The 72,089-nt window shown below is 48.5% G+C and overlaps 1 long non-coding RNA gene across 1 annotated transcript; it reads left to right on the forward strand.

Moving 5' to 3' along the window:
* Positions 1-11,877: 11,877 nt before the first annotated feature.
* On the forward strand, positions 11,878-43,695 carry LOC144173543 (uncharacterized). Its single transcript, XR_013323311.1, has 4 exons — positions 11,878-11,950; positions 27,934-28,209; positions 39,693-39,827; positions 42,974-43,695. It is a non-coding gene; the product is annotated as an uncharacterized LOC144173543 (long non-coding RNA).
* Positions 43,696-72,089: the final 28,394 nt, after the last annotated feature.

A 72,089-nucleotide genomic window follows, 5' to 3' on the forward strand; every position in this document is an offset into this window, starting at 1 on the left:
GGGGTGGCACGTCGGAGAAGTAGGAATTCGGGACCTCTGCGATGATGTTACTGTTACGCATGACAGGCGATAGAGACTGCGAGAATATATAACAAGACGGTCAATATCGTGCTCTTGAAGACCTTGGCGGCGTCGTATCAGCTGGTCGATAACGTGGGTGAGTTATGCAACTTGGGCCTAACGACGATTGAGTTACTGTGAGACCTTGCCGCCATCCTGGAGATCCAAGCCGAGGACAGCAGCCAGAGAGGAAGAGATGTCGTGCCAGTTGCAAGTTCTACTTGAGCATGTTTATTATTAGCTCTCGCGTGGACACAGGTACTTAAGTTTTTGTGGGTACAGCGTGAGACCAACGCTTGGTCCAAAAATGTGGGCAGCGGTGATGCAAGTCAACATTGTGGAAAAAAGTTCTGGTGGGTTTCCATGAGAACACCAAAGTACAATATCGCTGTCGTGCAGCCGAAATAAAAATTAGGGATGTCATAGAGTATGAGACGTGGAGGCGCAGAAGACAAGAGTAGGCGATATGGAACGAATCGGTGGGGAGCGCCCTTGGTAGGAGCGCCCTGTGTAGTCTTCTAACACCGGAGGAGCGCAATCATGTGGTAAGAAAATTTTGAATGTAGTGAGGGGAACCCGGATTTGTTCAAGTACGGCAGAGCTAGAAACCGCACCAGACCTTTGAAAGCTTCCTGACTCGTGATTGGTCTAAGTTTGGCTGAAGCAGGATATATGCACAGTCATAGACAAATGAAATGCGAGCACGGAAAGATCAACCAGAATACGCAAAATAATAATAAAAAAAACATTCTGTTCGTGAGGTCCAATAATGGCGCCCTTTTGCCTTATCTGGAAAGGTACATTTCCCAACATTGTTACTTATTTAAAGGGGTCCTGAAAGGCATTTTGAGCACACTAAATGAACTAGCGCAATCGTTAGATTGGGTCGTCAACGTCAGCTGTGCCAAGTATTACTCTTTTACGAACAGCGGAAAGCTCACACTTTTGTTGCAAAGTTTGTCGCTTTTTTCTCACCCTTTCCTTCGTGTTTTTGGACGCCGCCATCTTCACATGTCTACATCATCGATTTCCCAGATGTTCGTCATGAGCTAGACATCCTGCTATTGGGCGGCTTTTTCACGCACTTCCGGCAAAGAGATGAGTCGTCTGCTCAGCGTCGGCTCGCCGGCTGATCTGCCAGCGGAGTGGAGTGCTTGGACATTTTACGACCAACGAAACAAGTGTAAACAAACGCTTAATCGTTCGTATTGAATGCAACACGGCCATAACACGACATGGATATTCTCTTACCTGAGTACGTTCCCTAAAGAAAGCGTTGAAGCCCCGTGGCACTTCTTTCGTGCAATCGCAGAGAACGCCCTGAGACGAATGCCCGGGTTTGACGGATACATTTTATTCAACTTCAAAAGAAACCAGAGATGCGTTTCGAACGAACACAACGTCACAACATGCGTTGCAAGTCTGAACCGCAGACGATCGGTTGCTTCCTCCTGCCCGTCGTAAATTCGGCACTCACCTCGCGCCTTGTTTGCGGGGACGAACAGCAAGTCACTGAACTCTGGCACGCAAGCGAGAAGGCTTTTAGCCAGGCACACTACACATACCCCATGCGAGGTTGAGTCGTTCGTCGTTCGAGAAAGATAATCCAGACCATGGGAAGCACTATCCACTCGTAGAAGTACAACGTCGCATTTCATCGCGAAACGAACGCTACACACAGGAGGCGATGCACACACACACAGCTTCGGTCGCTGCATTGGCTTAGCTGCAAGCTTCGTTCGGACAGTCAGCGATGCTACGACGATACAGAGCTGCGTGAGGGCGACGTGCTAACCACTTCACGTATTTAAAAACACAGGGGCAAAGAACTTGGTTCATCGGAAGCAAAAGATCTTTCCTCCATTATTGTGCCTGAAATATACTGGCTAGTGTTGCTAGTGTGCCGAGGGCGGGCCCCAGGCGGGCGCCGGGAGCGATGTACGCGGCCGGCTGCCGCTTGGGGCGCTGCCATGCGGGAGTGTGCGCGTTCGTCCGGCCCGAGCCGATCGCGCGGTTGCCTCCGCGCTGCGTAGCAGACGGCAGGGGAAGAACTTTCCAATCCCGCTTGCGACGAAAGCGAGCGAAAGCGACGGGAATTATGTCGCGCGACGAAAATTTGTCCCGACAATTCGACAAACACGATCGTCGCGCGAAAGCGACGAAATTCCCATCGCTTTCGCTCGCTTTCGTCGCAAGTGCGAACGGGCCTTTATGCGCAATCTCCGTCCCACATAAAATAAGCTCTTGTTTGTCGCCTGAGCATACCGTTGATATGTGACTACGTTACACTGTGCTTGCGAGTGTATTTAAACGATGTCACTAGGTTTGAAACGTAAGCGCTCGGCGTGCAGCTTTGTAAACGCAAGCAGCCTCACGTACACACGCTATTTTGGTGCTAATAGAGAGTTTTAGTACAGCGTTTGTGCCTTTGCATACGCTAAACGCTAAATTTTTGCGTCCCGCTACGTAAACATCGCGAGGAGAGTAGAACGTCTCATCAGTTTTGCGTTGCGACATGCTAATGCATACGGCGCCATCTGTTAAATGTTTTCCGAAATGACTCGGCGGCTGATCTGCTAGCGGAGTGCCGGAGTGCCCGAACATTTTACGACTATCACAACAAGTTCAAACAACGCTTTCCCATCAGTATTGAATGCAACACACGGGTGCAGCTTGGCAGAACACGGATGCTCGCTGCTCGAGTGCGGCGTTGGTTTGCTCTGCGCCTTCCCGTTCATCGCCACTGATAAAGCAATCCGATCCGGCGCGTTTTGTGCACGGGTTCTGTGTCGGTTTAAAATGTCTTTTTTTCACATGCGCCGGTAGTAGGAATTACAACCGCTGCAAAATAAGACCCCGCACCAGCGGGCCAACATCTGAGACCGCGCTTTTTGGATAAACAGTGCGCGGTGCACCAAAGGGAACGAGCGCACGATTCTCCCTGCGCGGCTGCGAATTCGCCGCCGATACCAACTGCAGCTACGTACACCGCGAAAGGGCAAGGCCAGGCCGCACACATGCGGCCAGGTCTTTCGTTCGCTTTTCCAGCCTTTAGAGGAGTGTCCATGGTGTCAACAAAGATGAAAAAGCCGAAAGAGCTGGCCCGTAGCAGACGGCAGTCTGTGGGAGCGCAATAGCGGAAGTACGTCACCGCTGAGGAGCGAAGCATCATGGGAGGGGAGGCCAACAGAGAAGAAACAGTTGAAAGGAGGAGGAAATACGGCGCGACGATAATGCGCGGTTTTCGATTTACGATTTCTCAGCTAATACTCATCGCTTTAACAAAATTCTTGCAGGAGGAGATTGCTAATACATTGCTTTATTTGGTTACATGTACATCCATGCATCGGCGGAAGGCATTTCAGGACCCCTTTAAGCCACGCTTCAATTTGACTTGCATGGAAAGAAATCGCGCTATTTGTGTGTTCCGGTTCATTTTTTCGTGATGGCGTTTCATTTGTCCATGGTTGTATACCTTTTCCCGAATGGGCAGCATTGATACCTTTCCCTCTGAATATTCTATGTTTTATTTTGTTGACGTGTACCCCAGTCCTGCTTAACCTAAGAGGAAGCTGGGGTGTGTTGAAATAATGGTATCATGGTTTGACGTGTAAGCGCGGAATCTGGTAATAGTGAAGTCAACAAAAATACAATGATCAAGAAGCCAAGTCGGACAATTCAAGACCATACGTTATACCCGTTTTCCAACACTGGAATGGGCGTGAAGTGTTCAAAACGTTTGCGGTCTACCCACAGCTAACCGACGCACCGATGCTCTCAGTAGAACTGCGTAGGTGTGGTTGACCGCGATGCAAATGTTTTGTCGTATGTGTGTGCACATCATTTACGCACGTTTCTGATAATTTACTCTATAAAGGGATAATGAAACGACTAACATGAGTCTTCGTGGAGTAATGCGACTGTTAAAATTATTTTTTAACAGCTGGCTTGGCCTGTCAGAACCGCAGACGGTAATGTTCAGGTAAATTTTCACCTACAAGAAAAACCAGAAAAGGATTAAAGAAAATGTCGATTATTTTACTTCTACAGCGTGTTTTTATTTTATATCTATGTAAACAAGCGTTTTACCGTTGATTTCACTAGAGTTCACGAGTTTTCGCATTCACTAAAACGGCACAAGCCAAGCCAACCACAAAATAAAGCGGAAAGCTACACTCTTCCCGTTATTCCACGGAGACACGCAGTTGCAGCGTCAGTTTCCCTTACAGTATATCTTGTCAGAAACTCTATGGGTTAGGGTGACCCCGAATGGGTGGGGGGAGGGGGGGGGGCGTGAATTCCGGAGTTGGTTTCAATTTCAGGTAGCCTAGAAAGCGGTGTCACAGGCGACCTGGTTTGCCCTTCATTACCCTGTGGCCCGCCATAACCAGGTGCCTAGTAAATACTTGCGCCTGATTTGATGTGTGAGAGGAGGCATTGCGCTATAAGTGGGGTGTGATATTTCAGCCCGCCCGTGCATGCTGCTTGTGAATCAGTATCGATGTCGATGTGTGGGTCTGCGTGTTCCGAAATGACTTTTTCCGATAGTGTGTGTTCCTGATTCTGTACTTTTACGGGCAGTACATGTGTCGGTGGAGGAGCGACCCTAGTTACTGCCCGGGTCCAGGTGTTCTTGAAGTTGTATGCAGCGTCCTGGAAGATGCGTTTTTAATCGAGGGTTTGGCGTGATTTTTTGAGAGAGATAGCTGACTGAAATTTGACGTCGTTCGGCGTTTAGGCACATGGCCCCCGTGCCACGTGCCTTGGTATACGGGGGCAGCGAGCGCGCTTAGCCTTTGCAATGAAATGGCCATGGCTCTACCGGGAAATTAAAAGTCACCTGAGAAAGCCGGATGACTGGTTGTGGCGATTGGTCGCGGTGCTGCGCCCTCACGTTACAACGGAAATGGTTGTCTGCGATGTGCGGAGCATCGAGAATCAAGACACACGCCGTCACACGAAAGAGGAGGCCAGGTTTTGCAGGTGCTGTCCGCCTTTGTTGTGAATGCGGCGCTGGGCTACTGCGCAGCGCCGCTTCTTATCGAGGAGATCCCCTTCTGGGGGTGGTGGTCACTCACTAAACCTCGTCTCATCTGACACAGCGAGCGCCCATAGATCGGGTTTTATGAACGGTTTGTGATGCAACCATTGCCGTCATCGTGATTGCAGCTCGCCACTTGGAAATCTATCTTGAGCGATTGCTTCGTAGCCTGGGTGCGAACGTTTAGCCGAACGCACTGCCTCTGCGTGCAGGCATAGTGCTATCTCCTTCTGTTACGAGGCGAGATCCCAGAAGGCGTGTCGCCACGGGGGTAGCCAGAGAATGCCCCGCCCTAAAAACAAATTTGGCAAGGGCACGAAGCAATATATTCTGAGATGGTGAACGTAAATTATAGCCACAAACTCCTACACTACATCAGTGTTGGCTAAAAAAAACAACAATAAAGCGCAGTCGGTGTCGGTGGTGTCGGCTAAGCGTTGTGCTGTGTGCGCTGCAGTGCGTAAAATGAGCTTATCTAGATTCTTGGTAGCAATGACTGTGGGAAGGTTATAGGATATTTTCCCATTGTGGATAAGGTGAATAGTATTCTATAAAGGAGCGAAAGTTTTACGTTGAATATATAACAATTTTAGCCACATTCAATACCGGGATGATGATGATGATGATTATTATTTATGCGAACTAAACTGTGTGCGTACAGTGGCGGCACCGGAGCGCCAATAAGTTAAAGCTATGGGGGCACCCGGCCAAGCAATTACGGTGCGTAAATGCGGGAGCCCTACTTGTCGCCGAGTATGTCACTGAGTCTTAACGCCGAGTTTACTGTTGCGATGTGGTGGATGAACACTGTTTTGCTGCCGCTAGTCGCTTCGCCCGTTTCGGTGCGTTGCGACGGCCTCGTACTTCGTCGGTAGTGAACAGATGCAGCGGAACTGCTGCCGCCGTATCTCTCTCCGCCTTCCAACATGATTCTGCAAATGCCCAAGCGTTGCCTAGCAGCGCTCGCCCCTTTTGCTTGTGGATTTTACAGCAAATATACCTCTACCCCCAACGGTTTCATCTCCGTGGGCAAAAACGTCAAGGCGCCAAGGCTAGGACGCTGAGCGCATGCGTCAGGTTAATTAGGCATACAGCATAGAGCTCAGAATTCGTTTAAGGAAACCGCAAAACAAGCATCGAAAACGCATTATGGATGACAAGGCGCCTGTGAATAATGCGACCCACCCACCATGTGTTCCTGGTAAAGATTATGTTTGCAGATTATTTTTGAAGGCTAGGCAGGACTAGCGTCACTAAAATAGAGCAGTTCCTGCCCAAGACGCCGAGCGCATGCGTCAGGTTAGGCACAACCCATCATTTGCCGCCAGAGAAGCCCAGCGTGGTGTCAGTAGATGAGGTATTAGAGTATACCGCCAATGAACCACGCAATTCGGCAATGACGGCCATTATGTCGTTCACCAGTGTTGCGAGATTGCCGCATCAACGGCCTCACCGTTAACTTCGACCGGGTCGTTTGTTAACAGCACTACGAAGACACAGCAAAACGGCATCTTTGGACACACTTCTGCTGCTGAAATGCTGTTACACGCGTTATCTTTGATTCGCATTCGGAACGACGTGAGTCGCGCGCAGCCGCAGAGCAGGGAGGACAAGCTAAGCCTAACAGAATTGAGCGTTGAAAACGCATAAACAACAAAATGGCGGCGCCCATGAACCTTCGCAGTGTAAACAAATGTCACGTAATGGGAACTGACCAATGGTCGTGGTGGCGGCACGGAACAATAGGGGAAAAGCGTGCCGATACTCTGTACCCTTATCTAGTGATACTAGCCGAGCGCGCGCGACAAGCCCGCCGGGACGACACGAAACATTTCATGCCCTCCTCCATCACCATTTGCAGTGGTTTACGACAGCCTTGCTGGACATCCACTTTCGCAGGACGGGATGGCGACCAATTTTTTTTCTCTGACACGCGCTACCGAACGAGTGCGCAGCCCATGCGACACATTTGTGTGCCATTTTTCTGCCACGGCTTTTTAACCACGGGCACGGTTTTCAATGACGGGGGTGTTTTCGCACAATGAGTTAAGTAGCGCTTTTAAACAACTAGCGCATACCCATTTCACAAGCATGTGCACTTACATAAGCGATAAACCTATGAACATAAGCACAAATATTACACGCAACCTCGCGTCACATAGATCCCAACATGTGCGTTGGACCTGCGATTTTTTTTTTTTTTGCCCATCAGAAAAATATGGCGCAGCGTGCACTAGTTGTTCGGGGCTGGAGAAACAGCAGAGAGTTTGGGTTCTACTGGCTTCTCCCCACACTGACGGCGAATCCCAGGAGAGGGAGAGCAACCGGATCCCAGCAGTGCAAAGCCGTTTTTGACGGCACTCTAAAGGAAATGCCATTAACGTATGTACAGTGTTTTATTCAGTAGCGATCGTCGTCATCCCTTTCGTCGTCGTCTTCCGACGGCGGAGCCGCTTATACGGCAAATCCCCTTGTAGCGCGTCCTCACCTGGGTATACAACCTTCACTTCTTCGTTAGCTGGTCCGGTGGCCGTCAACACGAGTTGATTGTGAAGGGATTTGTTTTTGTTGTTGTTGTTCCTCAATATTAATGGCGGATACCCAATCAGGGGATCGGCCAAACATCAGTCTTTATAAAAAGAAAAGGATTCCTAGCTAGTTACAGTACTCGAGGAAAAGTAATTAGAAAATTTGAAACTTTTAGAAAATACTCGGCGCGGCGCGGCGGAACCGTGGCAGAAAGGTCGCTACAAGACGACGAAGGTGGGAGCTCCTCATGTGGCGTGAGCCCACGCGCAAGCCTGGACGACGCCGGGCGGTTGCCGCGAGGCACGCTCTCATGTGCGCTCGGTCTTTTTTTTTTTTTTTTTTTTGCTAAAGCCGCTGTGCGCGAAGGTCGTGACGCCGGGCGGTCGCCGCGAGGCATGCGCTCACGTGCGCTTGGGGTTTTCTGTCTCCGCCGGGCGCATTTGTGTCGGCCTAAACAGGTCTGCTGTTAAATCGGCCATCGCGACCGGAAGCAAATCCGCAACCTCGTTCTCAGCAGCTGCAACCTCGTTCTCAGAGACACCACTGTGGGTGGCTCTGAAAGCGGCCGATCGTCGTATACCTACGTCGTCATGTATAGCTACGACGACGTAGATGCTGTATATGATCCTGCAGCATAATATATGCAGCATCTACGCGGCATCCTCGGGACAGCGGCAATCTTTTTCGGTCGCCGTTCTTTCCCCATCATTAATGAAATCCGAACGTTATAGCCTTACCCGACAACTCATAGGACTTTATATAATGTGGTGCAGGTTGCGATTGCGAACGGTGACATGAATAACGGTTGGTTGGTTGATTTGGGGCTGTTTTGTGCTATACGTTGCCAAGCCAACGGAGAGCAGCGGCTCCGAAAAAGCCATTGTTTTGTGGAACCGATGCTCGCCTTAGGTTTACCGCATACGCTTGCCAAGGGCAGACGGTACACGATGCCCGCCATACTCGTGTTCTCGTCAGTCACATAAGCGCGCCCATGGCTGCTATTAGGACGGTTTCGCTGTAGAAAATTGTGGTAACAAAACCTGAGCTTTGGACAAAATGTTTTTAGGACGTAGCTCCTGTGTCCAACTCTGGCCAGTGGCTTAGCGGATAACCTTAGGAGAAGGCGGAGACGTTTTCAGGGTCGATGCGTCAACGCGCTCTAGATTTTAGAAATTTCGGTGTCACTTTGAGTGATCTCCATTGTATGTGAGGCACTTGGTATTCCACGTGTTTCATTTCACTTCATTTGATTTCATTTCATTCAAGAATTTCGTGAAATGTGCGAACACGTTTCGCACCAATAAACGGAGGCAGACGATAGGATTTCTGAAACAGGAAACAGTGAACTTGTCGCTCTAAATTACAGCCATGAAAAGCTACCTGAGTTCTAGTTGTAACGCATCAACATGCTGTCAGCGCCATTAATCAGGGACCCGCCGCGGTGGCTCAGTGGCTAAGGCGTTGCGCTGCTGAGCACGAGGACGCGGGTTGGATTCCCGGCCACGGCGGCCGCTTTTCTGATGGAGGCGAAAAGCAAAAACGCCCGTGTGTGCGAGATTTCGGCGCACGATAAAGATCCCCAGGTGGTCAAAATTAATCCGGAGCCCTCCACAACGGCGCGCCTCATCGCCTGCGTTGCGTCGGCGCGTTAAACCCTACAAACAATCAATAATTAATCAGGGGAAATTCAGCACCATATCTATTTCCCCTGTACCACGTAGTAGAAATGTGCGGAGACACACGCCGGTGCAGAAGTATTATGTATACAATGCAGAGAGCCCGAACAACCAGAGCAGCATATTTGAAGTTATGAGATTATTTGAGAGCCTATGAATTGTGCTATGAAAAGAGTGGGAGGGTTCTACTTTGTGCCATCAGTTTTTGAATACGTCAATTGCAATCAAATGAAATAGTTCCAGTATACCTCCCTGGAGAAACACTCCACCATGCACCGCGGAAGGTTTAATTTACAAAAAGCAATGTCTCCTCGTGAGCGAAGTGTGAAACACTGAAAATGCAAAAGGCCGTCATACTTTGCAGGCTTTGATTGCAGCGGCAACATTTCAAGTTTGGCAAACGACGACTTCTATAATTTTGCGGCTTTTATGCGTCAAAGCTACACCTGCGCTATGAGGCACGCCGTATGTGGTACAGGTCTACGGATTAATTTCAACAACCAGGGGCTCGTTAATGGGCGCCGAAATTTCGCACACCGGCGTTTTGTTTTTCGCCTTCTTTAGACACAAATGGCCCACTGCGGCCGGGAATCGAACCAGCCACCTGGGGCTTAGTAGCGCAACGCTTTATTAACTGCGCCACCACGGCGGGTAAACGGTGGCTCCCGCAGATTATAATAGGATCAACATGTTTTTTATTTGTCCAGTGCCACAGCTCAACGCAAACATGATAAATAGCTGCAAGGTACATATAAAATACAAAATCAGTACACATAGCTTGAAGTGACGTCACCACAGCCCTTTGTGGAGTATACTGCTCTTAGCTTCCACAGTGTTTCTCGAAATAACCGCGGCAGATAAGCTTACAGCTTTCCGCCGTTCAAGCTAGTGCTGCAAGATGGCCGCTACAGTGACGTCACTGCATGCTATGCATTAAATAATTAACCCAAAGTGGTCCCGTGCCTGCAGCAGCACATGTGTCTGCGCCCCGTCCTCCGGACAGCGGCAACCTTTTTCTTGTCAATCAAAGGCGATCAAAGACGACGCCAAAGTATTCAATTTAACTCGTTTGGGCAACCAAGCAGATATTAATGACTGTGCTTTGTGGGTAGCTCTCACACAGTATATTGACGGGCGTGATACACTTGTATATTCTATTTTATTTCATCTGAGCACTCCCTGTTAATTTGTTAGCTATACTCGGTTACAACTCAAGAACGGCACCACCTCATGTAGTGTATCACTCCGCCAAAGCGCCGGACCCGTGACGTCAGTGCGCGCGCGTTTTGAAACGGGTTTGCTATGAATGCGTGATATCGTCTGCCTTCTCTCACGCAGTTTGTTTGTCGTCACTGGAGTCGTTTATAAGCATATTAAGTCCAAAAAATCACGGGAACGGCTCACGCCATGTTCAAAATATTCCCAGTAACGCCCTACTTGCGCCGCGCGGAGAAACATCCGGCTACGGTGATAAGGCACAGCGGCAACTTCCGGTAAGGGAAAGCGAAACGCAGCTATAATGAAGCATAGAGCTATATGGGGGTATAACAAATATGAAGTAGTAAGAGGAATGTGGAAAGGAGTAATGGTTCCGGGTCTCACGTTTGCGAATGCTGTACTCTGCTTAAAATCAGACGTTCTATCAGGCCTTGAAGTAAACCAGAGAACGGTAGGACGTTTGGCCTTAGGTGCGCATGGAAACACAACTAACGAAGCAGTTCAGGGAGATATGGGCTGGGCGTCGTTTGAAGTTAGAGAAGCTCAGAGTAAAATATGCTTTGAGATGAGGTTGAGGGCAATGGATCAACGAAGGTGGGCAGCTAAGGTTTTTAGGTACCTATACTTGAAAAGCGTGGACACGCAGTGGTTAAGAAAGATTAGAAGGCTAACGATGAAATACGGAAAGAACAGTGGGGAATCCAAAACAGCCAAGGTAACCAAAAAAGAGGCAAGGCAGATTGAAACGAATAAATGGAGGGAAAAAATGGAAGCTAAAACGTCGTTAGAGATGTACAGGGCTGAGAAGATGAACATCAGAAATGAAAATTTCTACGATAATTCCCAGGGCAGTGCTTTGCTTTTTGAGGCTAGAGCAGGTTGCCTGCGAACTAAGAGTTTTGTGGGGAAGTATTCACAAAATGATGGGGTATGCGTGGTCTGCGGAAAAGAAACAGAAACTATGCGGCACATCGTGTTAGAATGTGAGGGTATCCATCCAAATCTACATGAAGGGAATATTGGGCTTTCAGAAGCCCTAGGATTTAAGGGTATCACAGAGGAAGTTACCTTCAAGGCTGTCGAGGGGACGAAAAGAAGATTAGAATGCTGGTGGACGAAAAGCAGAGGGGGGAATATTGCCTAGGACAGTTACCACCTGTAACAGGAAAAAAAAAGTATTTTGTGCCTAATAAGCTTTTTGTGCCTGCCCTAAGCAGCGCTACTATTAAACCAAGAGTGTAAAACATATGTATATTAGTCCTTTTTGGTAAGATGACATGTCATCACCCCGATACAAAGGGGAAACCAATAGAAATCATCATCAAATCATCATCGGTGCCGTTCTTAAGTTGTCACCGAGTATAAAATTATGTAGCTGCCTGTGAACGCTTACGCTACGTCAAGATCACCAGCCACGAAATCTCAGGTATTGTCCGCGCAGTTCGTTACGTATATTCAGTATACGCAAGAATTTAGGCAGATCAAGTATTTATAACTAGTAATTGACATAATACGCAAAAAGAGGCAATGTGAAAGATATCCTGGCGGAATCCTTCGATGTGAATATTGTACTTGAGGACAGAACAGTAATTGCAACCATGTACTGACGGCTATAAGATAATTGGAAGCATACATAGACCCTTGGCGCTTAATATGAATTCGCCCCGAGGGTCGTTGGACGTCCCCTAAAGTAAACATTCCACCGCTGCAGTTGGAATTACAACCCGTGAGTTCGGAATCTAAAATTGCGTCATTTTGAGTTTTGAAGCCACTACTGGAGGGGACTCGCTGCGAGACATGGCGCTTACAAAAGGCCGCGCGAGCGCACGTGTACCTTATGAAACACAAAAAGCGCAAGGAGCAAACAGTGCAGGAAGAATAGGCGGGCCGAGTCCTCCCCTCCGCCTTCAAAGTAACCAAATATTTGCGCCCAGAATGGATATCGATCACAGTCGTCTTTCCTGCACTTTCTTTTTTGCTTCGTCCCCTCTCAACCGTGGCGGCCCATCGACTGCACATACCAATTAGACTGCGAATGGAGGACGCAGGAAAAACACAAAAGGCCGTTTGTAACGAACACTGGTAGTTTCCTCCCAGCCAGCCAGCTCTACGGCAGTCGTACACCCGCAGGAAAATGCGACGACAGATAAGCGCCTCGCCACTTCCCGCACATCGCCTGTTCTGAGGCGTTTTACTGCTGCGATTGTAACTGTGCGCTTGCGCAAATCGTGACTTGGCGTCTCATTCATCCGCCTTAATCATACAGCCCTCCTCGAAGAAGAACTATACGCGACGCCGGGCGTCGGCATTGCCTGAAGGAAAAGAAACGACTGCCTCGAGCGCCTGCTCCGTCGTACCGCTCGGGGCATTCCTTGGGGGCTGCGGGGCTAATGTTTCCAAAGACGCAGCACTGAATACAATTAAACGGGTTTCCCTCGGGGCTGGCTGCTGTAATTCCTTTCTTATTAGTCGTGTCTTACGCGTGCTCCGGTTGGAGCATTGGTTTTAGGAGTTTGGGTCAGAAATTGAAAATTGAAGTTGACAGGGAAGAAAAGAAAGCAAAGAGAAAAATGGACAAGGTACAGAAGTTCAGAAACTGACCATCAAAGTCGAGAAGCTTAAACGAAGCAGAGAAAAATACAGGAGAAAAGGAAGAAAAACAGAACGTTTGTCATTCGACGAAGAGCATCACCATCAACAGCATCACCTATCGAGCAGGAAAACATGAAACAAAAGGGCGCTACCTACCGCGCGCAACAGCGAGAATGCGTTCTGACTTCCATGTCGCGGCCCAAAAACAGTTGTTGACCTATTATTTTAGCACGAGGTGTCGATCGCACCCAGCCGAAGTGTCTCAAAGGGCTGCCGGCCGTGACGATTGGCTGTGTGAGTCATGAAATGACGAGTCGTGCTCGGTCTTAAAACGAACAAATTCTTTCTCACTGATACATCCTCGCTTCATTCGGCAATCAAGGGACTGCCGTATACAGAAATATCCATTGGACAGTACTAGTATTAAATAGTAGCGCTAGTTCATGGCACACTTAGGTGCTTTCGGTGCGTACAGTGCATATCGATCCAATACTGCGGTGCAGAGGAAATCACGCTTAAATTGCGCAAAAAGTTCATATCGGACGAAAGTAAGGACGAGGGAATAAACGTATTGAAGTTAATATTTAAGGTCGCATAAGTCAATAAATACAGTGTCGGTGACTTTATTTTGCATCAATCTTTCTTATCCCTGAACGGATATGCAAAGTGAAATGCCCAGGTAAGGGATACGCGGAACTTCAGTATCCGCTAGCAAAAAAAAACCGCCGGCGCTTTCCAGTACTAGCAGTGTCCCGCTAACGCGCACAGGCGGCGGCGGCGGTCGCGGAAGAGCTTCCAGGAATGTTGCGCGCGCTGGAACGGGCTGGTCTGACGCTTGCATGACTTATTCACGGCTCACTAGAGCGGGTTCGCTCCTTTGTGTCACGGCTGGCTGTCTTCACGTCGGCGCGATCTCCGGATAGCCTCGACCCCGCGGTCACCGACTGCTGGCATCGACGACCTGATGCGGCTCAAGAAAACCACCCGCCGCAACCCGACGGCGTGACGTCCTTTCACTGCGAGGTTGCCGGTTTGATCGCTCGCCGCTATGCTAATAGGGTGACCCCTAAGCAGAAGAGGTGGACTGTTTCGTGTACGCGTAGGTACGCTGGTAAGCGCCCTTGTGCGCGACGTCAGATGCATGCTAAAGTGTGGATTGAATTAATTTGCATTCCTCCTCTATGGCACACCTCCCGACGCAGGTAAGGCGTCGGCGTGTTAAACCGTGAATCTGGGATAAGGTTGGGCTAATATCATGATGTTAGGTCACGTGATCCCAGAATTGTGAATTTCCGTGTTCCTCCCCGTAAAATGTTGTCACGTAGCCAAAGACGACTCAGGTGTCTTGAAGGAAAAACAAGTTTATTGGAGCGAACTTGTGCTCCACTGACACCTGAAAGAATGCACAGGCGGCGAAGCATGAATCAACAAAGTGACGTGCGCAAGAGAGTGTCGGCGAATCGAATACCGCAGCGGCTGCCTTGGGAGTATTTATCTTTCGGCGCCATTGTTTCTCGAAACATCGAATTACAACGAGAACACTGGAGATCAAAGAAGATTATTCTAGGCTAGTGACGTCAGGATCAAACGCTCTTCCTATCAAAATAAAATGGCCGTACGGGATTCAAAAGAAAGGAAAGGATACTTTGCTTGAAACACTGATAGCACAGCCGGGCGCCGCCGGATGGTAACAACAAAACAGAAGTATACAAACAGAATGCATGGCTCGCGGCAGTATAACGGGTTTGGGCTTCTCCACATTTGCGCTCACCAACCCTTTCCTCGCTATCTTTTTTACTGCAAAACAGTATATGTCTAACCCCCCCCCCCAGTTTTCATTCCGGTGTCATTGATTTACTCGGCGCCACTCCGGGGCTCCTCTTCACCACCGCTGACCGCTGACACCTCTTCCACAACTATTTTCCTCCTCGCCTCCCCTGATGCCCCTTTCGCAAAGCGCAGTCGGCAGCTAACGGCGGTAGTGCGGTTATGAGGTGTTCGCGAGAACTAAACAGAAGCACGGATGGGCGCAAAAAATTGCGCTGCCGATTACTACACTACCTAATATGAAATTTCTGCGCAGCGCGAGCTGCAGTCTTCTCGGTCACGGCGCATTTCTGCTGCGTCTCAGGAAGTGTTCGCGTTATCAGCGAACGTACGGAGGCGTACGCTACTCTGCTGCTACATCGCAGTGCGCCGCCGCCGCCGGCAAACATGTTGCGAATCGTGTTTAAACCTCCCGCGCAAATGTCACGTGGTTCGGATTAGCCCCGCCCAAGGGAGCAGCGAGCATGTTGTTGCATATCGTGTTTGAACCTTCCGCTCAAACGTCTCGTGATTTGGATTAGTGGAGAATGGAACAACGTTTGGGGAGTGTCAGGTGGAGGGCGCTGTGAGGGAAACGCAGTGAGAGTGACGACGCCGTAGCCGCGCGTGTCGTACAGCACTTCGCATATCTCTAAAAGCTCCTCTCCGTGTTCTTCCTTTCGTCGCTGCTCCGTTCGCTCACTCGGTTACGCGGGCATAAGCAGATGCCGCTCCCGCGAAGCCCAGGTAACGGCTGCCAAAGGGCTGCCCCCTAAAACGACTGAAAGCCGCAATCGCCGTTTCCGCTCAAATTCACTTCGCCAAATAGCTGCGAATCCCTCCAGGTAGAAGAGAAACGTCCCCAGTTGGAGCGCCGGGTTGAGCCCATATTTTTTTTTCAGCTTGGAAGGCCTTCCGAGGAACATGTTTGCCGATGTATTTCACGCCAAGTATGCGCCATCACCGGTTGCTGGTTTATGCGTGCCCGGTTTGCGGGTAGAAAAAGGAGGGCGCGCACGCACATCTAGGCGTCATGCCGCTACCGATGAAATGCCGGTTGAGCTGGTGCGAGATCTAGATGTCGAATTACATGGCTCATGTCGAGTAGCGGCGAATTCCTCCCGGATGAACAGCAACTTGCCCGCTTGTAACGCCGGCGGGAGCCAATATCACTTCTTGAGAGGGCTTTCAGGGGATATTTTCGCCGGCGTCGGTCGCTTCTATGCGCGCGCACATGACCGGTTACCGGTTTATGCGTGCGCAGGTTTGTAGTGGCGAATAGTAGGAGGGAGGAGTGTGGCGTGCACGCTCAGCTATAGGTTTCATGCCCGTAGTGATGGATGGCATGTCCGTTGTGCTGCTGCTGCTGCGAGGTTTAAACGCGGACGTTAAACGGCGCAACAGGACCCATCCGAAGTCATTAGTGGTAGAGCGGATTGGGTTTGTGTGCTAGGCTATGTTCAGACTACGGACTCAAAAGCCGTATCGTGCATAAAAAAATGGCATGTAACGCAGTTCAGTTGGCTGAGACAGGAAATGAAGTCATTATTTAAAGTTATTACGACAGTTGCGGCAACAGTCTGAACCCGGCCTTACACAAACAGTAAGATGATTACGACGCGGGAGGGACACAGGCAGTTCCATGTTTTTCTGCAAGATCAAAGCTTGGATTCTTTAAAAGTTCATTCAGATAATTGGCTAGAAAGTATGCTCCATTGCAAATTACAATAAACGTGTTTTGTTTCGTGCACTCCGTGGAATGCGTCCAGCTTTGCAGGTAATCCTTCTTCACAGAGTTGAAGGGCACTAATTTTTTTTAATGTGGGCAACCCATTTCTATGGCTAGTGCCTCAACATTGTTTCTGCTAACATTTGTCATTTGTATTCGTTCCCTGTGACCGTTTCCTTAATTGGGTGCGCTGTTAGAAGATATGGGGAGTCGACTTAAGCGAGCTAGCGAACCCCATCGCGAACCCCAAGCGAACCCCATCGAATCTACAGGGCACAGGTGACGAAGGGGGTGGCTGTCTGATGTGCGGCTTTCGCCGACCAGAGCGGTAAGAATGAGTCAGCGCCTTGAACGAATCAACACAAAGACTTATATTTGGACAGGCAAAACACTGTACAAGCACGAGGACATGTAACGTAAACGAGAGGAAACTTAGAATGGATACAAATGCGAGCAACAGTTCAAAATTAGACAAAATGATACAATCAGGAGCGTTAACAAATAGATATTACGAAGTAGAGTAGTTGGTTAAAAGAAAACGAACAGTTCGATGCATATGAGAGACAGGGTCCCACAATATTTACCGACCGGGCCGGACGATGCACCGCTGTCGGAGGCGATTCGGCTACCTGTGCTTCGTCGTAAGCCAGGCCGTCCGAGACGATCACGGTGATTCGAGGCCCGGGAGTACGTTGGAGTCCTCCAGGGCGCGGGTCGCCGATGATGTGGTGCACAAACTGGCAGAAGCCGTTGTCACATCACGACGTCAAAATGTAGCTAATTTGCTTAGGCGCGGCTTCTCTTTTAGGGGCGAAGCTCCTAAAGCCATGGGTCTGTTCATCCCTTGTGTCTCGTGGTACGTGACCGCCGCATGCTTTCGGAGATGTCGCAAAGTGGGCCGCGTTGCACGCGCAAGAACCGGCTGCAACCGGCAGCGCAAACTCGGCACCGGGAGCGCGAGCTTGTCTGTGTTCGCCAACGGAGGCGCGAGCGCACGTGCACTGCGAGGGGGAGATCACGCAAGAGATCACGCCACGAACGCAGGCAGTCGTTCTCGGAGATCGAACGAGACGCAAGGACCTTTGCTCGTTTCCTCTCGTCTTGTTCGGGCACAAGTTTGCCCTAAATAAAAGTTCTTTCTTTACCGTTGTGTCCCATCCTACGTGACAAATTGTGCTGGAGGTGCGGGGTAGTCCTCGATGGCGCGGGGTCTTTCACCAGGTCTGGGCCTGGGAGCATTGACTCCGAAAATAAAAGTTGATTTGTACAATGTACGCACACAGTCTTACGTCTTTCTTAATGATGTAATGGGCGAACTTTCACGGGAGAGTTACGGTTACCGATGATCTCCCCCTCTCGAGCTTCGCCCCACTTATCATCATTCATTCCGTGGATATGGCGTGATTTTTTTTATAACTGTGCCGGCGCGGAAAGAGAGGGCACAACACACAACGCGCCTGCCGCCGTCGAGCGAACAACTTCCCTCTTTCTCCCTTCTGCAATCATCGGCGCGCCTTACACTGACAAAGCTACGCTCGCCCCCTCGAAAGAACTCGAAGCTTCGGTGAAAGCGGAACGGCGGAGCTTTTATTTTGGTATTTTCTTGCCGGCGAGCCGACGAGTGGTCGGAGTTGCCGCCGCTTCGTTCGAGAGAGTTCCAGTGTTTTATCGGGGTGAATAGAACCGAACTGAATGAATCGGGCGACTGTAACAAGGGTTAGGCGCTGTACAATGATATGAAAAAGCTACACGATACTTTTAGACGTACGCTCGAGTTTGTGACATTCCCATAGGGCCGCTGGTGCCTAGAGCTCCCAAAAGGTTGCTTAAATTAGTTGTGGACGCATTCAATTATCTCGAATTGAATTTATCTCTGTAATACTTGTGTGATCTGTTTAGGGAGCAGATAACAAGTGCAATAATGAAAGACGTGTACTTTGCCAATGTATCGTCAACCATACTAGCATGTTACGGGTGAGACCATTTGTCATATGTCAGACGTATGTGAATTCAGTCTGCTGCGAAGGCATTCTACTTGAAATTACGCCAACACTCTATCGTTAAAATATGGCCTAGCGGACGTTTCCCACGACGGTCTGTGAACTGTTAGTTGTGTAATCAATAAGTGCATGCCATTGTTTTGGGCTGCGTAGACGCGCGGTGTCCCTCTGGGGCATCGTGCAACGGACCCTGCTGAAAGATATGGGCATCACCCCTTAAGTTATCTCATTTCTTCCGGTAAAGGAAAAAAAAAAAAACAGTGCAGTCCCATGTGGTACGCATAGAGTTACATAATAATATACACTAGAGGGAAATCTGGCGCCACTGTCCAGGGGAGCCGCGCTTCAGCGAGCGTTCCGTCAGCGAGCGTTCCGTTTGGCATGGCTCATGAACAGGCTGGAAAGTTGGCTCTGGCTAACAATATTACTGTAGAAGGTTCATTAAATTTGTTTTGTTATTATAAAACTGAACCTCCAGAAGGATTAATTTGTCAGTGATTAGTAGAAATCTTCATGCACGATGAACAAGAAAAAAACGTTACCCTTTTTTGTTGATTTTGGCTTCGAGACAAAAAAGAAGCTAGACGGCTAGCTAAGCCAAGTAGGCGAGGAACGTCGCCAGCGGCAATGGCGCCGCCCACGGCGGCCTGCGACGGCAGCGACAGATTTCCCTCTACTATGTATTAGTGTGAAACTATATGATAGTACGTTTCTTATTATGGGGCGATTCAGTGAGGAAAGTGCCTTACGATTGACCGTCACTTGGACCCTCCTCGTTCAACAAAATCGCTTTTTTAGAACAGCCGTGTGTGGAGGCGTAGCGTGCACGTATGCAGCCCAAAGGGAGCCCCCAGGGCGGGCCCACTTGCCTAATGCATGTGTGTATCTTCCGAACTTTTAGTGGGAATTCTTTAGGGATGATTTCAAAACTTTAACATCGTTTAAAGATCAGCAATTTTTAAGACTCTCCTTGAGACTTTAGACTGGCGGTCGACTGATCTTTTTCTTCCATGCAGAGCTAGTCGAACGCCTAAATTTCACTTGTCGCCAGTTTGAAGAAAGAAGATCTTTCTTAGGACCTAGTTAGGACCTGGGTTCGATCCTCGGCACTGACAGGTGTATTTCATGTTTGAAATACGTGCTAACAGACTGGACGCACGCACGTATGTAAACGAATCTTCCACCCTGTGAATGTGGATGGAAAACAATGCTGTCTGCTGCCTGTGCGGGCATCACGCCTGCCTCGTCGACTGCGCTCGGCCGTCCTGCGCCTCCGCGTGGGGGCCGCGTGGACGGCAGAGCGGAAGCACCGACTGGGGCGGGCGTATCTTTATACGGACGAATGTCGGTGGTCGCCATCCGTCACGCGAGCTCAGCCGAGCTTGTTGATATAGCGCGTCGTTTACGAGATACTCATAATCCTGACAATACGGTGCGGCTTCAGCAGGCAGAAACGCTTCGCACGTGACCGAGGAAACCGTCTGCCTTCAAGGTGGACATAGACCGTGCACGAATCGGCACACACCGCTGCAGCTAAAACTCGTCGCCTCCTGCCAGATCCAGACTATTGCGAAAGTCAGTTTACAAATGCGTGAAAGGGGATGATAGTGCGGTGAAATTTTGCTGTGGATCGTCGTTGTCGCAGCTTTATAAAGCGGTGACCGAATAACTGCGGCGATGCTAAGTCTGTTGCGCGACGCGGCCTCGGAGAGACCTGTTCGCCGCGACAGCCCCGCATGCAAGAAACGCAGGCGGGCCGCTAGTCTTAGGTGGAAATCTTCAATTATTATCGCGAGCGAGCATGTTGATTTTATAGTCCTCCTATCTGGCGTTTCACCTATGTTGGAACTGACGTGCCATCGCTAGCAGGGCCGACGCGAAGAGCCGTGCCCCGCGACCAGTGGTACGTGGAGCATGCGCGCCGGCTGCTAAGAATAAAAAGCCGGACAAACCGCTGAGCGCAGCCAATGGCTGCGCATTCGTCACAGCACAAGCGTTCTGACAAGTGTATCTATAGGTTGTTTTGCTCGAGCTTGTCAGCTTGTAGCATCTGCAGCGCTTTGAGGCGCGAGGAAAGGGTGAAAGCTCCAGGCCTTATAGCCGTCGCCACCCTATTTAGGGCCCCCTTTAAAAAGCAAAAAAAAAAAAGTGTGCAAGTAATTATGTTTTAAGGAGTTCACTAACGATAAAAATTTCTAAACCAAAAGCTATGAGAAGAACGCAAGCTGGCGCTCTTTTGAGATGATAGTTGCATTTGATCGTATATTCTGATTGATTGAGATTGCGGTGTTTAACGCGCCGACGCTACTCAGGCGATGAGGCGCGTCGTAGCGGAGGGCTCCGCATTAATTTTGACCCACTGATGATCTTTAACGTGCGCCGAAATCTCAAACACATGGGCGTTTTTGCTTTTCGCCTCCATCAGAAAAGCGGCCGCCGCGGCCGGGAATCGAACCTGCGTCCTCGTGCTCCGCAGCACAACGTCTTAGCTACTGAGCCATCGCGGCGGGTGATAGTGAATTCTGACATAGACGTCTGTCGGCGTGTCGTTGATTACTGTATATTCCGCGGCGGCCGCTTTTCTGATGGAGGCGAAAAGCAAAAACGCCCGTGTGTACGAGATTTTGGCGCACGTCAAAGATCCCCAGGTGGTCAAAATTAATTCGGAGCCCTCCACTACGGCGCGCCTCATCGCCTGCGCTGCGTCGGCGCGTTAAACCCTACAATCAATCGATTACTGTATATTCTCCAATACTCCAGCGATACGGCCGCCGCGTTCAGAACTTGAGCCCAATGTCGGTCAGTGAGCAAAGGCCATCTTTGCCACTCGCCGATCCCGGAACTTCAAGCATGGACCAGCTTCCCTTTACAGCGTACGAATATATTAATCTCCAGATGAGGCTTTGAGAAATAGACCTGTTCTGGCGATGAGTTTTATCCGGCTCTGGCCAGACCAGCTTGTTAATAAATAAACTGAGTGGCATAAACGCCCGCAAATGACGCTGTGCAGCGGTGAGAAGTGAAGGGCCGCCGACATGTGAATGAGCTGCCATTAGCCGACGCTGCTGACCGGCTTCCGCTTTGGAGGGGCATTCGTGGTGTCATCTGAAGTCTGACTCTTATGGGCTACGACATCGATCTTCCCTGAGACGCACCAAAATATGCGCAACATTCGAGACCACCCAAGCTCGTCTGACGGCACCTGCGCACGCCAGCAGTCGCTCGGGGTGTGTACCCGCAGGATTCCGCAGGCTAGTGCCCAGAAGCATGGTCACCGGGTTCTGTTTCATAGCTTCTACCAGTGCGCACAGACGACGGACCAAGAATGGAATTATAACCGGACGAGCACCGACTCGACTAAGTTTTAAAGCTTTAGTGTTATCTCCGAGGGCGCCATGTAATTCGAAAACGAGCGAAGTGAAAGAGAAAAACTTTTTCCGTCAGGGGGAATCGAACCTGGATCCGTCGCACTATGAAACCGGCGTCTGTCCGATTGCTCCATTTCGACAAGGTCGAAGGGGTTTGCATTTAGAGATGGGTGCACGGACGTGCAAAATTAGACAGAAAAATCCTGCACTCCCCCGTGTAAAGGCGACGATGAGCCGTCACGAGAATGATTTGCGTTCAACCATCGTCGTCGTTAGATGGAGGGGTGCCTGATTTTTTGTTGAGAAACACATTCAACATAAACACACACCTTGCTGCGCAAGGCAGAAAACATTTCATAAGCGCGCATGACAATAGACTTTTTTTTTACTGCGCATGACTGTAGCCAGCGATGACGGCCAACAAAGGTTAGACTTGAAAGCACGACTTCCCGTTTTGTTTGCAAATTTGATTTGTTTTTCGCTCAACATTAGCGGTGGATAAATTACGCACATCTTCTCTGGCGTCGTTATATATTACATGTCTTGTGCACCGAGGCGGGCTTGAACATCAGATGAAAACAGCCAGCAAGTGGTACACTTCGGGCGTCATGATGTCGTGGACGGTAATGACACAGACACCATGGCAGAGACACCATTTCAATATCAGCACACTCGAGAGAACGGTAATGTGTCCAGTTCGCCGTGGCACTGCAAGACGGCGAGCAACAAAAGCTCGTCTAATAACACCGGCTGAAGGGCATCCTAACGGCGCATTGATCATGCTGCCGTTGTCGTCCATTGAATAAAATGTTTGCGAACTTAAAACAGTTTTCGCAATAAATAAAGCCTGCAGCTGTTAAATTTAAAACGGCGTTATTTGGGCTCATTTCAACACATAATCGTATGTTACCGGTTGCTCTCCGCTGGTTCCGCGGGAGGAAGCAGACAGCAATTTAAGAGAGAATAACTCAGACCATACTAACGGCGCATGCTAACGCTGCCTTTCATCATAATCCAATAAAATGGTGACCTAGATAGGAACTTGTCCTATAATTTCCGACCAAACTTTATTTGTCACGTGCCGGTGCGGTGAAAGACATTGACAGACGTTCAAAGGCATTTAAGTCAAGAAACCTTAGTACCGAGAGCTTCCACGAAGTAGGCATAGAAATCGGCTCAATAGTGAAAGCACGCGTCTCGAAACTATATATACTGCGTGAGGCCTTATATAGGATGAAAAAGAGAACCCTTAAAGCGTCAACGCGCGTTTTCCAACTTTCAACTTGAATTTTTTTTATGTAGGCAATGTACGCGATACTTTTATTGTGACATCGTCGCAGTTTTATATGAGCCAGGTGTTTCGGCGAAATAAACCAGCAATTATTTCTGTATTTTTCGTTGCACCCAGGTTCAAAACATTCACGTCCTTTCGATTTGCGCACGCCTCTAGTTGTGTCCCTCACGTTTTCCTCGCCGTCCGTTGGCACGCATTCGTCGAAACCCTACACTATGCACTGTTTCCGACCACATTTTTTTAATGGCTAGCTCTTGGAGTGGAACAACGACAGCTGATAGGCTAACGACCGACATGTTCATTAGTAGCACATGCTCGATGGCGACAACTCCGGAGAATGATTGATTGATTGATTGCAGGGTTTAACGCGCCGACGCAACGCAGACAAGGAGGCGCGCCGTAGTGGAGGGCTCCGCATTAATTTTGACCACCTGGGGGTCTTTAACGTGCGCCGAAATCTCGAACACACGGGCGTTTTTGCTTTTCGCCTCCATCAGAAAAGCGGCCGCGGCGGCCGGGAATCGAACCCGCGATCTCGTGCTCAGCAGCTCAACGCCTTAGCCACTGAGCCACCGCGGCGGGTTAACTCCGGAGAATCCGCAGTGGCAGGTAAGAACAGTTTGCTCCGCTCAGAAACGGATCAGGGAGACATAGTACGTCGTTGCCAAGATTTCAAGCGGTGCTGTAATGCCTATCACCCCGATAAGTTAACTATAACAAAAATTTATTACAATCTACTGCGCTACCTGCACGAAAAGGTGAAATTAAAATTGGAGTTTTTACATGTTGAAGCAACACCTGGGCTATGTAAGGGGCGCGACGTTCCGCTCCAAGATAGGTACAAGCCTGGCACTTCCGGTTCGATGCAAACCGTTGAGAAAACGTGTTGATATGCCGCGCACCACCTATGAACCGGCCCAAACGATACCAAACCACTTTTGTTTACGAAAAGAATGCGCATAATTGAGCTAAAAAAACACTCTACAACAAAAACAAAAAAAACCCCACGGGAGTTGAAAAAAAAATCGCGCCAATCCACCCCGTGAATGTAGTTGGAAAGCAAAGCTCTAAACGGCACCCATAACGATTACCCATGCGACGTCACTTAAAGTCACTCACATCGCTCTACAAATAGTAAAACCAGACAGAAGTGAAATGCACTTAACCACACCATTTATTACTTCAAAGAGATATTCTTGGCAAGGTTAAATCAATGCATGATGCATGAACGGTGTTTGGTTGAGTTATATTGGTGTAGCACAAGAGTGGAAACTTTATTTATAAAATTAAAGTAAGCTCCAACCCGGTGTTAGACGATCTGACTTCTCCGTCTCTGCGCCGCGGACGGAAGCGACGAGATTTGCGGCAGAGAAGGAGGAGGAGGAGAAAGAAATACTTCTGTTCAGATTTCTGAACGGCCCAGAGTGCAGCCCTGGGGAGTGATTCCTTCTTTTGTGGGGCCCATATGCAGTCCGCGCGGCCTGTGTTCTGTCCATCCGCTGAAGCTGGGTATAGAGAGGGCCTGGACAGAAGCATCTCCCATTGCTCTTGTTGGGTAGTTGACGGAAAGAGAGGAGGGTGCTCAGGGCTAAAGTCGCACACCCCGATTACGGGGCGAAGTGTTCCTACTTCTGAGCAAAATTTACATTCAGCGTCATAGCGATTCGGATGCATTAAATGAAGACGCGTAGGCTGTGGGAAGGAGCCCGGATTGTATGAGCCGTAGGGTAGTTTGTTATTCTCTGGAAAGGTCAGGGTAAGGCGAAGGTACGGTCTGTCTCAGAAGGCGATAATGCTGGGCTATCTCCCTGAACGTGATAAGCGGGTGACTGTCCTCGTGCGGCTCCATAGCACGGGAGGTAAAAGCGCAGGCTTGTTGGGTGGGCGTATTTGTTGCCCTCCATTGAAGCGTGGGCGGGTGTCCAGATGAGGTGAATGGAACCGTTTGGGGAGTGGTTTTTTAGCACGCGCAGTGCAGGTCAGGACACCCAACCCGACTGGTAATTCCAGTAGGCTTGCTGGAAATCGGTGACTACCCTCCGAACCCCTGGTTGAGTGAGAGCCAAGGTGATGGCTGCCTCTTCTGCTGCCGTCATTTCTTGGGTCCTAAGCGAGGTACACGCAAGGAGGTTGGTTCTGGAGGCAGCCACGATGATGGCGTATTGCTGCCCTCGATGTTTGGAGGCGTCTGTGTAGATAACTGCATGGTCCCCACCGAGGGTGGTGTTTAGCGCTTGAGCCCGTGCTTTTCGGTGAACCTCGTCGTGTGAGGGGTTCATATTTCTGAGCAAAGGGAGCACCTTTAGTTTTAGTCGCCAAGAGTCTGGGAGTACGTCAAGCGGAGTGACATTCTGGGCTGCCCAGCCAATCTGGTGAAGCATGCGGTTACCCACCGCAGTTCTGAGTCGGACCTTCTGGTTAGAAAGATGGCCTTCTATCAGCTCTTCCACCGTGTTGTGGAGCCCCGTGCTAAGCAGCCTCTGTGTGGACGCACTCATAAGAAGACCAATGGCCTGCTCGACCGCCTTTCTAATCATTATATAAAGCATCTCTATGTCTTCCTTGTCGAGAAGAAGACAAGGGGTTGACGTAAGTGACTCGCGAGAGGACAAAAGCTTCAATTAATCGAAAGGTACCGGATTCCTTTAGGCCTCGCTTCTTGGTGGCAACTCCCCTGATCATGTGTATGATTTGATTAATGCTGTTTTTGAGGCGCTGCAAGGAGACGTCACTCTTGGTGTTAGCCTCGAGATGTAGGCCCAGGATCTTGATGCTGGGGCTTGGAGTGATGGCCTGGCCATCAAGAAGTACTTGAATGTATTACTTGATTTGGCATGAGGGCGGACGAAAAGGAGCTGTGATTTTTTACGTGAACAGTGGAGGCCACAGGCTTTAGCACATTGGCGTACTAGAAGTGAGATGCCATGGATTGGTGTAAGCTTCCTTTAATTTTTGTAGCTCTTAGCACATGAGCAAGGTGCGCACAGGGCCGCTAGACGGGCGTGAGTGGTCGCTTGACGCTTTCACGTGGCATTCAGCGAGAACGCAGGGGTTAAACCCGCAGATGTGCTTGGTGAGTACACCACCTGTCTTCCCCGTCTTTGCGTGGGCTCGGGGCTAAATCGGTAAGACAACGGGCTGTCGCTTTGTTAGTCTATTAGTTCCAGGTTCGATTCCCGGCCATGCCAGTAAATTCTTTTATTTGTTCGCTGGAGTTTTCTGGTGACACCAACGGTCGCGAAAGAACTCCTGGGGGGGGGGGGGGTTCTTTTGTAAAGACAAAACACCCTAACACATGAAGCACTGGGAGGGACATCATTAGCATGAGGGTATTGCTCGTAGCTACAACAGTTTTGTAAACACAAAACACCCTAACAGATGAAGCACCGGGTGGGACATCATTAGTATAAGGGTTTAGGTCGTAGCTACTGAGCAGTTTTGTAAACACAAAACACCCTAACACATGAAGCACCGGGTGGGATATCATTAGCATAAGGGTATTGCTCGTAGCTGCAACATTTTTGTGAACACAAAACACCCTAACACGTGAAGCACCGGGTGTGACATCATTAGCTTGAGGGCACTGTTCGTAGCTACAACAGCTTTGTAAACACAAAACACACTAACTCATGAAGCACCGGATGGGGCATCATTAGCATGAGGGTACTGTTCGTAGCTACAACAGTTTTGCAAACACAAAACACCCTAACACATGAAGCACCGGATGGGGAATCATTAGCATGAGGGTATTGGTCGTAGCTACAACAGTTTTGTAAACACAAAACACCCTAACACATGAAGCACCGGGTGGGATATCATTAGCATAAGGGTATTGCTCGTAGCTGCAACAGTTTTGTGAACACAAAACACCCTAACACATGAAGCACCGGGTGTGACATCATTAGCATGAGGGCACTGTTCGTAGCTACAACAGCTTTGTAAACACAAAATACACTAACTCATGAAGCACCGGATGGGGCATCATTAGCATGAGGGTACTGTTCGTAGCTACAACAGTTTTGCAAACACAAAACACCCTAACACATGAAGCACCGCGGATGGGGCATTATTAGCATGAGGGTACTGCTTGTAGCTACAACAGTTTTGTAAATACAAAACACCCTAACACATGAAGCACCGGGTGGGACATCATTAGTATGAGGGTACTGTTTCTACAACAGTTACAGTTTTGCAAACACAAAACACCCTAACACATGAAGCACCGGATGGGACATCATTAGCATGAGGGTACTGCTTGTAGCTACAACAGTTTTGTAAATACAAAACACCCTAACACATGAAGCACCGTGTGGGACATCATTAGTATGAGGGTACTGTTTCTACAACAGTTTTGTAAACACAAAACACTCTAACACATACCATGTATTTACCCTAAGAATATTAAACTGCTCGAAGTATTCTCAAGTGTACACATTCCATGGTACATTGCCTATCCGTCATATTGCTCAATTTTTTGCAATAAGGCGGTGTTTATTAAGCTGTGTCGTCGTTCCCAAAACTCGTGGCAGTAAGTAGTTACTGGCAGCAAAAGTAATTATAAGTTAGCTGTCTAACACAATAGCAGTTTTACTTATCAAGCCGTTTAATCTGCTCTTTTAGCGGCAATATTATCAACTCGCCGATCCCGGAAACGCCACCGAAGTTATTCCCCTGTCATCGTCGGATGCTGAAACGTGCCCGGCCGAGTTGTTCGACCCTGCCGGAACTTTTTCGCTGCTCCCGAGCTCGTCGCATCTCTTGATGGCACCGCCGGCATCAGCGACGTCACCTGAGCCACACCATTTAAACTGCCGACCAACACCATGGGACTTCAGTGGGCGTGGGAGCAGTGCTTCAGGCACGATGGCTCACGAACGTCGTTTTCACCTGTTACAGGTTGGTTCAAAACCCTCCCTTTACGCTAGGAAGTCCAACAATGTCTGCTTGGTACTGTTCCCATGCCCACAAGTGCTGTGTAACTTGATTATTGAGTGTGGATCTTGGTTACCTACTGCTGTGCGCGGGAGACATTGAATCAAATCCTGGACCTAATAAACAGCAGCGTAATAGAGGTGACCCATCTAGTAAACCAGGGGAAGTTGACACTAGTTTGAGCGGAGTGGACGTTGTTGATCAGGGTTCAGCATCTTCTGCCGTGTACGGCGAAATAATTCGGCTACTAACAGGCTCGCAGACTAGTTTCGCAGTACAAACTTCATAACAGGACGAACTCGCTAAAGACATTGCAGAAATTTAAGGTAATCAAAACAGCATTAAGCTGAAACTGGATGATATTGGCCGACGACTATCAACTGTTGAAAAAAAAGGAAGCCATTGAAACTCTAGAACAAGGTATTAATGATACACGTGTTATACTTAATAATATCGCCGAACAATGCAATGTTGTTTTGACCAGGGCAGATGACCTAGAAGACAGGTCGCGGAGGAATAACTTCATACTGCATAGAATACCTGACTACGAAGAAAAATGTGAAGAAACAGAGCAAAAAGTACTGAGCTTGTTATCACGGTGCTGCGATGAAAGTTTTTCTGCTGACAGCATCGAGCGTGCGCATAGGCTCGGCACGTTCGCAGGAGGGCGTTGCCGACCCGTTATCGTGAAATTTCTCAGCTTTAAAGTTAAAGAAAAGGTGTCGGCGGGCCCGTTCGTGTTTCAAAGAAAACAACGTAACCATATCGGGTGATTTTTCAGTCGGAACACGTTTGGCCAGAAGCAAACTTTTCGAATTCGCAAAATTGCTGCCAGACTCTTCTTCTTTTAAACTGAGACATAAAAAATTGTTTATTAATAGAGAATGTTACGTTTACGACTCCATGAATGCCACTATTGTAAAAGTACATAACGAGACTCATCCCACCATGCCTAGTAAACCTGCTAGACCATCTACCTCAAACGAAAGGCCTCCTCTATCATAGCAGGTAGCTAGGAATCGGCCAGAATGCTTGCCCAAATTATCTGTACTATATTCAAACATAACAAGTGTCGTAAATAAGCGAGTTGCAGTTCACTCCATTATTGATACATGCCAAGCTGACATCGTGGTTTTCACCGAGACATGGCGACATTGTAACATACTGGACACCGAAGTTTTGGAATCTTCGAACAACTTTAACTTGTACCGATGTGATCGCGTGTCTAAAAGGGGCGGCGGAACACTAATCGCAGTTAGCAAAAAAAATTAAGTCAGCACCCATTCACATACCCACTTCTCTTGAAACCAACTGGGTTCGCATCGACACGACTACAAAAAAGATCCTTTTAGGAGTCTGTTATAGGCCCCCCAACTCACCTGCAACTTTCACTAGTGAACTTCATGATGTAATCAACCTTGTAATTACCTGATTTCAACGGTCACCTGTATTTCTCTTAGGGGACTTCAATTTTCCGCACATAAATTGGTCGCCAGATGGAGCAACTTCGCACTCGTGTTCAACGCTAGAAAGGGATTTTCTTGACATGTGTACCTTTTTTAACTTAAGTCGACTAGTTAACGAGCCAAGGAGAATAACTGAAAACGTTGAAAGTGTTCTTGATTTGGTTTTAACCTCCGCTCCTGATATGTGTTCTGACATAACTTATTTACCTGGTCTGAGTGATCAACTTTTTCTACATTTTTGCTTGGATGTGAAAGCCCAACGCTCTAAAAATAAAACAAAAGACATTAGAGACTATAAGCATGCAAATTTTGACGCTATAAATGCTGAATTATGTTTTTTTTACGCTTTCCTTGATGAGTTTGATAATCGCTCTATTCAGTAAAACTGGGAAATGTATGTTAACGAAGTTCCAAAGTTGTCCGAACAATACATACCATTAAGACGTGTTTTTTCAAACCCCAGTGCTCCGTGGTACAATCGGAGAATCCGCAGGTTATCAAACAAAAAGAAAAGACTTTACCGCGCGGCAAAATCTTCCCCATCGGAACAACGTTGGCAGGCTTATCGAACTGCGGCTGATGCTTACACTAATGCTGTCAGCACAGCTAAAGCATTTTTGCAGAGAAATACGCTACCCTCTATGCTTTTAGATTACCCAAAAAAGTTCTGGAATTGTATAAACCCGAGTGCATCACGCCTGGTTTGTCTTGCCGACGCCAATGGCGAAGCAATTGCAGATAATGACTGTCCCATTGTGTTAAGCACCTCGTTCGCATTGAACTTTTCTTGTTTCTATTCTTCCGATATTCCATTGTTTAATGCTTATGATTACCCGGACATGCTTCCCATAACAGTTGATTCATTTGGCGTTGAAAAAATTATAGGCTCTTTAAAGACTTATTCTGCTGCTGGTGTCGATGGAATTAACGCGAAATTTTGGAAAAGTACTTCCACCTACTCATCAATAATACTTCCAAAAATTTTTCAACAGTCTTTGCAGTCAGGAATTCTTCCCGACGATTGGATAATTGGGAAGGTCGTTCCAGTATTTAAATCTGGCAACAAACAGTCTCCTCTTAATTACGGACCTATATCCCCCACAAGCATTCCTTGTCAAATATTTGAACACGTCATATTCTCTAACCTCGTTAATTTTCTTGATTCAAACTTATTTTTTACTGAAGGACAACACGGATTTCGTAAGCACTACTCCTGTGAAACGCAGCTTGTATCTCTTACACACAAAATACACGCCCTTCTTGATAACCATTCCACTGTAGATTGCATATTTTTGGACTTTTCAAAGGCGTTCGACAAAGTATGTCATAAATTACTACTACATAAACTCAGTTGCCTTAATATAAATCACCACCTTTTAAAATGGATCGAATGCTTATTACTTAATCTACAGCAGTTTGTTACCGTTAACAACTATGACTCACCCTCAATTACTGTCACTTCTGGAGTTCCCCAAGGCTCCGTGCTTGGCCCATTATTATTCCTTATATATGTTAATGACCTTCCTAACTGCGTTAAATCCAATATCCACTTGTACGCTGGTGACTGCGTTCTTTTTCGAGAAATTACCAATAACAATGACATGCATGCACTACAATCAGACCTAGATAACATTTTCACTTGGTGCGAAAATTGGCTCATGAATTTAAATATCGCGAAATGTAAGGCAATGAGGATAACACGTACATCTAGCACCGTACCTTCTTACTTCGTTAAAGGACTACGATTGGGAGTAGTAAACAATTATAAATATCTTATGGTCCACATATCCGACAATTTAACTTGAAATGTCCACATTGATCACATTATTAACAACTCTAACCGGACCTTAGGATACATTAGGCGAAACTTTGCTCTGGCGCTCTCCTCCTTAAAGTTACTTCTTTATAAAACACTAGTTAGAACCAAACTTGAATACGGGGCCGCGATATGGGACCCCGACCAAACATACTTAATCAATAGACTTCAAATGGTTCAGAATAACTCTGCTCGTTTTATTCTCTCCAACTTCCATCGCACCGCCAGTATATCATCTATGAAAGCTAGCCTCAATTTAGCTGATTTAGTCACCCGTCGCAAAATAAAACGACTTTGCTTATTCCACAAAATATTTTATAACCCCACATTAGGCAACAACCTAATTTCTCCACCAAACTACGTATCATAAAGTTGTGATCATGTCCACAAAGTTGCCATCCCTATGAGTCACACGCGTTCGTACGCATGTTCATTCATTCCACGAACATCACGCGACTGGAACGGCCTTCCGGCAGCAACTGCGACTATCGTAAGCAATGATGATTTCCGATCAGTTATCAGCAATCAAAACCACTCCAATAACTATGAATGATTACTAATTTTCTCTTGTGTTGGCTTGATTTTTCTCGTAAAAGCAATGTTGGCTTCTTCTTGTAGTTATTGACCCTTTGTGCACAGAACTTGTGAACTTTTTTATGGTGTGTTCTCGCGCAACTCCTCTTGTAGTTATTGACCCTTTGTGCACAGAACTTGTGAACTTTTTTATGGTGTGTTCTCGCGCAAGAAGAAGAAGAGAAGAAGAAGAAGAAGTCCCGCCGTTCCGACGTGTCTTTCCTCGGCTCCGTGTTTCGACGCGATTTATCGCAGTTTCTACGTTCCCAGCTATTTCCCGTAGTGTCAGCGATAACCTCCAGTTCCTGGCGCCGTCGAGGGCTACTACCTGCCCCGGGAATGTCCCCGAAGGCAAGCATCACAACCGCATCGCCTCTAAGCAGCGGCTAGGCCTAACCTCCTGTTCGGGCGGTGGGTGCCGTTCCGCGCAAGGCCTTCTTGGGTCCCGCAAGCAGGCGCTACTTCAAGACCAGCTGCTTAAGCAAATGGAGCCGGCGTCTCAAGTGGTGTCCAACGTCGCCCTTCAAACATCGACGCCTCTGACACCCCAGGGCGACGACAGCTGCCCCATGGATGCTAGCAGCGACCCTCCTGTGCCGCAAGAGCCCAGTAATGTCACTGGCAAGTCTGCTGAACCCCCCGACAAACGCCTTTGCACCGAGTCTTCAACCTTAGTGCCGCGTCAGTCTGAGGACGCTAATGTCCCGATGGACCTTCCAGCAGGCAACCGTATTCACTCTGACGGTAAGGTGCCCTGCCGTCTGAATCCCACTGGCCTCCCATCAAGCAGTAAAGATGCTCAACCAGCTTCCTTCAAGGTAGCCATCAAACCGAAGCAGAATTTCAACATCCGCCAAATCACGACGAAAGCTCTCCTACAGACTCTATCAGCATGTCTGCATCCTCAAAGTCATAATGGCTACACTTTCCACCGAGATACCAACTCAATTTCTGTGTGGGTAGCGTCATTAGAGGCAGTTCACAAGCTTTACAGCCTCACTTATATACCCATCTCCCCCGGAGTTCACCTGCCGGTACAAGCTTACCTTCTAGGGGGTACTCATGTCCGCCGTTATGTTGTCTCGGGCGTCGATGCCGGTGAGCCCTCCGACGTGCTCCGGGACACCATCCGATGCGAGACGCACCAAGTGCTCCTAGCCCGGTATCTTGGCAGTCATCGTACATGCCTCGTGACTGTTCTTGGTCCTCCGGAACCACCGGTGCGATTCATATACAATGGATGCATCCTTCGCCCTCGGCCTTACAAGACGAGGCCAGTATTTTGTTACCAATGCTTACAACAGGGTCACATGCGCATCTCTTGCCCAAATCCACCTCCTGCTGAAACCTCGGCGACTCCGAACGCGACTGCTGGAAATGAAAATGCCCCTAAATTTCGTTGTGGGCTGTGCAAGTCTGATGATCACGATATCACAGACAGGAAGTGCCCGACGAAGCTTAACGCCAAGCCACGTGCGCGTGTGAAGAGCTCCCCGAGATCCCAGGTTGATCAACGGCTCCCGCTTTCAAACCGGTACGAACTCCTAGCTTCGAATGACGACGACGATATTGCAGATCACGTACCAGAACCGGTCTCTGCCACACCACCTATGAATTCAGTTTCATACAGCCAGGTGGTGCGACTGCGTCGACCTCGTCAGCGATCCCGTCTTCAAGAGAACGACCAGAATTCCCCGGCCCTAGAAGAGGTAGATCTTCGCCTCCAGGCACTACAAACAGAGCTTGCGAATTTGACCGCTCGTCGTGCCCAGTTGCTGGCACAGAGACGCTTAAAGCGTGCTGCTGCAAAAGAGAGCTCATGTGAAGTTATACCTCCGCTGTCAACTTCTCCCTTGCCTCCACCTCCTCCGGCATCATTACCAGCAGCAGCCTCGATTTCGTCAGCATCCGACGCTCGCTCCATTCTTAACTACGTGGTGCAGCAGCTGCACATATTAACCACGACTCTTGCAGCATGCCTCCGCTAAATTATGCACCTGCCGTACCTGCAACTACACGCAAGGACACTATCTTACAATGGAACTGTCGGGGCCTGCCCCAAAAAGTTGGTGAACTTAAGGAACGCCTTCGCCTAGGCTCACTTCGTGCATGGGCGCTACTGCTTCAGGAAGCGAATGGCCTACCCCGTATCCCCTTTTTTACCGGCTATGCGTCTCCAACAATCATTGACCACCGTAACGCCCCACCAACGCCACGGGGTAAAGCGGTGGTATATGTCCTCACGCGCCTTCCCCAGCAAGCCATTGACCTTCAAAGCTGGTGCTCCCCGTGGCAAGAAACTGTTGCGGTGAAAGTTCAACTAAGTCCCTGTGCAGTGATCCTCGTATCCTGCTATGTGCGTCCTCACAGTGGTCATGCCCCGCGGGCTCGGTTTGGGTGGATTTCGCATATACGAGCACAACATCCCGGTTGTCCCATCCTCATCGGCGGTGACTTTAATGCTCCGCACCCAGCCTGGGGCTATAACATGGCGAGTGCGCGAGGTTCAGATCTCCTCAAGATCATGGAGAATGCGCGCTTCACTCTACTTAATGACACGACCCAGTCCACTCGCCGCTCCACGTCTACTCGTATGCCTCCACATTCCCCAGACCTAGCTTGGTGGCTTGGTCCCACGGCCGTTACTTGGCGGCGGGAGCCAGACTGCTGGGGTAGCGACCATCATCCCATTTACCTCGATATTCCATCTTCGCCCTCTCGTCGCCTACGTCGTAAATGCCATATTATCAAGTGGGACGAGTTTCGGACGTCGATTAGGCAGATATCAGCATTCAAAGAGGACCCTTTATCATCCATACAAAAGGCTCTTGAAGATTCTACAACTGTAAACTGGGTTGACGAGAGCCGCCCTAACCCTGATTTGCGCCTCCTTCAGCTGTGGGCGCAGCGCCGCCAGGCAGAAGTGTCTGCTTGTCGCAATCCCAACTCTCCGACTTGCCAAATCCGCCTTAAACAGCTCACAGCCGCGGCTCGTCGCCATGAACGCCGGCTGTCCCGCCAGCGCTGGCTTGACATGTGCGCTTCGCTAGGGCCTCAGTCTGGACTACGCTCCATATGGCGCATATTTCATTCTTTGGAGCGATCACCACGATCCCCAGATCCTGCTGCGTCAGCGTTCCTCACGTCCAACCAGACTTCTTTGCAATTTGCAGATACGCTGGCCCATACTTTATACCCCGATTTTGACTTGGACCCAGTCATCATGCCCCCTCCGTTCACTCTTCCTTCCGGTGCTGGTACGCCGCCATCGGAAGCAGCAACCGAGGGCATACTCTCACCATTTACAATTGCGGAACTAACCGCGGCCATTGACACGGCAGCACTCCGCAAAGCTCCTGGCCCCGACGGAGTAACATTTGAATCTTTCAAGAACCTGGACCATTCTTCTCTGGAGGGACTCCTAGAGGCGTACAACCGGGTTTGGCTCACGTGTACAATCCCCCCGGCCTGGCTTCAAGCGGATGTTATCACTATCCCGAAACCCGGTAAACCGAGTACAGACATCCGCAACCTCCGACCAATAGCGCTTACGGCAACCATTTGGAAGCTGTTGGAACGGATGATTGCCACACGCCTTCAGTGGTGGCTCGACGAGCACCATCTATACCACCCATGCCAAATTGGATTTCGCCCCCACCTTGGTGCAGAGGATGGTCTGGGCCACCTCTCCGAGATGATCCTTATTGGCGGCCGATCCCACCGTGTTCGTTCTGTGCTGGGCATGGACGTTCACAAAGCGTACGACCACCTTGGCCACGCTGCCGTCATTGCGGTACTTCATCTCCTTCACCTGCCATCCCGCCTATGTGATTTCATTTCCTACTACCTACGAAACCGCACCTTCTCCATACGTCTCAACGGATCTCCCATAGGTTCCTTCCAGCCCCGCCGTGGTGTGCCTCAGGGATCTGTCTTGGCCCCCTTGCTTTTTAACATGGCCATGATACCTCTTGCCTGGCGACTTGGTGCTGTTCCACACATCTATAGTATCATCTATGCAGACGACATCACGGTATGGTCTGTTCACCAGGACCTTCACGTCCAAAGTGTCCGCCTGCAACAAGCTCTAGATGAAACCAATTCTTGGTGCAAGTATCTTGGCCTCACGCTTTCGCCTAACAAAACAGCCCTTCTCACCGTGGCCAACGCATGGGGCCGTCGGCGGTTGGCAACCTCCCCGATCCGTCTTTCGGTTCAAGGCACGCCTATACCGACAGCATCTACCCTGCGGGTGTTGGGCTTGGATATTACGGCCACCGGTTCTGCAAAACCTTGGATTCGTTCTGCAAAGCATCAAGCTTCACAATCGCTGCATCTATTTCGTCGCATGTCTCAAAAAGCCGGTGGTGCGGCCTCCAAGATGGCCCGCATGCTTGTCCGAGCCATTCTTCAGCCTCGCATAGTTTATCAAGCGCAATTCCACTTTCTTACAAAGTCAGACTGGGCACTACTCGAATCAATAAACAACTCGGCTATGCGAGCTATAACTGGTCTTCCAGCCCTCACCCCCGTCCCTATTCTGCAACAGGAAGCGCAGCTCAACACGTTTGATGAGCTAGTGCATCAGCGTCGACAAGCCCGCCTCCAAAAACAAGCCCTTGACCCTGATTCCGCCGCTCTTGCAGCGTACATGACCGGTTCACCAGCCCCACCACTATCAAACACCAATATACGGCCCCCATGGAAATTCCACCAATTAACGGATACACGACCTGTTGCCCGTATTCATCCCCGGACAGTTGGTGCTCCGATTCCGCCTTCTATGGAGATTGGTAGCCCCTCGTCTACGCTGATGTTTGTCGACGCCAGTGCTTCCGATACCTTACTTCATACGGCTCTACTCTGCCCGACTGTGGCTCCCGATCCAGTGACCTGCACTTACATAACAACTGAGAAGTGGCCGTCAACGCAGGCAGAACTCCTTGCAGTGCGGGATGCTCTGCTACACACATCGTTGCTAATCAGCCACGCTTCACCACAGTGTACAATTTACACTGATTCGTCGGCAGCTGTTCGAGAGCTTCGTAAAACTCTCACGTCCAACGAACTTCTTCCAGAAATCCAGGACATAATGGACACTTATCCGTGTCGTGTGCGCGTGTCATGGCGCCAACGGAATAGCCACCCCGCAATGCAGGCTGCAGATGCCGGAACACACCCCGTGCGTGTGCACTATCCAGCTCCTCTTGCACCTTCGTCAAACGGTGTTCGCCTTGCCAGTGCAAAAGAACGTCTACGGCGCACCGCGCGCGCTCTCATACCCCCGTGCGGTACAGATCTCCCTGGCGGGTTGTCTCGCCAAGATGAGGTCCTGCTCAGACGTCTTCGCCTGGGAGTCGCCCTCACGCCAGCTGTGACGAGGTCCTGGCCTCCTCAATACCATGCCCCGTTCAACTCCACCTGCCCCTTTTGCCCCGCTCCAGTTGACCAGGCTACAGCAGAGCACCTGGTGTGGAGTTGCCCTGCTCTGCGAAGCCTACGCGCTGTGCACATCGCCACCTGCGGCCCGCGCCCCGGACGTCCGCCAGACTTCATGGCGTGGATACAAGGACCACATCATGGCCCCCTGCTCCGATTCCTTCGGGAATCCGGCGTGTATCTATACATTTAATTTCCCCTTATGCTGATTAGCAAACTTCCGCAAAAAAAAACTCCTCCTTTTTGTATGTTTTCTTGTCATGCACTGTAAGCTGTACTTGTTCGGGAATCTTAAAACCCACTCCCCTCTATAATGCTTCGGCCCTGAGGGTACCTGTAAATAAATAAATAAATAAATAAACTTGTATGTGCTAATTTAGCGTCTCAGAGTACACGACACCAAAAGAGTTTACGCACCACACTAATCCTGTAGTTACCAATAAGTAATTTATTGTCACAACTTACAACATTATTTTTCGCCCTGTGTATCCCAGCTTTTACTTTATTAAAATTGGTTGCTACACAGTGATAACCAAGGTACCGTGTCTCCTATTGCGAGCATTGTAATATTGTCACGAAGCCACGAACGATGCAGGGTTCTTCCTGTGTAACCAGGTTTACTGGAGCGAACGTGTGCTCCGCAAAGAACTCACAAAGAAAACACAAGCACCGAAGAAGCAGTCATCAAAGTTAGTTGCACAGAGAGCGTCGGCGAAAACGAATTCCGCGGCGTTTGCCCTGCGAGCATTTACCTCTCCGAGTTAACCTTTATGGAGTCATCGAATCACAGCGGGAACATTGTCGATCAGGGACGAACCTTCCAGTATCGTGGCGGCAGGGCGAAACACTCACCCTGTCAAATAAGATTGCCTGTGCGGCATACAAAAGACACGGGAAGAAACATGCGCTTCGTTTCAAACACAGATAAGAGAGCCGGGCGCGGTCAGAAGCTGGCAACAAAACACAGAAGTAAACAAAACAGAATGCATGGTTCGAGGCGATATTGATTGATTGATTCATTGATTGATTGATCGATTGATCGATCGATCGATCGATTGATTGTTTGATTGAGTGATTGATTGTAGGGTTTAACGTGCCGACGCAACGCAGGCGATGAGGCGCGCCGTAGTGGACGGCTCCGGAATAATTTTGACCCCCTGGGGAACTTTAACGTACGCCGAAATCTCGTACACACGGGCGTTTTTGCTTTTCGCCTCCATCAGAAAAGCGGCCGCCGCGGCCGGGAATCGAACCCGCGACCTCGTGCTCAGCAGCGCAACGCCTTAGCCACTGAGCCACCGCGGTGGGTGAGGCAATACCATCAGCGTAAGCTATGAGATTAACCGGAAAATTGGGTACGAAAAATGTCATTTATACAACCAATACAATCAAAGCCCAAAAATGCCGCCCTATGGCACAACAAAGGAGAATTACTCACTTGAAGAGGACAGTCGCAAGCCTAGTGGGGGTGTAAACGATTGATGGCTGAGGTTTCAATCCATAGTAACAAGAACCTCCCGGACCTTCTCATAGGAAATGAGCCTCGCCTTCTTCACTCACTCACGCATGCTGAATCGAACCACGTCAGCCCTCGTCACATTCCAAGGCCCGCACGTCCCCCTTTTTGTAAAATTCGGCTGCCTCATCTACCGCTGCCGCCCGTTTCGACGAACCATCCAGTTCTGCCGACTGTGCGGAGCAGTCGGCCACCGGCAGGACGTCTGCCCACACCCCGGCCAACACGCCTGTAGCAGCTACGGAGCTCCTAATCCCACCGACGACCATCGATGCTTACCACATTGTGACCTTCCCCATATCACCGCTTCCAAGGACTGCACCCCATGATGATTATGATGATGATGGTGGTGGTGGTGGTGGTGGTTGTTAGAGGCCCTCCATTTGTATCGGGACGTCGGTTGTTACCAACCGACTTGCCTGTGTTATTCTACTTATTTGCCCTGCCCTTAACTAACCTAATGGGTTACCCCCCTCCTCCCGGTTTTAAACTCCCATCACTTCCCCCCTTCCTGCCCTTGAACACCTGTTTACCCTCCCCCCCCCAATCCCCCTGCTTCTGTTCTAAATTCTAATTCGGTATATTACTCTTCCAACGTCCCACTCTCTTCCGTACTTTTCTTCCACCACCACTCCAGCCGCCCCTTCAGCCCCAACGCCTGATTCTAACGCCTCCCGTGGTCAAGAGAGGACATCCAGTGCAGCCCCTAGACTCAACCACCAATAGCAAGCTTCTGGGCACCACAACAAATCATGCCCGAGCTACCAAAACGGTGAGTTGGTTACATGCCGCTCGTAATGCTCCCACTGCTCAACCTTTTCCTCTCCTTCCCTCCACGCAGTCAACCCCTCATACCCACACTACCATTCACGCACACACCACACCTGGTACTTCATCTTCGTCCGCCATCGAGGGCCCCGTCACAGAACTACGCAAACAAAACGCGATGCTCCTACGACGCATAGAAGCCCTCGAACAAGAATCACCCACTCGCAGTAACGATCGCATTTGCCAGCACGATCATGTTCAAGCTGGGCAATGTACGCTCTCATCTCCCCCTTCGGCTCCACCCCACCCACTAACCCTGCTGAAGAGGTTTCGGTGCTCTTAGATTCAATTCAATTCAATTCATTTATTCAGCATTCTTAACAAAGAACAACACGAAGGCTAGGGCAAGAACAAAAAGCCGCCATGCAGCAGCTTGACTAAGGTCCTTGCCCCGAAAAATACAATCACAAAATACAACAAGTAGCTCTTGTTTGAGTACACCAAACACTAGCCACTAGTATACCCAATCAATCGTCCAGCTCGGAGAAACCATCATGGCCCGAACGACAGCCCTAGAACAATCCCAGTCACCTATCGCCCAAATGCTTCAATCACTTCATCACCGCCTCGACTGCCTAGAACTTGAGCAACCCCACAACACCAAAAAGCCTAAAATCTATCAGAGCAGCGACGAACCATTTGCCGCCGTAACCCATCTTCTCGATAACTAACCCGTCCACGGTTACAATCTTCCAACGTAATTGTCGCTCTTTCCTCAGTAAACGCTTTGAACTCGGCCATTATACTCTGCAACACAAACCTGACTTTTTGGTCCTGTAAGAATCGGACACCTCAGAGGCTAAAAAGCATACACTCAAGATACGACTCACTGCACCGCCACCCTCGTATCCAAGACTCTCGCCGCCCAACTGCACGATATTGCCTCACCCATCGCTTATACCTTCCTGGAAATTCTGCCCTCCCACCCAAAGAACACAAGCCTGTTCATTCTCAACATCTACACATCTACAGCCCTCCAACAATCTCCCTCACCGCCATCAATCACCTCATTTGCAACGTAACTCACATCTCTCGCATCGCTCCTCTCACCTTACTCAACACCACTCAGTAGCACGAGCACGTTCTCACTCTCTGCAACGACCTTATCACCCCTACACGGCTGGGAAACAGTGTATCACGAGATACGAGCCCCGACCTTACCTTTGCGCATAATATTTCATACCTGGAATGGCAATAACTTGAAGACACATTGGGCAGCGATCATCACATTATCCGTATCACTATTCCTTGCCTCACACTCAAACGTCGCATCGCTCAAGCCACACTCACCCACTGGAAATCCTTTCGCAAAGAACCTGAACCCCTCCTAGACACTATCACCAACTTGGATGTCCGGACTTCCCCAATTAATCACTGCTGTCAAGAAGCATGCCAAGACAATCCCTCTTACGGTGGACAATTCCCCAGTTGACTCCTATCTTCTCCATCTACGGGAGGCTCTCCGGGGCCTTGTTCGTAGATGGCGGAGGCAAAAATACAATCGATCCCTGAAACGTCGAATTGCTGCCCTGACTCAACAAGCCGCTATCTACGCTCACGCCCTTCACAAACAAAACTGGGCTACCTTCTACGACCAACTCCAAGGAACTCTCAGCACTAAGCGCACGTGGCATCCCCGCTTTCTTCTTGGCTCGAAACCTACCAAAGCTGCCACCCACAATCACACCCGCCGTCTTCTTCACAAATATCCTCATTACAACCATCAGCTACTAAAAGAGCTCAAGACTACCCTTTTTGGCCCCGACAGCAACACCTTCCCTTTCTGCCACGCTGATTACACCAGCGCTCCAAATCCTGCCCTTGACACTCCATTCACGCTGCAAGAACTTGACCAAACTCTCTCTTGTCTCACTAGAAACACCACTCCCAGCCACGACCGCATAACCAACAAAACTACCCGAAACTTGGGCAATGCCTTTAACAGCTTTACTAGATTTCTTCAACCTCCAGTGGACAAACGGCACCCTCCCTTCCCGATGGCAGCACGCAGATATATCACTCATTCCTAAGCCCAACAAGTCAATCCAGCTCTCCAACCTTCACCCCATCTCCCTCATCTCCTGTATCGGCAAACTCCTCGAACGCATGGTTCACACCCGCCTCACTACTCACCTTCAAGACAACTACCTATTCCCCCACACCATGTTTGGCTTCCGCTCACACCTCTCAACTCAACTTGTTCTCCTAAAGATCACAGCAAGCCATCGATCAACTCAGCAAAATTCATCCCATGCCATCTTAGCCCTCGACATTAAGGGCGCGTTTGACGACGGCGCGTTTGACCTTATAATTGACCTTATCCATGATCCTCCAGTTCAAGCTAGATTATTTGCCTACGACTGCATTATTTACACTAAGGTTGAATCTGTTGCCAGTCAGGTTGAACTAAATGATCACTTGTATAAAATAAATGATTTTGTGGAAAATTGCATTACCCCTGAATTCATTAAAATTAGTTTGTATGACTATTACTCACAAGTTAAATCATTAAATTTTGAGTACAAACATCAAAATATCCCTTTGGTAAATTCAGCGAGTACAGGTACTTCCTGCAAACTGCGCGTGATTGGAACCAATTGCCTGAGAGCGCTGTAAGTATAGCGAAACGTGAAGCTTTTATTTCCTACGTGCTGACTGTTAAGTTACCTTATTGCTGTGTGCATCCTTTCGTGTAAATAGACTTTCCGGAGGTTGTAAAAATGTGTTTACTTGGGCTTGTTTTTTGTGTAAAGCCATGGTGGTTGAATTGTAAGCACTTCGGTTGTCGAAATTGTTCTCCACTCCTATCTTAGTATTGTACAGGACTGATAGTATGTGCAAATAAATAAATAAATAAATAAATAAATATATAAAATAAATAAATTCTAACAGCTAGGGCTTTATTTTGGCGCAACATTTGAATAATAGTGTGTGGTCAGTTAGGCCTAATGATATCTATAAATGATATATATCCCAAGACGTTTTTCGTAAAAAACATAAAGTATAATTTATTTTTGTTAAGAAATGTCATTTTAATAGAAATTTGTTTTTTATCATCATCATCACGTCTTTATTTTTCTTTTGTTACAGAGCATGAGCCAATCCCAAAAAGCTGCTGTTTCAAGCAGCTTGACGAGGTGGCTGGCCCAGTGCTGGCAGCAATGATCGGCGCAGATTTTAATAGGAAAGTAAAGTGATACATACTCGCACACAGTATACATTTTCATTCGTGTAACCTAATACAGCATACACATAAAAAACGCAACGAGGAACACAATTGAACTCGCGCACACGAAAATAAAATGATAACCGCTATCTGACTATTCGTGATAGCGAAAGAAAAGAAAAGAAAAGAAAACAGAAGAAAAGGATCCCCTCTCTGCAACTTCAACATTCAACATTCGAGACCCAAACTGACAATTGGAAAAGAGAGCGCTTACTTCGAAAGTTTGTGACCCTGACATGAATAATTTTTCTAGTGTTTGAGACAATACTGGAAGAATCGATACATATTTGTCATTCGAAAATTAGGAAACGGAACCACTTTAGTGTATGCCTACAACCTTTGGGATTTGCATTTGTTTTTGATAGACGCCACTATTTAAACAAAGGTTATAGATGCATACTAATGTCGGGCCAATAAAGGTACAAATTTAAATGGTCAAATTTGAAAACTGTCTTTATTCTTGGCTTTACTTAAGCGATGGTATCAGAGCGCTGCTATTATTAGTGATTGGGGAGTTGGAAACCTAAAGTTTCCTGAACGCTTGGTGCCCCACAAGCATATAACCGGCAGGGCCATCTGGTCCGACACAGCGATTTTGCAACATTAATAAAAAACCTGTTCATCTGGTTGGAAGGTTTCTTTCGCCCAGTACTTTCGCTTCTCTTTCAATGCAAGTAATAGAAAGGTGTTGGTAAATAATAGGGAGGCACGGGTTAGTGGAAGCGCGAAGGCACTGTCAGTGGAAGCGCGAAAAAATGTGAAATATTTCAATTTCGCCTTCTTAAATACTCACTTTTAACTGACTACTGAATTTTGTACATGTACCTCCACACACTTTTAAAGCAAAGCTTTTTATGCCTCACTGATGGCGTTGACGATCAAGTAAAACCCCCTGCAGGAAAGCCAACTTTACACAAAGAGGTTCACAAAGGGTACCCTAATCATACACACCATAACATAACAATGCGATGTCCTTGCACACCTAACGGACCTCTCGTAAAACGCAAAATGTAGTTTGGCAGTGCACAGGGTTAGCGATGCTGCTGCTCCTGATGATGATGATGAAATACATTTTATAAGGAGGGTTGGACTTTGGCTTCGCACTTTAATGGTGTGGGCTTGGACGTTGGCTTTGTACTTTGGCAGAGATGAAGTGGAATTTGGCTTTGTACTTTGACAGTTTGCATTTTGGACTTGAGGAGATGTGGAACTTGGGCTTTGACTCAGGTTGCGTAAGCGACAGCTTCGCGCTTTAACCATCTTTATCTTAAAGGGGCACTGACACAAAAATTTTGCATCTTGTGTTTTTTGTTGCGATAAGTAGCTAGTGACCTACTTATAACCTGTAGAAAACTCATTTGCTTCAGCGTGCGACGGTTGTTTAATTAGAGGCATTTTCAATGCGGCCAGTCGCAGTTTCGGTTTCAGCGAGTGCCGCGAAACGGTGGATTTTGTGGATTTTGTGTGAACAAAGCTGACCACGTGACCGTCGGAGGGATATCACAGAGCAGAGCCGCCGTAGCAGTGTCGAATCCGCATCGACGGCAGTTTCTGCGAATGCCCCCACGTACTGATCTCGTGAGGCGCTTAATTAAAAAGCGACCGTGAATGTGACGCAGGCGCTGCGAGTGCAAATGCTACCGCGGCTAAAGAACGACGCGCGACGCTCGAGACGGTGGGTGGCAAGACGCGCGCTGGGAGCAGCCGGCCGGTCTGCCTACACGTCCGCCTACAGATGTGTTCGGCTCAGCACTGCGGCGGATGCTCTCGTAAGCGGTGCAGATGACAATTTTTAATGCAACCCGCCATCGCATCATTAACTCCTTTCTCATGTAAGCCACCATGGTCGGGACTTGGGGACAATTTCGTGCAGCGGTAACAAGCTATCACTCGAGCTACCTGCGCCGGCCTGGGCCACTTCGCGGCCGTGGCCGCCGCCTGCACAGCGACCGTGCGGCTAGCTCAGTGAGCTTTTCGTGCCTCCGGCGCGTTTTCGCATCCAATGGTAACAAACAGTAAAGAAACAGAGTGCCTGGAATCACTGTAGAACTTTGGTCGCGGCCAGCTGCCCGATTAGCTGATGAAATCACGGCGCCTCCGCAGCCAACGATCGGGTCGTTCGTTTTCGAGAGCAGAAGCTCCGCCCTCCGGCCCTCCGATTGGAGCGGCGAGCCGGGCGAGCCGGCGAAAAACGCCGGTAGTGCGGAAGCGGCAAACACAAACTCGTGACGGGTTTGGATGTTGTTTATTTACACGATATCATCGGGATGTCGATTGCGCGTGGTCCTTTGCTGGCTGCTCTGTTGCGTTTCGCACACTTTAAAATTGATTTTAAATATGTTCTAGGCTGTATTCGCCGCTGATATTTTGCAGATGATGTATATGTGTTCCCACCAATCTATCTCTGAAGTTATCTCGCCTTCAAAATTTTGTGTCAGTGCCCCTTTAAGAAAGGGGCTTTGATTTTTTTCCAAAGTCTTAGGATTTGATGAACTGCGCAAGTGACTTCTCTATTAATTTAATTCTCCCGATGAGCCATGATTCGTGCTTTTTTTGTCAAATTTTACATTTCATAGGGTGCCTCAGGGAGGAAGAAGTGCAGTAAATGGCTTTTATTTTGAACCAAAAAAAGCGTTGTAAGCGCAATTTAGTGATAAGACGAATTCCCAGTCAGTGGTACAAATCATGCTCGGAAAGTTGCTTAAAAAAATAAGGTCAGTGCGTCGATACTTAAGTCATGAGGCCTATGAAGGGTATGTGAGCTAGCATTATTAAGGAAAGAGAATGTTGAAACAGGATCGCTAATGCCACAGGCAACGACGGCATCCGCTATGTTGCGTGTAATATCGGCATTCGTGGTGACAACGTAACGCGTAGCCGTTATGAGCGTCCGGACCATAGTTGACGATGACGACGACGATGGGCATGATGATAATTATTTAATCAACGGGTTTTACACGCAGGCACATGGTTTGTAGGCCTGGGCTAAAACGCTCGCTGCACCACAATTGCCGCCAAGGAGCTTCGTGATTGCCGTCTTTCTCGACCCAGGAGGCTGCCCAAGATGCTAACTGTTGACCATCATAACTGACGGCTTCGGCTTCGTCGACATGTCTACAGTCAGTATAGGCTCCGGACGGCCGGGTTTGCCGGGCCAGCGCAGCGCCAGCCGCGGCAAACCCGCACAACTCTGGGTCGGTCCAGCCGCGCCGACCGCCTTCAGCGCCTGTGATCGCAGCTTCGCAAAAACGTGTGGCATGACGTTACTTGCGTGTATACCTACTGAATACTGCATCGATGTCATGCAGACATGTATAGAAAGGGGAAGTGTCCAAATGAAACAGCGCGCTGATAGAATTCCACCGCCTTGCTGCCGAGCCGTAGGTTGACACGACTGGGAAGGTAGTGTTCAATGCTTTGCATTTTCATCTAATATTTTGATGGAGACGAAAAGCAAAAACGCTCGTGTGTACGAGATTTCGGCGTTCGTTAAAGATGCCCACGGTGGTCAGAATTAATCCGGAGCCCTCCACTACGGCGCGCCTCATCGTCTGTGAAGCGTCGGCGCGTTAAACCCCGCAATCATCATCATCATCGTTCTAAATACAGCGTTCTAAATGCTTTCTCAAGACTGATAAAAAGCCATTAGAAAATCGAATGAAATATTATGAATGTGACCGAAAGAGTTTGCTTCGCCAATGACATCGCTATAGTTTGCTGTGTACCTCCAATCGCCTTGGGAGCGACTTCAATTACCCAGTGAAGATATTTATTTATTCAGATTTTCCCATAGCTGCCGTGACTGAACGCTGTACGTGTGAGTAGCAGCACACGTGATTTCATAGTAGTTAGGATGTTGCATCGTTCGAAATGCTTGCTCAAGGCTGATAAAAAGCCAGTAGAAAATCGAATGAAATATTACAGTGTACAGGCAGCCCCCCCAAAGAACTGGACGCTTGGAACCAGATTTATTCTAGCAGTGAAGCAATAATGTTGATGAATGATTAAATTCTGGGTCATTTGTTTTCGGGGAAAAAAAAAGTAAAGTAGCGTAAGAAAGAACCGCATATTTCGTTAGCACCAAGGCGACAACAGGCAACTTCACTCTGCCGACGACGTCGTTTCACCGCGGAGGAGAAATTGACAGTGGGAATATATTTGCCATTGTGCTGCGTCGGAGAGCGCGTCGGCGTTATCTCAGACCTTGACTCAAGGGGGAATTCAGGTTGACGTTTTTGTCCGCCCGCGCAACCCGCGACCGTGTCAAAGGGCGGACATTTTTCTGGCAGCAGGCGATCGCTTCTCGCGCGCCTAGGTACGTGGGCGGAAGCCGGCTGCCTGCACGGGCTCGTGCCTCATGTCTCACGGCTGCACTCGGCAGCGCGTTTGTCGCCTGCGGGTAAAAAACGCTGCCTCGCGCCGCAGTCTACGCGCTTCGAAAGCCAGTAAACAAATGCCTCGGAGGCCGGAACGACCATCGATCAACGCCACCACGTTGTCCCGTGCCCATATAGTTACATTCAATTTTCGCCGAATCGGAAGAGTCCTGCTGTCAGGAGCCTGCGCGCGTGTGAGGCCCCGAAGCGGTATTCCCGGGAGGGCAGGAGTTTCGACACATGCTCGCGCACCAACGACGTTCGTGCCTGTCTACAATGGCTCGGAATGCAACCTCACGGCGACGGCCGCGTTATGAGTTTGCGACGCCCTGGCAAAAACGTTTCCACATTTGAATGATGCGACGACTGGGCGTTGAATTGAGGGGAAAAGAAAGTGTTATGAAATATTGCGTTGCTGCACAGCCAGTGACGACGGGTACGAAAGAGTAACATTTCAACGCACGGTGGCGCAAAATGTGTACTTTTCTCGGTAAACACGCCAGACCGGCAACTGTCGCTAACATGCAGACCAAAGTCTGGTTTGTCTGCTTTCGAATTCGTGCTGAAATCAAACCTTTGGCGAACATTGAAATCGGTTCCAATTATATTCAAAGCAGGGTGTCGAACCGCAAAAAATACCGATTCAGTTACGGTTCGGGTTCGGGTAAATTCATTTCGTTCCGGTTCCATTCTGGATAGACAGAATCATGAGGCCGAACCGGTTCTAAAGCCTGAACCGGTTAGCGAACCGGTTCGATGCGTTGAGAAATCAGCGAAGTGAAAAAAAAAACATGTTTTCTAGTTTAAAGCGACCATAAACACAAAATAAAAGCAAAAATTCAAAATACTGCTTTTTTACAATAACAGTGGTGTGTTTTCAAATACAAGCTTTAAACGATTCGGTCAGATATAAGGCAAAACAAATGAAGTAATGGCGATTTACCAGCACTTTTCTCGACCAACCTGTATGTCGCCCTAGGGACTATAGTTTGGAGTATTTTCCAGAGAGACTGGACAAGTGTGTCTGCTCGACATCTTTAATTTGGACGAAAAATTTATACGTAGCTCCTTGATACAACGTACAAGATATCTGACGTTAGTTGAAGGGAAAAAACTTGCCCTTTCTAAGAAAATCTCCAAAACATGCACGTTGAACGGACTACCCAAAATTCGAACCTTTTCCTCTGTCAAGCACAAACTATTGCCGCTATAGCAGGCCTTTTTATATTGAGACGATGGCTGAAGGCAGCGAAAAAGAGCAGAAACTATTCCTGTATGAACTCTAGGCGGAATAATTTAAACCTTAGTGTTAGGACTTTTTCTTTTTGTTTTACTTCGCGAACACACTTGTGAAAAATGTTGCGCGTTTGACGCCTCGAATCTATGCCTGTGCTGCGAGGCGCACCGTATGTTGCAGGGAGGCAGAAAAATTTTGGGAACCTTGCGATCTTTAACCAGTGACAAAATTTCAACAGACAGACGTTTTTAGTTTTCGTCTACATCACAAAATCAGCGGCCGGGGGCGACAATCGAACATAGATCCTCGCCAGTGGTTCAGTCACTGAATTACTCATGCGAGTAGCACTTGTCAAGTATTTTTTTCATTTGTGGGACCTCTCCAAACAAGTTGTCAAAAACAACAAGGAGGAATGTTTACGGTGTGGGCCTTTACCTTTGCGCAGTGCAACAATCTTGCAACCTGATTACTCCTATACAATCGCAGCGAAGGAGGGCATAGTCGATGTTTCATATCGTTTGCAGTATAGCGAAAGTGTGTTCAGCCTTGCCCACTTCCCACGCGACTAGCAGCAGCATACCATTAAAACACCGCCGGACATACCTATCCCCATGTTGCGACCGCGTATAGGGCACTGATACTGTTGTGGCTGCTATGAAGGGGAAAAGTGCGTGAGAGGTTACGAAGTTAATCGGGCGTGAAATAGAAAAGCGCCTAATTAAATTGATCGCGTATTATCAACAACGGGTGGTCGAACCGTTTCGCCATGAACCGGTAACTGTTATTTAATTTCTCGGTTCAGTTCCGGTTCGGGTTCAGCAAGCTCAAAAAATAAGGGTTCGTGTTCGGGTTCAATTGCGGTGAAAATACCGGTTAGGTCCCGGTTTTCGGTTCGGTTCAGTTACGGTTTGACACTGTAATTCAAAGAGGAGTCCGAATCCCACGTGCACCCATTCGTTTCTCCCCAAGACGAGCAATCTCATTTACCTTCCCTTGTTCCGAAAGAATAGGACCGGCCGCCTAATAGTCGACTGAAGTGTGACGGGATAAATGTCTCATATTTCACCGTTTCGTTCAATCTACCAATAGCAAGGGCCACTGGCGCTCGAATTTCGAGGCCACAGATGCGTTCGCAACAAAATTTGATTCACGGAGCACTCATTCGTTCTTTTGGCCATTCTATTTCCCGTGGCAGACACGCAGCGAAAGCCCACTTGTTCGTTGTGTAAGAGCAATTCCCCTCATTGTTGATGGAAAACTCGTTCAGTTAAAGCTGCTCGACAAGGACATTACATTCGCTTTACCTGAATGCTTTGTTCACCTTTTCGAAGTATTCTTGCACTTCGCGCTGCAAGATGAGACTTTTTTTAATAAAAAAAAACGATGCACCTTGATTTCATGATTAGATCCCCGATGACTCGAAAACAAAATGCTCGGGGAACAAATGGCTCTTCCTTCCAGTTGCATTCAAAGGGGCTGCCTGCAGCCCTTTAGGTCGGGTTTCTTCTGCGAGACTGCCGTGTCTCATTTGCTTACGTAAATTAATGGAACGTCACTAACCCTGCTCCAGGGGACATGGTCGAAGTCACGAGAAAAGGACGCAAAATTAATTGCACCGCCACCGTGGGCCGAAACGAGCTGCTGGAAAGCGAGGGCATCGCTTTGTTCCGGTTGTTGTGGGCTGAGCGTTATACAACGCAGCGCGCACACGTGCATGGCTTCAGGTTATATTTATTCAGGTTATACTCATCCGAAGACAGCCCTTCAATCTAACGAAAGATAATTGCTACAGGGAGCGAATTACAAAAGGTAAAACTAAGAGCTCCGAGACGAAAAAAACACAATGATTTGAAGAAAATCACTGGCAATATCCTTAAGGTGGTCCTTCAGATGAACCTATTGACTTATGGCTGTGCAATTATGATGACTCACTGAGGACCATATTTCACGCGGTGCCCTTTAAAGTTGTCGCGCAAACCGAGAACGATAAAATCTCGGACGTGGGCGTGTGTGCGTCCCGTGTATACATGCATGTGTGTACTCTCGGAGCAACCGATGCTCCACATGCAGCGAGGTACGCCTGGATGCCGATCCCCCCTGAAATTAGGCGTCACGTGGGTGCAGGCACAGGTCTGCAGCAGCAACAAATATTTTTTGGCGTTTCTGTCTACAATTGCAACGAAACCTACACGCCATGGTACACGTAACTTAAAATAAAGCTATAAAACGGCAATAGAAAACCCGCCATTTCCAAATAACCATTATATGTGCATAGGACATTGCTTCAATGTGTAATACATACCACGTAAGAAAAAAGAGAATCGTGGCCGAGTGGTGATTGTCGCCGTGGAAGCAGCCCTGGTACGGGTTCAGTCCGCGAAGATTCCAAACCGGCAAAAAGTATATTTTTCTGATGTGTGCTCGGCTGCTGACTGCACGCCAAGGTATACCGGTGGTGGGCACGCGGCGACAGACATGGACTGCCCGCCCGGTGCCAAGAAAAAGTGCCCCCTCATAATAAACTGCCAAACAGTAGAACAAGGAAACAATGTTATAGAATACTGGAGCAAGTTATATAACATCTCGATTTCACTACTAGGATACCTTGGAGCCTAGGGCAAACCGCTTAGTAAACTGGTTTTAATAATTGCTACGTGCATCTTAAAACACCATAGAAACGGTAATAGGCTGTATAACCAAGTGAGAAATAGTTAAAGCTTTTCAATTTAATTGGTTATACATGGCAAGAAATCGCCCGAGGAAGACAAACAAAACAAGACGGACACGGACAACCTCTCGCCTGACACGATCCGCACACTCGCACATGCGTCTAACCTAATAAGAAAAACGCCCGTTGTTAAAGGCGATAGTCTGTCTTGGGCTACCTAAACGCGAAAATCTAGTTCTGTCTGTCTGTCTGCCTTTCGCTACAACCGCCACCCCCCTCCACCCCCCCCCCCCCCAAAAAAAAAGAAACAGATGAAAGAATGACCGAACAAAACAGGTGCCATAGTTCATACATGTCCACATATTTCAGCGCGAAAGAAATATTCGGCATATTTGAGGTAAAATATATGTTCACAGCCGAGAGTACCAGCGTTATTTTATTTACGAACAAGCCTTGGATTGGTTTTTATTATAGCGAACGAAGAAACGAGTTAAAAGGGGGAGAAAATAATCCCGATAACAGCACACTAAAACAAAAAAAAGGGCCCATCTCCCCACGAGGGGGACTCGAGTAAATGCGCCGCATAGGGGGTGGGTGTATTGCGTTAACGTTTAGTGTTTGGGGAGTTGGTGGTAGTGAATGCGTTGTATCGGCAGCTTCTTGACGTAGTTTGAATGAGTCAAGGATATAAGGCGCGTTCGTAGCCTTCCATTCTGTGTCGGCTTTTTGGCGCAGTGGGTAGAGGACCATGTACCTTGCGTTCCGCCCGCAGGGTCGTGGGATCGAAACCAGGCGCCGGTAAGTATTATTTTTTATATAGTGTAGGGGGAGGGGTGCGGACCTGTTGTTGAGAGCGAGGAGGGTAGCGTGATGCGGGAGAGGAGGAGAGGGCGCACCTGGAACGGCTGTTGCGGACGCCGAGGCACGCCAACGCCGGGTGACATCGTGAGTTAAAGAAATGCTCTGCATTTAAAACGTGTCGACTCGAGCTGTTTCAAGCAAAACACAGACAAAATGTCCCGACAGATGCGAACGTGTGGACATTGAATTGAGCAAACCTCCATTGCAGTCATCATCGAAGGAGCGAGAGGGAGGGTGATGGCGTAACGAGTCGGAGGGATAGAGAGGAGAATGTGCTACGCGGCAGAGGTGGCACAAGGCTAACGCTTCTCAACGACATTTGCAGCGAAGCAAGAAGAAATGCGGCCATTTTCTTTTAGTACTTATTGTCAAGAAAGCTTATGTTTGACCATGGCGATATTCCAATCTTCACACCACTAGGAAATAGACTATAGCTAATTATTTAGATAGTAGAACTCCGTGATCGTCGGGTTGGTGCCTCTCGAGACAACACTAATCGTTACAAGCCTGATGCTTGCAACATGTCATGGAGAGCAAATGGTTACTGAAACAGGGGCCAAAAACTGACTTTTCAACCCAACCTTAAACCGAGCGTGTTTTACGACGAATAAAATGAACATTCCTTGTTTTTTTTTCTTTCCTTGCAGGAATGCACGGTTGAACTTCAAACACACATTTCAACCTAAAGTATGCGAACAGAAAGCAAATAATGTGCTGTTGTGTCACTTAGTGTTAGCTCACATTTACAATTGCTCCCTTGACGATGTCGCAGGCCGCTGCACCGTTTAAGCAGAAAATCGACTGCGGCGCCGAAGCCCACACTGCCACAGCTGCACAGCATGTCTTGAAACATGTAGCCAACACTGACAGCAATTTCCGGTCTGTCTGTGGGTATGCTAACCTCTCTACTTGCTTCTCAATCCAGCTGTGTCGAATCTGCCGAACAGGTATTAGAACCAGATGGAAATGAATGTTCCTTCGAGTCAGCGGTCGCGAGAAAGGGGGGACTTTTCCAAGCAACGCTTCCCTTTCGCTCAGATTGCGCATACCAGCTGCAAGACCGATTCATGGGGACAAGATATAGCTTTCGGAAAGTTTTAGATGCGGGAGCCAAAAGCGCTGGGCAGCACAGATCGAGCGCGTATATCATAAATGGAGGGAAATGAAAAAAAGTGTGTTCCCTCATCGCCAAGCCCGATGGGCCAAGATCCAAGGCTTGTCTGAGCGCGAGTGTTTGCCGCCGAAGCCGGTATGGTAATGATTGCTCAGCTGAAAACAAACAGCAGGCGGATGTTTTCGCCGGTCGCATTGGTTTCTAGCGGCCGTCGATCGCTAAATGGACGCTCGTTGCCAATTCTTCTTCCCTTCCCGCGGTGCGTGTAAAGTTTTTCCTTCTCAGAGGCATACCTGGGGATGGGTCGACAGGCCGAGTTTGTCTGCTGTCGTCTGTTTTTACGCATTCACAATGAGTGGCTGGCGTTCTAGCGGGTGATGCTAATTTTTAAGGTGTCACAGAAGTGACAGAACATATTCATCAGGAAACCGAAGTAGATGCTTATTGTGGCTATTTTGTTAGCGCGAATTTTGAAAGAAAGCGAAGTTTCCTGTACACTAAAGAATGCAAACGATGTTGTCATGTACATACCATTATCACCGGGTCCAGCGGTTGTGAAAGTTGTTGGCTTATATACGTATACATCTTGTTCATGACACTGTTGTGGCAGAAGTGTTTCTTTGGAACGCTGCAGCCACCTGGAGCCACAATTGGCATGAGAAAAGGGATTCAATACAAGTGTGAGAAAGAAACTTGTATATATAGGAGTTCGCCAAGATATGCTTTGCGCAGGAAAAGGATAAGCAGTGCAACTGTCATTTTAAAAAATTAACATTGGTGTCTTAGTTGCTTCTGATACGAGGCGCACCGTAGCGGAGGAATCGGCCTGATGATCTTTAACGCGAGCCGAAATCTTAACTCGTGGGCGTTTGTTTTTCGCCCTCACCAGAAAAACGGCAGTCTCAGCGGGTAACCGAACTCGCCACCTCGTTCTTAGAAGCACAGCGCCGCCGCCATGGAGCCACCGCGGCGGCTGGCAATGCCCGTTGGGTATGCAGACGACATGTGCAACACAATGCCATAAAGCGTAACATAAAACAAAGTGTCGGCTAATGTTAGCTCCCGGAATTGTTCATCCCTAATGGGGGTTAGAAATGTCAAAAGAGCTTTCGTATACCTATGGGCAATGGCCTCATGGCTGTCGCAGGCTCCAAAAATTCCCGTTATCACCTGAGAAGGCTGTACTATCGAAAGCCAGTAGGGAATCCTGTCATGCTATACTGATCTGAGGTGTCTTCGTTGCGCCAACCTCAAAATTTCCATGAACACGACATCAATTGTTTTGTTTCATTACGGAGACTCGCGTTCTCATTCTGTGGCGCTTTCCAAGCGACGAAGCGTCGCTGCGCGAACTTCCAAGAGAGCGACGCGTTGGTAGGGTATTTGAGAAGCACTGCCTGCGACACCGCCTCGGCTCTCTCTCTCTCTCTCTTTCTACTTTATCCTATAATTCCCCCTCTACTTCCCTTCCCCTGCACTGGGTTGTATACAGGTGAGCTCCCGGCCGAGCTCAAAATATCCCCAGTGAATTACCTTTCCTTTTCCCGTCGCAAACCGCTACCACCGCCTCGGCTCCCGCTGCGGCCGTCTCGACGTAGTCACGTCGCATGGCTTCGATGCCACGTGCAGTGCATGTGCGACGCAATCGAGGTCTCACCCCACTTCGTGTGTACCACACTGAGACTCACTCCGCGGAGTGCACGACCACCTTCTCTTCCTGGTGCTGCTCCCTCCGCATTTGCCATTTTTGATCCCAAACTGCATGCATACCTCGCCGGGAGCAGCGTTTATATCCGTATTATCGCTTTCGCTATGGAGAGGAGAGAAGCGACTGAACCACCCCACCCCTACACCGGATACTAACTTGCCCTCACCGTAAGCACTACGTATCTTTTCGTCCCCTCAACCCGTTTCAGGAATAAAACTGATGCTGAAAATGAGCCGTTTCGTGACCTTCTCGGTCCCGAAAGTCCATCTTCCTAGAGGTAGCCTCTCAACAAGGCACACTTCAACGACAGCTTAGCTGAATTTGTAGATTTGATGTATCGTGCGCAAGCAATAAAGCAATACCAGGAATATAATTTATTTTTATTTGGAAGAAAAAGGGCTCAAGGCTCGATTGGAGGGAGAAGTTGAGACGGTGGTAGAGAGGTTTTGTCGCATATTATTTTAAAGAAAGCCTGGTAGGTGTTCTTGGTAAGCAGGGGGCTAAATTGGTAGGCTGCATTAGTGGGCTGTACTGGTGAGCTGAATTGGTGCGGGGAGCTGGCTCGCACCTTTAGATGCTATTGAACCTGGTCTACTTCCTGTTAAGGGGTCTAACAAAAAATATAAACGGTTAAGAGCGTGGAGCGAAACGTTGATTCGAGCGTAGCGCGCTAGCCTCATTACCAAGTGCCTAACTTTTCCGTGAAAGGAAGCCTTTGATAAAACCGCCCTAAATTGTAATAAGCAAGACTTTTGAAATGCCTGGCGAGTTTTTCCTGTGCTTGTCCTTTTGTGGTTCTTTAAAGGGCTGCCTTACGCGCAAATTGCTTTCTTTGTACCGGGTGTGTTCCGGTCCACCGTTTCATCGCAAAGGGATTATGCTTTCAACGCTGTCGCTTGCTCGCTAGTGAGCTTCTGGTACGAATCTACCCAGCATATCTTGTACAAAATTTATGCAACGCTGAGGCACAGTCGATGTTGTGGTTAGGTTTGCAACCACCTTGTTAAAATCAGGAACTGCAGTGTTGGTCTGTAAAAGAAGCGCATGTTTCTTCAAAGAATGCTGCCCGGCCGAAGGCTGCTGTCTGCATCCTAGCAGCCTCCATCCCAGGTCTAATGCCGTGGCGCCAACGCCATGCTTAGACAATTAAATGTGAAGAGTAAAGTGTGCGTCGTCACGACTGTTTCAGTCGTATTTAGAACTTCTGGGGCGACGTCATTTTCTGCAACCGAATATTTTTCATCGACAGTGACAATATGGCTCCAAAGTAAAAGCGACTCAACTCTCGAAACTTGCTAAATCATCTGAGTTTTCTTCCGAAGCACAGAGAATTCAAGAAGAGCTGCGAGTTGGGCGTGTTGGTATATATGTTCTAGTACAAAGGGCCTCCGTCCTCTGTTCTTGTCCAAGTTTTGTTTGCGCTTCACCCATCGTCACAGGGAATTTATTCATGCCGGTTCGTTGTTTGTTGCAACCTTCGTTACATTATAGGTCCAGCGGAAGTAACGTGACTCCGGATTAATCTGAAATTCAGATCCTGTTATACAAGTCTGTTATACAATACTTAGAATTGGTCTCCACACCTCCCTTTATCGCCTCACTCGAGTTCACACGAATGCCGATTGCTTATCCTTAAAGGTCGAAACAATGACATGTACATGCTTATTATCTTGAGGTCCGGGTACATCAAGTCGGCGTACACGACATGCACTCAGCACGTTGACCTGCTTCCGCGGGACAAAGGGCGGAGAAGTGAGGCCCCCGGGGCACACGTCTGCCACGGGAACACCGAAGAAGCCTCCGGAGGACGCAATAAAGTTGGCCGAAATGCGGCCGCTGCGGAACTCCCAGCAACAATGGCTGGCAGTCCCCGTCTCTGGCATGCGTCCGAAATGGCCGCCGCCATTCACGTCGCCACCGCGGCCGCTCACCGAGCGCCGAATGGAGCCTGGGGAAACGCCGTAGGCACGAATCCGCGCAGTCCGCAATCGACACCGTGCGAGGAAGGTTTCCTGCACCACGAAGCAGGGTGTCGGAATGAAACGTTTTTCGTTCCGGTTTCTGTCTTGTTCGATGACCAAATGTTTCGTTCTGGTTCTGCCCCGGAACGGAAAAAATAATGGCTCGCAGCGGTTCATCACGGCACATGTTTACGTGTAAGAAAACTAAACTTTATGAAAGTCTGTTAAAAAGCGTCGAGAATTATAAAATTCGGTTAAAAACATTCAGTAATGCCTATCAATTTTTTTTGTAAAACGGTGTTAAATATCTCAATTGCACAAGGACACAAACCCGAGGAGACCTGAGCTCTCCTTGCCGTGTGCTTCTTGACGGCGCAGCTGCAAATGACGCTCCAAGTCTCCGCTCTGGTTCCCATAAACTACGTGCTGGCAGTGCTCAACCTGGTACCCAGGTTTGATTGAGATGCTGTCGCCGATGAAAACTCCTCAGCCCCATTTTTTGGAGATCCGCCCCATTGGGGTGAAGTATATGACTGTTAGGTGCGAACCCTTCAAGCCTCCAGAAAACCAGCGTGCTGCGCGCGTACGCTCGAGTTTGGAGTATTCCGCCTTGATCGGAGACCCGAACACTAAAACCCTTATAAATAAATTTGAGGCAATTACTAACTCTTAAAGTTCTTATGTTATCATTACAAATTTAAAAAGCTCTGTCTCATGGGACGCTCTCAAACTTCGGCGCGCCTTTTCTCTACGTTTAATCTGAAAACAAGTTGTATGAGAGGAGGTAGCAACGGGTCAACAACAGTACCTTCAGCCCTCCACGTATACATCCAGACGAAGGAACAACAGCAACAAAATTGGTAAATATTCTTGAGGCACATCCACATTGCAAGAGTCACTTTCGAGAAAATATCAAAGATATGAATGCCCTGCCCAACACTGTTCTTCCCGCTGTTTTCCGCTGCGCTCTGGCAGCACTTGCGTACAAGCTCAACATGACTTGCAGCTGCTTTCATTGAGTGTGCGGCTGTAATCCGCCGTTTTCGCTGCTGAATTTGTATGCTGCTCTTTACGCCAAACATGGCATTTTTGTTGTTTTGTTGTGTTTCAGAATATTTCAGATAGCCACAATTCCGCAGGACGAATGTAGGTGTCTTATTAGGTAAATAAATAAATAAAGAAGGCGGCAACGTCTTCATCGCAGCCAGATGCGCGCGGCCAATACGCGGGGAGCTCAGCACTGATAATCGAGACAGACGGAGAGAGTAGAGGTCTCTTCGATTTGGCCTGCACTTTCTGCATGAGTTCACGACAAGTTCGGCGCAGGTGCCGCCACTGCAGAACCGGTCCTGCACTTTTGTCGTCTGCTTCTGCAGGGGCGGATTATCTATGGTTCAAAGGGTTCAAATGAACCGGGCCCTCCGGACTTAGCCCTCCTCCCCCCCGAGGGCTTGAAAATAAAATGGCAGACTTCATGGTTTGGTTCGAAAAAGTTTAAGCCTCCCACTGATTTTATTTGATTAAAACAATGCTTAGAAAAGATTTTTCGTTGCATAATGGGCATAATCCTGAAGTCAGGTGGCAGTTCTTCAGTCTGAGGCACCTAATCGAAGACACCTAAGGTGTCTTCGATTTGGCTGCACTCGCTGAACTCATTCAGGTAGTTCAGCACTCGCCTCTTCGATTTTGGAGTGCAGCGCGCGGCGCCTGCACTTTTCCCTTCGATTTACCGACGGTGCAGAGAGTGCAGGATGAGTTAACGGCTTTCCCTGTACTTCCCAGGGAGGAGGTGCAGAAGTAGACGACGAAAGTGCAGGACCGATCTGCACTGGCGGCTTCTGCGGGAACTAATCGTGAACTCATGCAGAAAGTGCAGGCCAAATCGAAGAGACCTACTCTGGAAGCAGGCAGCTTGCCTGACGAAGGAAAGAGAGTGCCAGCGAGAAGAAAGGCAATTTTACGCCAGTAAACCAACGGCAATATCCCGCTTCGCTGCATGGAAATTAAAATGAATAGCACTTAAAAATTTGAACTTTTCACTAAAACTGAAAACCGAAACGAAATTTTTTTGGTTTCGCTCCTGTATGAAATAAAAAAATAACGTCTCGCTTTCCTTTTTGTTCCGCTTATTTTTTTACTTATCTTTCGGTTCCAGTTTTAGTTTTGCTCCGACACCCTGTCGCGAAGGCTTCCCTCCGTCGGTGATGGAGCCTTCCCCGCGAACGCAAATCACGTAAAGCTTTCCTTGAAAATTGTGTTATTTCTTGAGATAAGTAATTGTCGTTTTGAGCTGTGCTTGGTTACTCTTGCGCAGATACTCTGCATTAATTTTTTGTTATCGTTAGCAGTGTTGCATATATATATATATATATATATATATATATATATATATATATATATATATATATATATATATATATATATATATATATATATATATATATATATATATACATATATATATATTTATATACATATATATATATATATATATATATATATATATATATATATATATATATATATATATATATATTCTCTGAAGAAAGGGAGTCCTCTCCCTGAAACGTCAGTAAACTTATTTTTATTTTCTACGTCTTTCTCGTTTGCCTCTGTCTCTACTAACCTTATTTTTTTCGCGCTCTGTGTGAGTTTTTATCTTTTCAGACTATATATATATATATATATATATATATATATATATATATATATATATATATATATATATATATATATATTGTTACGTGGCGGCAGGACACAGATGGGACGAACGATGGGATGGGGTGAAGCGATCTATTTACAGACTGGACATAGCGGCCATGACACAGACCTCGCGCAACATGCGCGCCAGGAACGTCGTCGTCGTCGTAATCGTTCTTCGGTCAAGGGGCTGTAAGGCATTGCCCCCATTAGTCCCGTAACAATATACAGTAATACCTCGTTAACTCGAACTCGCATATCTCGAAAAATCGGCTAAGTCGAAATTTTCCGCGGCACCGAACATTTTCCTATACGTCCCATGTATATTTTTCCCTTTATCTCGAAGTATTTTTGGGTCGGATTGCTGATAACTCGAAATCTTGACTGGGAGTGGAACGAAAATTCCGCCGCCGGACCATGCTGCAGCCGATGGACCACGTCTGTGCTGCAGCCGATGGACCAAGGTGTCATCGAAGTGGCCCGAAAAATCTACCGAAAGAGCCTTCTCCACAGAATTTTGTTGTCTTATGAAAACGGCAAAGGCTACGAAATTGACCTGCTGGGAGCAGTACACCTTCTCAGCAGCGCTTGGCAGCAAGTTCGCACAGCGGCTATCGCCAACTGCTTTGCGCACGCTGGGTTTTCACGTGCCGCCAGTTTGCCAGAAGCAGAGACGGCAGAGACAGATGACTTCACAGACTGTGAGGAACTTTGTCAAGAGGTCATCAAGCTTACAGGTAACGGTGCCGCCGAAAATGACGTGACTTTTCTGGAGTACGCGCTGTGTGAGCAGGATGTGGCGGTGACCGGAGAAATGACGGACGCCGAAATCGTTCAAACGGCCACTAACGTAGGGGACGGCGGAGACGACGGCGATGACGAACCACCTCGAGAGGTGCCGACATCTTCTGAGACAAGAAATTTGCTGCGCTTGTTTCGAAATAAGGGCGAGTGCAACGGCGGGGAAGATCGACTGATGCGATGCGTCAAGCAGCTGGAGGACGCCTTCCTAGGCCCGAGTATACGACCGCAAAGCAGACGAGCATTAGGCAGTTTTCTCTGCTAAATAAAATGGCAGTGCGGCAAAACCCAGCCGGTTAAAGTCTCTTGTATGTTATTTTTTTCTGTTTTAAACCTGCACGAGAAGAAAGATTAGAAACTGCCGCTGAAGAGCCGGTAAGTAGTAGTGATTTTTCTGAAGAGCGCTCATTTTTCCCGGCGATTAGCGCAACTTTGCTTATCTCGAAAATCCGTTTATCTCGAAATTTTCCCTGGTTTTTACGACTTCGAGTTAACGAGGTATTACTTATATATATATATATATATATATATATATATATATATATATATATATATATATATATATATATTATAAGTAAAGAGTCGCATGCACAGCAAGAACAATAACAAAGAACGTTTATTTACGTAGCGGCAACGGGACTTGCCTTCATCAGAGTACAGTTACATGATTTTGATCATGTAACTGTACGTTGTAAAATCCTGCAAAATCATGTAACTGTACTCTGATGAAGGCAAGTCCCGTCGCCGCTACGTAAGTAAACGTTCTTTGTTATTGTTCTTGCTGTGTATCTGTGTATCCGACTCTTATACTATTTCTGCGCACTTTTTGAGTTTTCTCTTTCTCTAGATTTATATATATATATCAGGGTGTCGAACCGAAAAAAATACCGGTTCGGTTACGGTTCGGGTTCGGGTGAAATAATTTCGTTCCGGTTCAGTTCCGGTTCGACAAAATCACGCACCGAACCGGTTCACGAACCGGTTCGGGAGCTTGAACCGGTTCGCGAACCGGTTCGACGAGTTGAATTATCACTGAAATTAGAAAAAAACATTTACTAGTTTAAAACGACCGTCAAGTCAAAACACAAACAAAAATTCAAAATTCTGCTGTTCCCCAAGGGCAGTGGCGCGATTGTAAAGCAAACTTTAAACAATCACGAGATATTAGAAAAGCGACGATTTACCACCTTCTTTCTCGCTCAGACATTATGTTGTCCCAGCGACTATTCATAAAGCCACCGCCAAGACATATGACGGTGGGATATGTTTTCTGTCCTTTCCTTTTTTGTTGAAATCGCAATCGTCGCTATGCAATCACCCATCACGCTAACCTTGAAGCCTTAAATTTATTCCTGCGTACTGGCGCGTTCAAATACCAGCGCTTAATACCAATGGCGCACATTTTTTATATTTGTAACAAAACAGAAAAATCCTACAACAGGCACATAAATACTACCCCTGAATAATTTGTTAGCTGTCACCTTATCGAATGTGTTAGCCACACTTTTGTTAAAAGTAAGCTTTAGTTAACGCTCAGTCACTGCATTATTGCTCTGACCACTGCAATTCCTTTTGCGATACCGAAAGTGTGCATTACAATCAGTATGTCATCGTACCGCCTGAACCCCTACCATCGTTCCGTGTGCTACATTGCGGAATCTTATAACAGATAATGCGGTTACAAAATGAAAGGGAAATTTGTCACGCGGAGCATGAGATGGGACTTTTTGGGTAGACGCTCTTTAATTCGTCCACAGAAGTACTCCCCTCCGGAACGAGTCGCAGTAGAAGCAATGTAGCGAGTTGGGCAAACGGCTTAGCAAACGGCTTAGCCACTGAGCAGCTCCTGCGGTCACACTTGTCAAGTATTAATAATTTGCAGGTGTCGGACCTTTTAAACAAATTATGAAATGCAAAAAGTTTGCACACATCGAGTGTGAGCTTTCGCTGTTGCGCAGTGGAGCACTCCTGCAGCCTGATTGCTCCAATGAAGTCGCAACTAGGGAAGGGCAAAGTCATTTTATATCCCCTGCAAGCTGCCGAGAATGACATTTCGTTTGGTCAGCTTGCACTACGCTCGCGCCTCCAGCAGCAACAGACCATTGCTACAATGGTGCTAATTCATTTCCCCTGTTGTTACATAGAGCGTGATAGTGTTCAATTGTCGGGAGGGGAAAATACCCGAGCAAGTACGAAGTTGATGGTACGTGAAAGAAAGGCCTGAATTGCATTGACTGTGCAATATCAACAACAGAGGGTCGAACCGTTTCGGCATGAACCGGTAACCGTTATTTCTTTTTTCGGTTCAGTTCAGGTTCGGGTTCAGCGCGCTCAAAAAATAACGGTTCGGGTTCGGGTTCAGTTCCGGCAAAAATATCGGTTCAGTTCCGGTTTACGGTTCGGTTCGGTTCCGGTTCGACACCCTGATATATATATATATATATATATATATATATATATATATATATATATATATATATATATATATATATATATATATATATATATATATATATATATATATATATATCCACGATTGTTGCCAACGTTTCAGCAAAGAGACTGGCCTTCGTCAGGGCAACCTCTCGCCTGGCTGGCACGCTTTATATAGGGGTAGGTCCCCAGGTGAGAAGAGAGAAGGAAGTGGAATTGAGAAAGCGGATTGGTTTGGGAGTATGCCGGGGGAGATGTCGGGGGAGACCTGGGGCTTGCAGAGAGTTTCTGATAAGGATTCCTCTCACCGCCTGTTCCGCTCCCGGCGTTTCTGAGAACCTTTCGGTATGCCGCGCGGCGGGGCAACAAACACCCTCCCATCCTTTCTCTCCAAGAATTTCCTGGTATATCAACCCCCGGCTGACTTCTCTCTGACCTACTTCGCGGCTCAAACTATACAACCTGCTTTCCCCCCCCAATATCTCCCCCGACCTACTCCCAAACCAATCCGCTTTCTCAATTCCACTTCGGAAAGCAAAGGAGAGAATGTGGTAGGTCATTGAAATAGATAAAGAATTTGGAAAGACAGAAAGAAAGTGGAGAAAAAATGCCCGCCGGGTAGGATCCGAACCCAAGACCTCCAGAATACTCGTCTGGTGCGATGACCACTACGCTACCGGCGAAGCTATTTTCCCCTCCACTTTCTGGGGTATTTTTGCTAAGGTATTTTTGTTTCTTGTGCTTGGGGGTGGTAGCCAGCGCCACTCGGACTACTCGGGGTGAAGGGGACCTTCTGTTTAACCCCCGGGCCGTGACTCGAGTGTATACGACATGTCGAGAGAGGTCGACCAGCTCGAAGGGCAGATTGAACACTTCACATATGTGTCTGAGGTAATTACAGTATGGGAGACAGTACAAGATTTTGTTCAGGGCGAAGTCTGTTACCTGTTGACTGGCTCTGCGTTTATCTAGGCTTCCACGCCGCTTGACCACCCGTCGGACCAAGGGAGTAACTTGATGACATGTGATGATCGAGGAGTTTGACATGGGAGGAGGAGTGGTCTTGGAGGGGGAAGCCCAGAACCCGGCAGGATGAAGCCCGGGGGCGGGAGTACCATCGAGGGTGAGAGACAAGAGTGGGTTGACAGATCGTTGATGTTTAATGGTGGAAAGCAAAAGTAGCTCTAATTTCTATGGAGCTTCTTGTAGGACTGAGCAGGCAAAAAATTGAGAAATAAGGTCAAGGCCAGATTACAAAGTTAGTTCCACCTCCCCCGCAGACCCATGAGTGCACCAGAGGGTAATGTCATCGGCGTATAGAAGCGACTGAATGTTGGTGATCTCGGACAAAGCTCTAGCAAGGGGGCAAAGTCGAGGTTGAAGAGGGTACGGCACCTTGAAGGGTACCGCTGGTAAGGGTGATGGGGGGGGGGGGGGGGTAGAGTGGTCCCAACTCGGAATCCAGCCTGTTGGAAGCGGAGGAACGAACGAACATACGAGTAGAGACGGGAGCCACAATGAGTGGCTTGGAGGGGGGTACGGATAGCGTCGCGAAGGAGGATATCAAAGGTCTTGCGTACGTCCACCGTCACGAGAGCATGAACTTGATACCCTGAGAGCTGAAACAAAGTTTGCCGAAGAAAGAGAAAGAGGTCTTGAGTATACATATAGGGGCGGAAACCGATTTGATTGTGAGGAAGGAAGTGGGTACTGTCGAGAAGGACTGTGAGACGCACGAGAACCGTGCGTTCTATCGTCTTTCCTAACACAGGATGTAAGAGACATGGGGCGAAGGTTCGGGAGGTTGGCGGGCTTATCAGTTTTAAGGATGAAGGAGATAGTGGAAGAAATCCATTCCTCAGGCTGCTCCAGTATTCATTGAGTTTGGAGAGAAGATGAATTATTTGAGTCAGGGAGGTTCTCTAGGATAGAATACGAGATCTTGTGCGCGCCCAGAGTGGTTGCAGCTTTAATTTGGGCCAGAGCACGTTCCAGCTCGGGTAATGTGAAGGGGTGATCGAGATCACTGTTGGGAGGCCTTACGTACTCGGGTAAAGAGAAGGGAGTGGTGGCGGACTGTATAAATCGGTCACCTCTCGTATAAGAGAGTCAGCATCTTGTAGCGATAGGTGCTTTTGAAGGGTGGGAAGGGGAGCCGGTTGGGGGCCAAGAAGGGAGCGGAGGAGAAACGAAGGGGATTTAGTGGGGAGCGAACAGTTTATGTAATCGCATATGCGATTCTGCGATTCCAATTCGTTTAATCAAGGCTGGAGCAGGGAATTAGGATGTTGGTGTTCAGGGTCTCTAGGCTATGCCTCAGCTGTGTGTGGTGGGGCTGGTTACGTTTAAAACTAAGATGGCATTTGCGGCGTCTCGACATACGCATGAGGTGTGAATAGGGGTTGTCTGAAGGTGGGTCGGCCATGGTAGTGGTGGTGGTTTCAGACTACGCCTCTTCAGCGAGCGTATCCACAAGCCATAGTTAGTAGTTGGTTTTTGGGCTCGCATGCGGTGAATGCTGTCCCAGTTAGTATGGGTGACCACACATTTCTTAGGTTTATGTGTGAGCATAAGCGTAATTTCAATGATGTGGTGGTCGGAGAGAAGATATATCCGGAAGGACTTGCCAGGTTGCCGGTGGATTCGGTCCGTTGTGAAAGGTAAGGTCAGGTGTTGTGGGGCGTTGTGTCGCGTATCCGTCTCGTGTGGGTGTGTCTCGAGTAATAATGAGTGTATGTATACGAGCCCTGTATGGTGTGTGCGTGAAGAAGGCGGTCCGAACGAAGGGTGTTCGAGTATCCCCATATGGTACTTTGGGCGTTAAAGTCTCCACCAAAGGATGATGTCGTGCCGTTTGGGAAAGGATTCAAGAAAGCGAAAGAGAGGAGATAGCGGGGCTGTGAAATTGGGGGATTGTAGACATTCACAGAGTAAGAGGTGGCTGCATGGGCTCTGGGTAATAGGTGAGGGCCGTAACTTATTGAAGTAATATGGAGGGAACGTCTTCCTGTTAATATGCGATATCCCTACGAATGTAAATGGACGACAGCGGCGTAATAGGGTCGGCGTGCAGAGCTCGATAGCTAGGGATGACTTTTGCATGCCTCGTCTCTTGTAAAAGAAGAAAGTGCGGGAGTGTGGCTAGTATAAGGAGACATTGATTCAGAGGCGTAGAAACGCTACGCAAGTTCCACTGTACCAATTTTAGTGCCACGGCAGAGGTTATTCGGAAAAGTTGGGTGGGACGAGAAGGGCCTAATTTTGGGGGCCAATCCAACCGAAGAAGGGGAAACAGGGTGGGTGCGTTTAATTTATTGGCTTGTCTTCCATGGGTGTTGGGGCCTCATCAAACGTTTTGCTTATGGTGGCAGTCAGCTTGTTAAGCAACTGTGTGAGTGTTGTAATGAGCGCCTCGAGGCTGGAAGTACGTTGGTCTTGCGCCTCGAGACGCGTTTGTTGGTTCTAGACGAGCGATGTGAGGTCGACTACGTGCGAGGTAAGCTCGGAAATCCGCTGCTCGAGTTGGTCGAAGCGACAAGGAGTTAAATTGGGGAAGGGAGGGCAAGGGGGAGGGGGGGGGGGCAGGCGAGTGCAGGTGTAATCGGTGGCCCTACCTACAGTGCGACATGCGTTGGCGTGGGCAGGTCTTGATTCACTGGCGCAGACTTCGGTCGTGCTGTCAGTCAGTGCGGTTGAGGGGCAGGGGTTGATGATTCAGGGGGTAGATTCGATCGTTGACCTCCCCAGGTGGCAGACGGAGGCAGTGGCACCGACGAAGTAGGCGGTTTTGAGGATGCAGAGAATGATGGCTTTGCTGGTAGTGACGCGGTTGGAAGGCTTCTTTAGTGCTGTTTACACTGTAAGATCTGCTTCTGGGCCCCGTTGGCACATGCCTCATCACGGGTCTTGCGGATATTGCGTACTTCAGCGAAGGGGGCGTGGGGGCCTCCACAATAAAGACACCAAGGTGTGCAGAACTGCGGTTCGTCGGGCTGGGTGGTGACGGTAGAGCAAATGGGGAACCGCTGCTGATTGCCGGGACATGCCAGCGTGCGGTGTCCGTATTGCAGGCAGATTGCGCAGTGGTGGGAACGAGGCTTGTGGGGACGGCACGGAAATTCGATGCGTTGGTAGTGGACAAAAAGCAAGACGTGCGTGCCAGAGAATGTGAGAATGGCAGAGTTCGTATTACCCATGAGAGACAGGATGTCGGATTGGTGGCATTCCAAGTCACGTATAAGGTCGTCAGGGGTGGCATCAGGCGCAATTCCGTGAATTACTCCGCGGCGCGAGTTGGTGGTGGTCATGGGGTAAGGAGCTACTTGTTGTGGGCGTCCGGCCAGCGTGATGCATTGAAATCGGAGGAGGCGGTTCACGGCTTCGATGTGGTGTGTTTTGAAAACATCGAGGTGGTCGCGATGCCGTAAGGGAAGTGAAATATCGGCGCATGTTTGCGCCGGTAGCTTCGCCGCTCCGATGACGGCGGGAACAATTCCGAGCCGCTCCGCGGGCGCGTCGGATTGCATGGCTGTTAGGTGAAATCCGACCGCATGTAGGTCGAAGCTTGGGCAGGCGGTGAGTTTAGGCTTGCGGGCTTTTCCGGAGGTTATCGACTCCCCATCTTGGTCAACCTGTTCGATAGGGGAATCCTGTTCGTAGGTACAGGTAGTAGCAGAACCCAGTGCGCAGAATTGAAACGGGTGTTGTCGTGGGGGCAGCATGGTACTGCCTTGCGAGATCGTCTACGGTACCAGCGGCGCAGACGCTCCAGGGAGATGCTCGCCGCTGCCGGGTTGAAAGCGTATCACTCCGAAGAGGAGGAGCGCGTAAAAAGCATGTCCGCTCAGCTCCGAGGCGACGACCGAACTCCACCATTTCATGGGCACTTCTTCTTCCCGACATCTTACCGGGTCATCGGTCGTGCTCTGTTGTTTGGAGAGAGGCGGGTAGCGCAACGACAGGATTTCAAGTCTACTGGAAAGTAGAAAAGGGCGCTAAACGGACTTAGACGAGAAGACACAAAATACATATACAGGCGCCGACTTCCAACTGTTTATTCATAAAAAATTCACGTTTATTTATACAGCGACCCCGAGTACAGATAAGGTCAAGACTTCTCACGACAGTAATATTCGCCGGCAACAGCGTAAAGTTAAAGAAGTGACAGCATTGACATGTATTGAACTAACAGCGCAGGCACAAGCGCGCACTACTGACAGCTATTGAAATAGAACCATGGAGACTAGAGCACGTTCTAAACTGGGCAAAGATGGCGTCTAAAGGAAGAGGGCTGGGATTTAAAACTGTTTTCACAGCCGAGCTGCTTAAGCTCTTGCTTGCGTCGTCCATGCGCAGAAAAAATGCCAAGAAAATGCCGAGCGCATGTACCCACATAGGGGATTGGCCAGGTATCGGGCGTAAGGCGGACTGATGAGCCCGCTACACAAAACTGTAAATTAGAAAATTAAGCATTTGAGTGAGAAAGGGTTTATAACCACAAGCGAGAATTGGCAAAACAATTCAGAAGTAGAAGTTAGAACAAAAGAATGAGTTTTTTTTTAACTGAAAAAGATTAAAAGCTAACAGGGCAGACACCTAGTCTCAAATACGTATCCAGCCCATTACAACGAATTGGACTTTCTATCTCCATGCCCGTACTACTGTTGCTAGGGGTCACATCACTGGGATATTGTCACAGAGGGGTGGCTGCAGCCATTCATGCATGTGCGTCCGAGACCAGGCGTCTGCCCTGATAGCCTTTATTATTCCGGGTATGTTTTCTCAAATTCAAGCGCCACTTTAAATTTTTAGCCAATTCCTCCTTCTAATCTAGCGCTGTTACTGGCTTCCAACGGATAGGTATCTACTTTTAAGTTGTGAGCGGGCAAATTAGCTCCGTTCTTGCTCGATTCCTGGCCGATCCCCCGCGTGGGTAAGCGCCTTAGACGTGGAACAACAACAACAACGTATCCAGGCTTGCCCGTGGGCTTGCGCCACGTCAGGTGCTTGTTGTAAACTTTATTGGAAAGGAAGGCCAAAGGCCAGGTGGGGTGGGGGAGCGGGAAGGTAATGGGGAGGGCGGAACACAGTCCTTATGACGCCGTCTTCAAGGGCTCTCTTCAGAAGTCGTGCAGACCACGGCTAAATTGCCCGTACTAGGCCGCTTTTTGTGGCATAAATGGTGATTTCGAAGAGTGTGCAGTGTGAGAGGGATGTTGGGTCGATATAAGTTGAGGTGTCGTGGTGAGGGGGAGTGAATGTGCGAAAGCGAGAAAACTTGGGGCAGTGCCAGATGAGGTGGTGGAGATCGACTGCGATGGAGTGGTGGCAGTAGGGAGGGGCGTGCTGGGGATAATACCATTGTCGAATGGTCTCTGGTGCCGTACAGGTGTTGGTGAGGAACTTGTTCAAGAAGATCTCTTGTGCTCGGGTCAGGGTGGGGAAGGAGGTGAGGTGGCCTGAAGGGGTGAGTGCCCTGAGGCGTTGTTGTTTCAGTTGCCGGAATCTACGAAGCCTGATTGCTCGCAAAAGGAAAAGAAAAAATGCCGAGCGCACGTGCTAGTCAGTGTTTGCGCAAACAGCATCGCCCACAAAACTAGAGAGACAGAGAGAGAGCGAAAGAGAGAGAATAAACATTTAATAAAGCAAACGGTGGTGGTTGAGCCGTCATTCGGTGGGGTGGGTTCGCTCAGTCCAGGTACCCTTGGGCCTCGGCTGCAGCCCTGGCACGGGTGACCAGAAAGATCTGGTCAGCGTGACGGGAGCTGGTCAGCAGGCCCTCCCACTGCTCTGGGGAAGGGTTGGGGTTGGGGTTAAGCGATGGGATGTTTTGACAGGCCCACACCATGTGGTAGGTAATGTTAAGATAGGGGCAGAAGTGACAGGTGAGGGTGTATTGGGTAGGGGAGATAGCATGGAGGTTGGGTGCATTGTAATAGGTGTTTGTAATCGACGCCAGATGATTGCTTCCTCCGCGGTTTGTTAAGGGTGAGGTTGAGGCAAAGTGAGGCGAAGGTTGCGATAAGGGTGCAGGATGTCGTGGTATCGTGATGGAACAGCGGGAGGTGGAGGAGGCTAAACCGTGGGTTCTGTCCCTGAGGGAAATGCCCAGTGTGGAAGGGCGCGGGAAGCGGCGTGAGCCGCCTCATTTCCCACGAGGGACGAGTTGCCAGACTACGTACAGGTCGGGGAGGTGATTGATTGATGCGAGTATGCGTAGGGCCGGAAGTGAGATGCATCCACGTTGAATGTTACGGCAGGCTTGCTGGGAATCTGTTATTATTGTAAGGTATTCGGAGCCAGCTGTAGCGGCATGGCTATGGAAATTTCTTCGGCAGTGGTGGTTGAGGTCGAGAAAGTTGTGAGAGAGGTGAGAAGTGTGCCTTCCGTCTTTACAACCGCCAGAGCGTGAGCCTGGCGTGAAGTGTAGAGGGCGGCGTCGGTGTAGCGAGTATCGGGGTGAAAGTGGAATTGTGATCGAAGATGTTTAACCCGGGAGAGTCTTCTACCTTGGTTGTATTCTGGGTGCATATAGAAAACTTTATTACACAATAATGCGAGAGTGGTTCTTCAGTCCAAGAGTCCTTGTGCTGTCCAGGCTGCCGTAGCCCTGGTCACAAGCAGGAGCTGGTCCTGAGGTTGACAGCTGGACAGCAGTATCTCGCGCTGCTCAGGGGAAGGACAGGTTCAGGGGCGGAAGTTCGTCTGCTCCCGACTTCACTCACTTGGCGTTGCTTGGGGCAACCACCTGAGCTCATAAAATGTCACCTCCGTGACGGCGGCGGCAGAACTCTATCCGACTCTGTGCCATGCACATGGGGGATGGGGCGACCAAAGAAGATCCGAACGGCAGAAGAAGAGGCGGCATATTAGGAAGCGCGCCGCGCTGCCAGGCGAGAATGCAATCACCCAGAAGAAGAAGAAGAATAAGTAGTAGTAGTAGTAGTAGTAGTACTAGTAGTAGTAGTAGTAGTAGTAGTAGTGCAGGTCTCACAAAGGCGAGGGAGCGCTCGAAGGATACTTTGCGGCGGCGGACGATGAAGTTTACCAAGGCTGAAGTAGGCGCTGTACAAATAAAGCAGTTTTATACTTTGCGTTTGATTTGGTCTTCTGGTGACGAGCGCCATCATCTTCATATATATACACAGGGTAAGTGGTTCTCAGTGACTTATATGGCGCTCGTCGAGCTTAGCTAAGTGAGACGTTGTGCAAGCTGGCATTGATTTTTTATAGCCCATAGCAATTTCCTTGCGTCACTATAAACTTGTACGATCACAAGCGCATCTTCAGGTCAATGTAGATCATAGATAAAAGGCGAGAACACAATTTAACCAAAAGTCTTAATAACATCCCCGAATGGATATGTGGCTGAGATTTCAATATCTTCCAACCCGTTTAACAATCGACCGTTCCGGCAGAAACGGCCAACCCTTCGCTTTTCATACCCTCTAAGGCCAAGTAGAAAAAAAACGAGACTTGCTGTGCGAAAACAGAAACTTGAGTTCACCGGCTACGTGTGGTAGGTGCAATTTAGTGCGAACACCCTACTAGCCTACTCCGGCTTTGTATAGAGCTTCTTCTGGACCACTTAAATGAAAATAGAAACGGCGCCGGCGTCGAACCGAGCCCTCTTTCGCGGAGATACCGTCTATGTCACGACAACTGCTTGTTTCCTATATCATAGCGTCGGACATGTCGCCTGCAGCAGTGCGCGTTGCTACAGACGCTGCAGGGTCACCTTGTGGGCAACGATGCCTGCTTGCGTATGTGTAAAATAAACACGTAATGTGAACGGGGATCGCCGTCTGAACTGTCTAAAAAAAAGATTCCTCGCTCTAGAGCTACCAATGACTACACACACGACCAATATTTACTTGGGAGATTGACTGAAAAAGATACATCTGCGCTTAGACCCGTACCCACATATGCATATATGGCGCATGCACATGCTCAAACGACATGGCGACTGCAAAACATTTACATTGCAACCGGTGCCCAACTTGGTACAAGAAAATGGCTAGTTTGGTAAAACAAAAGCTTTCCCATAATATTCCTTGGTTGGCGCGGAGAAACCGTCTCTTTTTTTCGCCGGTAAAATACGTTCTGTCAAACGAGTGAACCC

Source organism: Haemaphysalis longicornis, unplaced genomic scaffold (assembly GCF_048455015.1).
Source record: "Haemaphysalis longicornis isolate Haplotype H1 unplaced genomic scaffold, Haemaphysalis longicornis Haplotype H1 scaffold_1, whole genome shotgun sequence".
NCBI lineage: Eukaryota > Metazoa > Arthropoda > Arachnida > Ixodida > Ixodidae > Haemaphysalis > Haemaphysalis longicornis.